The following is a 60,948-nucleotide window of genomic DNA, read 5'->3' on the forward strand; positions in this document are numbered from 1 at the left end:
CTTCAAAGAATTAATTAAGTCCTCATATTAGCGTAACTGGGCTTGCAAAAACCTGCTTCTGGAGTCAAAGAACTTATATAGGGAGAGAGTGTCCTCTTCGTCGCCAGTCAAATATCTTATTCCGTTACCCTTTAAACATCAAAGCAAACTTTACAACTCACCAAATTCCGCACCAGATCTCCTGAAAAGTTTTGGTCCGCAGACGTAAGGAGCGTATATGCCACACCCTTTTCGCCTGTACAAAGAAAACAAAAACATGGTCTCAAATCGCCCCGTTCATTATCAAACAAAACAAAACCGCAAGAAAAATTTTCTATAGAGGTTTTGCACGGCAGCCATGTTGCATGACAGGAACAATAGATTCCTCTTCCTATGGGACAAAAATGTTCTTGCTAATGTAAAACAGTTTCATTGTTCCTACCATGCAACATGGCTGCCGTGCAAACCTCTGTAACCCACTCCTCGGCATTATGTAATAAGTCGAATAATCTCTTGTATTGTGATTGGTTCTTACTTATGATCTATTGGAGGACAGACGTATAGATGAGGTCATTGACAATTTTGTTTCTTTACTGTATAAAAAAGGATGGATTTCATGTTGCCGTGCGTCTGTTCAGTAATAGATCACAGAAGACGTCAAAATGTAGTAAGAACATTACTGACACACACGCCTAATGGCTCTTTATTTTTCTTACCACATTTTGAGGTCATTCGCGATTACTTAGGGTGCGTTCCTTTGGGGTTATCTGGATCAGGATCAGTGATCCAAGATGGTGCATCAAAGGAAACGAACTCTGGTCACAGATTCATCGGTTCCTTTGATGCACTAAGATCCGAGTGATCTTGGATCACTGATCCTGATCAAGATCACCCCAAAGTAACGCACCCATTCCGAAGAGACACACGGCAACATGTAATCTATCGGTTAAATAGTTATCGAGTACAATCTAAAACGGTCTTGAAGAGCAGTAATATGAACGAAGGCGACTGCAATGAAAGCTTACCTGCTCTTCCAGTTCGACCAATCCTGTGCGTGTGTGTGTGAATGTCGCGTGCAACGTCATAATTTACGACAGTCTTAATTGACGGGATGTCCAAGCTATGAAGGAACGTGAAGGAACGTGCTATGAAGGAATGATATTAACACGTGTACTCTTTTTAATTTAACTTATTTTTGTTCAATTAATTTCTAATTTCTGTGTTGAGTACAAATAAAGTTGTTGTTGTTGTTGTTGTTGTTACGTGACAGCACAAACGCTCAACTTTCTGAAAAAAGATTTTGAATCGACGGTCAACAGTTATTATGTGTTTTGCTGAGTTTAGGGTTTGCCGAGCTCTTCTCCGATTGGTTTGAAAAAGAATCAATCATGCTAAGCCAATCAGAGCTTACTTTTTAACCCAATCACGTGTGCAACGCAAGCCAACTATGACTTATGGCGTAAGCAGCTTTTCCCGCGCTTTTTTTCCCACGCTTTGCGACGGTTGTGTTCTTGCGCTGAGCTTTGACTGGTTCATTGCTTTATTTTAGACATCGGTAAGTGATGATGGAGGGAACATTAAAACATTAGAAACAAATGTCACAAATTAACCATAACAAGCTCAACAATCCCTAACCGGCTGGAGGCGAAGCCGTTGGCTCGGCATTGGACGTCGGCACTAGTGTCCCGGGAAAGTTCCGCACCATTTCCCTGGTAACGTTTGCAACATTTCGGAACTTTTGGGCCAATGGATAGGGTCCAGGGACCCGTTTCTCGAAGGTCCCGAAACGTTTTCGCAACCGGAAAGCAGTAGCAAAATCTCAAACCTTATGATTACAGAGCTGTTTTATTCACATAGCACTATCATTAATATCAACAGAGGTTCTCTTCATAGAAGAAGTTTCAGGCGTGCACACCTCTCTGTTTTTCAGATACAGATTAACTAAAAATGGTTTTGTGGGCCTGAAAAGTTTCCAGGGCTTTCAATGAGAAACGGCCCCTGGGCCGGGATGTTTAAAGCCCGATTAAGCTAACCCAGGAGTGGTGAGAATGCGGATTTCATTTTTGTAACTTTTCGTGAGGTTTTCTGTTTACATTGTTTGTCATTTAGTCTTGAGTTTGAATAATCTCCAACTTCACAAAACATAGGCTGTGAAAAACATTTTTACTCAAGGAAAATTAATACTTCGGTTAACTTCCAATCCTGGGTTAGCGTTAACCGGTTTTCGAACAACCAGGCACTAGGGTGTATAGCGGTCAAATGGGACTTGAACACTGACCTCCGAATTTCAAATTAATCCGGCGCCTGAACCACTTAGCGCTGAAACCGTTTCTCTACTTACAAAAACACAAAGAATAGATTGTTTCTTACCAGCCACATCGGTGGCGACCAAAATAGGAATCTCCTGTTTCTTGAACGAGTTGATAACTTTATTTCTCTCGAACTGGTCCATGTCTCCATGCAGCAAAACCACTAAAGACAGCAACATGTATCATTAGTAAGAAACATAACAGACTAGAGGAATTTAAAACGCCTTTACCCAGTCAGTTCTCGACTGTGAACAAAGTCGTCGGTAACAATAGAGCGAGTATGTCAAGCAAGCTATCGATGACAAACCTCCAAAACGTTTCATGGTTACTGTCAACGCAACAGTGACAGACATCGGCATGTCGCGATCATCTTCGTTGGCAGCAGTTTCCCGTTAAATGAAAGAACCTTGCACGAAAAAGATTTTCTCGCAAAAGCGGCGGCATATGAAGTAAACGCTAACGAGCAATACAAAAAGCAATAATTGTCGACTTGTTTTAGATATAGTCGTCGACAACACACTGTAGGCTTGTTTGCAATCGACGCCCTAAAACAACTAAAGACAGATTTAACAAAGCAAAAGAAGTTTCCCGAAGAAATCCCGTTCTTCATTTCTAGAAAAGCATTCTCCTTGATCGGAGATCTGTTGACTCGTCGCCATGCAATCCTTGTGGAGGAACGATCGTGCAGCTGGCAAAACAGCTTTTTCAAAAGAAGCTACCACGGGAAAATCAAGGGAGATATTATTTTGAAGCTACGCCAACACTCTGTAGACCAAAAGATATGCTAAGCGCACTGAACAAACCTTCAAAATCTTTGGTTTTAAGTTTTCCGGCGAGTTCTTCACTGTTGGCCTTTTTCGTTACGAAGATAAGTACACTGCCAGCTAAAGTAGGAAAAAGGCCGGGGAAAGAAACTTAATTAGCGTTAACTAAAAAGTTCTTTCCCCTAAAACTTAATTTCGAAAACACCCCAAAGCTTAAAGTAGCTAAAAGGTCAATCATACCAGAAACATACTGAAGAAAGCCCGGCCGAATTAGATTTAGAATTAGAATCAGACCACCCTATTAAACTGTCTATCATTCAAGCGACGGACAAACGAGAGAAAAGCTGATACGTTTGTCAAGATAAACTTTAAGAACACCTCTCCAATAGTGTTTTCACATGACTTAGCAACAATATTGGTGCTCCAAAACAAAGAAACGGCAGTCAGTTAGTGTCCCAAACCAATTCTGATACATGTAGTTGACTCGGGCTGCGCCCTCGTCAACCATCACGCAATAGAAATCTCGAGCTCATAATCCAATTGTTTCATATATGACTGAGAAAAATACTTCATTCAAATATCACTCATAGTGTAATCCTTAATTGCACTCGCTTACATACAATTACCTGACTTACAGGTTGATAAAAGAAAATAGCAAGGAATTATTAGAGTGTTGTTTTGAAAGTAACTAAATGTTTCACTTTTTTTAGCGAAGGAAAAACCATTTTTTTGACAGTACCTGATGTGAAAGAGACCAGATGTCTTGTCAGCCGTGTCCATTTGTCAGTGACACTCGGCAAGATCTCCACAATCTGCGTCACGTCTTCATTTGCCTGAATTGTCAAACAGAAAACGTCAAACGGTTAAGTCCATCACAGATTGTCAGACTGCTCGATTGCGAATGCCAAAACAAAGAACGCGCTTACCGTTCTTAGCGCTTACCTCGCCAAGTTCTCCCACGGCCACTCGGATAGGATCCGTTAGGATATCCCGACAAAGCATTTCAACTTTCTTCTTGAACGTCGCACTGAAGAGCAATGCTACGAACAAGATTATGACAAGAACGTTCATGACAGCTATACAACTGAATTTAGGCAGGTAAAGAAATAATTGCTAGGAATTAACCGCTGCTAGGTTAAGGTGGGTATGGAAGGCCAAGGCGTATTGGTTACCGCGATCGTATCTAGATGGAGCAGGTTCGGGTTTGGGTCTTCTGAAGACACTTAACTTTCAGAGTGCCTATCTAAGCTTGTATTCGGAACCGGAACAATAAATGCCGGGGAGGGGCGGGAAGCGGGAGGGGGGGGGGGGTTTGAACAAAGAAGAATATTATTCAACCCGGGAGAAGTAGAAATACCCCTAGTACCTTCATGATACAGAAGCTAGAAATAAGTGCATTTAAGTGCTGAAAGAGCTACCCCGTATAAACAAAGTTGACTTTAATTTAATACCATGATGGGCCACTCGGTTCGAGTACAGGCTTTACCAAGGTCTCAAGGATTTTAAAACATGGGAGTGAAATTTAAAAATTATGTGGTAAAGCTTACTTTGTCTGTCAGGGCGAACATTGTTTGCAATCGATCTCACTTGTGGCTCTGCGGAACAAACATTCAATAACATCACAAAGTTAGCTCATGGTTCTGTTGATCTGTATCACGACCTGTTCTTTATACATCCAGTGACAAAAACCCTTTCACTTTCATAATCACGACTGCTGTACAATCAACTAAATCTACTTTATCGCTTGCATCAAGGTTCTTATATACATAATGATAGCTAACTTATACGTGATACAAAATACAGAGGATAATAATTAAGAGTTTCCTTTGGCATAGACAACTTAATTACAACATAACCGCAGTTTACAGATATGGGTGAACAGTTATTTAAATCCAGCGGAACTAGGAGGTAATCAGAGCAGAATCCTATGCTTATCTTCTTTTTGGAAGGAACTAGTGTTCCTACATGTTTTTAGACGGAAAGCACGAACTAGTTTTTTTATATATATATTCCACGCGACACGTGGTAGGAATATTTTCACGGATACTTTAACAACAAAGGGTTATACATGGATCATATTTCCGGCCGTAATTATGTAATCAAAGCACATTGTTTGTCACGCTTTGTCACGTTATTCTTACCTTTACAACATACGTAAACTTACCTCGGAACCAGACTGCTTTGTAGCCGTATTCTCGTGTGGACGACAGAAAAGAAAAGCTTATACATTTTACCAACCTATCTTTTCCGTCCAGCTGAAATGCTGTTACTTTGCAGAACTGTTCCGTAGAGGTCCGTACTCCGTATGGGCCCAGCAATTTTTTCACACTTTCTGACGCAGCCATCTTGTTTTTTCGGGGGAGGGGACGGGGCAAAAAGGCAAAAAATTTCAGTAGATGTTTGGGGAAAATTGCGAATCGAACGAACTCCTCACAACTCACTGATAAAGTTAATTCGAGGGACTGAAATAGCCTCGTTAGGAAAGCCACAATTAAGGTTTATATTTTTCTGAGCGCATACGTCTGTAAAAGCGAGTCGCAGTACACGAGCAAAGTTACAGACATTTGTTTGAAAAATTAAACGCAATTTTTCACCTCACAACAAATCTATGAGTGTCCGAAATTTGATCAAAAACCTTCTCCTGGGTGTTCTTTCCTTAATTAGTTGTCACTCACATAATCACTCTCAAACAATCGAAGTTTGACTTTCTCCATTTACTGTAATCTTTTTCCTTCTTTGCCCGAGAGAGGTGGCGTCAGGTGTATTTCGCTGATAATCGTTTCGTCTTCAGAAAGAACAGATGTATTATCCAAATCAGTAAGCTGTGTAACTAGCAGAAAAGTTTGCAGTTAGAAATGAAGTTTGGCAACTTCGTCCCTTGCTAGCTAGCCAGGAGTGTTGAGTTAAAAAAGATAAACCAAGCGAGCTAGTTTGTCTAATTTCTGCTTCGTTATTGTACTCAAATCACTTTTATAAAGAATTGTTTTACTTAGCTGAAAACTGCAGTGCTTTCAAAACTTTTTTTATGAACAGATGTCAGAGAGGATGCTTTTTTATCCCTATCAAAAATTGTTACTGTCTGTTAATTTGCCGTTTAAGAAAAAGTTCCCGTTACTGCTGAAGATGAATTGCAAAGGAAAAAACAGAATGCGAACTTTGTCCGGCCTCACATGATTAAGTGAAAATTTGGCATGCTACTCAGACACTTGATTTCAGTATCACATAACCAGCTGAAGCAGTACTTATACCGTTACCCACTATTCAGACTATCAACTACAACTCGCTGTAGAGTTGGACATTGCTCCAGTATCACCAAGATCATGACTGTTCAAAAGAAAAGTATGCCTTCTTTTGCTTCTATTGTTTCTGTTTTCTCCATTGTGTTTTACTGCGCCGGCTTTTTAAGAGTTGAGCTGGAACTATACGAACAAAAGAAAAGAATAAACGCTCTTGAAAGCGTTGCGGAGGCCAAGTCTCCGTTAAACGACGTAGACATGAAGATAATCAAAAATGCTCCTGGTAAGTGCGTCTTATGTAACTTAAGTTTAAGCAGTGTTAAGATCAAAGAATACAATCATCAGAATCATGACTTGCCCAATGTAAATACCGTACGGGGTTAGAAAGACTAGAAATAGCTAAGAGTTAAAATGAATAAAGAATGAACATGTTCTTGCTTGTTCCGTTTGTGCTGTGAACACGCAAAGGAAACAGAAGGTTGCCAGGTCAAGTTTTCTTTAATCCCATGCAGACAAATTTACAAAAAGATCATGTTTAGATATACTACTCTTCAACTGTGAATAACACAGTGATAAACTATAGTTCCTTGTCTTTCTCCGGCTGTGCAAGCTTACAGTCGATTTTTGATAGTTTCGGCATCAGGAAATGAACAAAGGATATGTTGTTCACGGATGCTGCTGTTACTATTTTAGTCTAATTAATGAGAAAAAACCAAGCATTTCCGTTGCGGTGATAATCTCGTACGCTATTCGCTTCTCGCACAATGGCTGCAGAACAAACACTTTAAACCTCATTGCCTTAAAAACTAAACTAAAGCATTGAAAATAATCACGTGCCAAGCTTTGAAAGCGCTGTAAAGGCTAGGTTGGTTAAAGGTCTTCTCGTTCAAATACACTTTTCTTTTCTTCCTAGAAATTCAATCTTCTAAACTCAGCAGACACAGCCGTCACGTTGACTCAACAGAGAATTCGACAGAAACTCAACGCACAGCGGAAACGTTTCTCAAAATCAACAAACTTCTATTAGAGTGGAGACTGCATCTCTGTCAGTCAAAGTGTGTCACGTGCTCGCCAGGTCCCCCAGGGCTTCCCGGTCCTCCAGGACCAAGAGGACACAGAGGAAGGACTGGAAACAAGGGAGATAAAGGTGTTATGGGATCGCCAGGAAAGAGCGGCAAGCAAGGCATTGTGGGACCTGTAGGACTACGGGGAGAGACTGGAAATAAAGGCGAGAAAGGAGACATAGGACCCACTGGCATACCGGGAAAAAAAGGCGAACCCGGTGAATCGATATCATCTCCTGCTGTTGTGTTAAGTGGCTACAGTACGCAGGTTTTGCAGATAACGTTTGTCGTTCTCGAAGCACGCAAAGTTCGCTTTTTAGCAGAAACCAAACCTCTCTCTGTTTCCTTACGGTTAAAATAAGACGAATGTAGCGTTGACTTTTCTTTGAAAATAGCTATAACATTCAGTTGCTTTAAAAGTTTGATTAATAGTTACGTCGATTTCGACATTTCCGACCTGATGAAGCCATTTTATGGTGCGGTGAACTGAAAAAGTCATCGTAAACAGATAAAGGTGAACAAAGAAGCGTTTCAAGGTGAATGCATCTTAGTTTACTCCAACAAACACTACACTCAGAGAAATAAGGTTGTATCTCGAGGGTATGCCTGGTGATACTGGATCCTCAGTTATCAGTTATAATTTAAACCATTTCTTGGTTAACAGTTCGAGCTATTTTTCAGCTTTCAGTTAATCTTGACAAATTTAAATTAAAACGGCTTTGAAGGGCCGTCTGTTAAGGGATTTGAAGTTTGGAACACACTTGGCGACTTGACTACAAGGAGGACGGGGTTAGCACTGGTCCCCGCCCCATCCCCGGAACTCACGCACTGAGTAAACTTGAAGATCAAAAAAAAAAAAAAAAGAAAAAAAAAAAAAAAACAGAAATACGGCCAAACACGGTTGGCAGAGAAAACAGAGCTCTCCCTCAGAGTAGTGGCGTCTCCAGGGTAGCCTATCTTATGATGCAAAATAGGATGGACAGAAAAGAAGTTCTCTTCTGGTAGTGAAATAACTCGAATCATACGATGGTACCATCATGGAGAGATCTAGAGCTATGGCCAAGGGCTGCCATAGACCTTTCTGCAAGTGAATATATCATAGATCATACTTTTTAACTGGGGAGAAAGGTGAAAGACATGAACAATCATTACGATTATGTGCAGAACTTGAGCAGCTGTGAAATCAACGCCTGAAAATTAAATCAGGCTTGAACGGGAGTCGAACTCACGACCTCTACGATACCGGTGCAGTTCTCTTGCAACTGAACTATCAAGCCAACTAGGATCCCTTAACCACAGTTTAAATGCCTAAACTTCTAATGAACTTTCCCTTTTCTACTTGCTTCTGAGCAAAGATTAGCCGAACAGGGTCAAGCAGCATTCGATTATTTCTCAGAACTTTCGACTGACTGCTAACTAGCTGTTTGCAGACGAATGCAGTTGAACCTGTATATAACGCCCTTAAACATCCTTTGACGCCCAAGGAGCCATATATGGCTACTCAATGGTCGTCCTCTTTGTACCACTTGTGACGTCATCAATTTAAATGTCATAAGATATTCCTGATAAGCAGATGGTATAGCTAGGACAGATCTATCCGCACGACAGTCGTTTTTGGATATCGACGGCATTTTGACGTAGCAAATTGAAAAACAACATTATCAGCTTTGGTGCAAAAATGGTCGTAAAATGGTCCATTATAGCTATAATAATATACATGAAAAAATTACTCGATTCTGATTGGCTGGGAGCAGTGCAGTTTAAGTGTAATACCAGTACAAAAAGTGTAACACCGGTGCAAAAAGTGTAACACCAGTGCAAATTACACATCGTAATTCTGAATTATGATTGGCTGAAAGACAATAGAAAATTTTCGAAGACAATGATATAACGTAAACTGAGGACCAAAATTTTGTGCGCAAACTTTGAAAAAAGTTTTCTCGAATGAGAAAACACGGCTTCAAGAAAGGTCTTCCGGCACTTCCTCTTCGCAAATTTTTTTATGTGAGTCTTTCTAAAAGCTGAAATTGCACTCGCCGAAGTGGCTCGTACAATCTCAGCTTTTTGAAAAGTTCACTCGTGCAAGTTAATTCCAAATTGAACGAGAAAAACCGTATGATTACCTATACAAATTGATCAAGGTCCAATTTTCAGGCATTGCCCATAATTAACACTCAACTTTTCAGGGCAGCCAAAAAGAATATGGAACGCAAAAGGTAGCGAGAGTTAAAGGGCCGAGAAAAAGGAAAGGAAAAGGGCAATAAAAAATTCGGAACAGGCAATCAAAAAAACAACAACAACAACAACAATATTTTAATTTGGCACATGCTTATGCGCATGCACCAAATTAAAATATTCTACAATTTTGTACCTTATCTTGGGGAAATGTATCTGTTTGGTACAAAAAAAAAGAAAAAAAATGCTTTTCCAGCAAAACTAAGTCCCATTTAGCGTCAGGGCAGCCAAAAAACTGATTTCCTGAGGGTGGCCGTTATGTACAGAATCGACTATGCCTATTATCACTTTCCGAAGACCTTAACCTATTTTTTCCCGGGCTTTGTTCGTTCATTAGTTCGTTCGGGAGCCTAATTAGGCTTTCTGATCATCCCGCTCCCTTTGTATATCCAAAAACCTCTTGAAAAAATTAATAGTCAATTTTTTTATGGCATGCTAAGTGTTCAAAACTTTGTTTAAGTTACTGATAATCACGTGTCAAACATGACGTCATATCACGCCTAAACTGGCGACGTCATATTTGAAAATGTCCAACATTTTGAATACGCTATCTCAACTTCCAAAATTTCTCACAAATGCCGGAACACTTCGAAAATTCTTGGTCTTCGGCCCTTTCAATTTGAGAAGGGATATAAAACAAGCTGCGATAACAAAATAAACATGAAAATACGTAGTACATGTGTAATGTTTGTTAGAGCAGTTTGTTTTGTATAACTCCAAAATTAAATTATCTGAACACAAGAAATTGATTATGAAAATACAAGAAGAGTAAAGATAATAGAATAAAATCTTTACAATCCAAAATCTCGCTGAAACAGAAAGTCAAACCTTAAAAAAAAAATTAAATCTCAGTGAAAAAAAAAACTTGGTTGCATTTCCATATAAACGTCAAGTTACGAGACCAAACAATTGGTACACAAGATACGATAAGAACTTCTATTGAAGTGTCAAGATATGTAGCCCGAGCACAGTGATTGGTGACACATTCAAATTTACCCTGACAAATTTTAAGAACATCCACAAAGTTCCAGATCAGCGAGGGCGGTATATAGTCCCCCCACCGCCCCCTCCCCTCTTACCTCAAGGTTTGATGCAAATAGGGAGTTTAAGACTGGTACAAAGAACTTCTAAGAAGCTCCAAGTCATCTTCTTTCCAACATTGACTTTTTAGTGGTCTGATGATCACATAATTTTTCGTACTTCCCGCTGCTCTTAGACAAGCAGTAGAGTTTATAAAGCTCATAGGATCTAAAGCTATACTTGATTGCTTTTCCTTTATGCCAAGAACGATACACAGACGTATTTTTACTACAATAAAATAATTGTGTTCTTTGAGATTTATTGTCAGATGGCTTATTGTCTTTCCACAATCCTCTGTTCTCCATGGCAAAAGAAACTTAAAACAGCTTTCACTACACCACACTAAGCAGCCATATTGTTAGAAGGGGTTTAGAACCATGACTCGTCATATAGCGTGCCATTTCGCGCCGTTTTATTTCGGCGTAAGCATCCAACAACACTTTCTATATATCCCATACGTCCGGACATACGTGAAAGTGGCTAACTTTAATTAGTTACGAGTATAATGCTTTGCTATACCCCACTCTATCGAGGTGGAAAAGCTCAATCTACTCAGCTGACAATTATCTTAACGTTTCTCAACTATCAAGTAAAAGTTGCCAATTCTCAGCCTCCTACACGGAAGTCCAGATGGCTCGTCACGCAATCTTTCAGTCTTGCGTGACGAGCCATAAGGATGCCTGCGTAGAAGGCTATCATTTCAGCTGTTACCCCTGAAAAGAAAAAAAAAATGAAATCAAAAATTCTAAATCAAACCAGGCCTAATGATATTTACTTGGTTGCAGTTTATCCTCAAGTTTCTCTTCAACCGGGACCTAATTTCGTCACGGTAAGAAGTGACGTCACTCTACCAACCTGTCACGTTACCGGATACCCTGCACCAGTGGTGACCTGGAGGAAGTCGTCTGGTCAGTTACCCCAGGGGAGGACGCACTATAACAATAGTGTCTTAAGAATTTCCGATGTCCGTAAAAGTGACTCTGACGCATACTTCTGTTCAGCGGTCAACCTTTTAGGAAATGCTCAAAGGAAAACTCAACTAGTTGTGGTTTCCCTTCCTGTGTTTACCGTTAAGCCACCTGTAAAGGCGTTTGCTGCTACCGGCGAAACTTGGACGTTGAACTGCAATGCTACTGGCGATCCACGACCAGTCATCAGTTGGAAAAGACAAGAAACAGCACTGCTCGTGAATAGGAGTCAGAGAAAAGGGGAGGCACTTATCTTAAGAGATTTGAGAAGAGAGGATGCTGGGATCTATATTTGTGTGGCAACAAGTGCAGGAGTGTTTGCTGTCGAGGCAATAAGTGATGTTCGAGTGGGACCTATAGCAAGTGGTACCGGTAAGTTATGAATGGCAAAACTGTATATTTGTCGCAGAAAGAGAGTTAGCTTGCGCTAAAAGAAAGAAAAGAGAAGCATCTAGAACTGGGAAACGAAAAGACGGCCTGTTTTGGGTGGCAACATGTGTCACGTCATGAAAGAGAATAAGGAACTGACAGTCTGAGGTAACTCTATGACTAATAAGAAACGCAGTGCTCAAAAACGCTGACAAACAAATAACCTTTTTACCCTGTGACAAAGAAATATTTAGAAATGAAGTTTGCAATTTATTTACTTTACAGTCATAAGTTCTCACGACTGAATCTCTCGTCGACGAAAACTCGTGGCAACGCTTTCGTTTCAAGTAAACCGGAGGTAAACATTTAGCTATATTTGGAAGGCTTTAAAAGGCTTAAAAGCTTGTCCATAAAACTGCCAACGTCAGGCTAGTCGCAAGCGCACACTCACCACATCAACACTTCATTATCATGCATCATTACGTTTATTAGATGCTGTACGGTGTTGCGTGCACAATTAATACTGTACGAAAGGTTTTCTTTGGGTTAGTCCAATATTCCCGTTAGTTTCTCTCTAATCCGTCCACAAGTCAAATGATGTCTATCGCAGGAGCGTATTGATCCGTATGCATAGTGCACAAGAAGCCGGCATCTTTCGAGATTTTCTTTGAAGAATCGGCTAAAAGAAAAAACAAATCAATAAGTAAAGCCGAATTGACAAAAACTTAGAAACTAAAACTTAAGTGTTAGCGCTAGTGATTAAAGCAAAGCGGTTCGATCGGAGTTGACTTTCTAATATGGCGCATTATCCGCCACGAAGCAAACAGTCGCTTTATTCAGTACTATGTTAAACATTAAACCACGAATTGAGCATGTTATAATACGAAAGACCGCAAACCATTCATGTTGAAGGCTCAAGAAGACGCATTTCAGCAACAATGGTCTGTGTGCCAATCAACCTTGTTTCCCGGACTTTTTCCTGAGGGGAAAGCCCTGAAAATGAGGTTGTGCGCCGTTCTACAGCATCTGGCGATTAGGAGAACCGCGAGAGAGGAGCTATCCCTTTTAAAGTGCGTCTTCTCTTTTAATAAGGTCTCGTACTCTTATCATGTGCATAAGTGTCTTAGTTTTATAGTTAGGAAAGGATTTTTTTCCTGTACTAGTAGTATTCTATACTTTGCTCCAATTGATTCCTGCAAAGAAAACCTGACTGCAACTGTTTTTAATCCTCGCTACTACTGGAAAGTTTGACATGCGTGTAAAATTAAAGAAACGCTATTAATCAGTGACTTAAAATCCTCACTTAATAAAAACCTTAGCAGTGAGAAGCTGTTTTTTTATAAGTATCAATTTTGTTATTATTTTTCTTAGATTGTCACCAGTGCCTCGGTTTATTGTTAAATTTATAATTTTTTATAAAAGTTATCACCGTCACTTCGGAAGACGTATGTTGTAACATACGAAACGTCAAGTTAATACAGTTGTCTACTTGTAATGTTAAGGTTAATTAATCAACATGACACGAGCGTAGGACAAAGAAAAATTCTGAATCCCCGACAGGAATCGAACCCATGACCTCCCGAACACCGGCCGGGTGCTCTATCCACTTAGCTACGACAACTCATGGAGAGCAAGGTCATTTAACTGAGTTCATATATGACAGGTGTCCTATCGAAGTCATCGTGAGTAGTGATAAGTTAACATTTCATTGCTGAGCTTAAAATTCACCATCTTTATTAACTTATCACTACTCACGATGACTTCGATAGTGTTGATCCTATGATTGTTTTATTAAAACGTCCCAAAATGTCAGGTAGGGTATATGAGTTAGCTTCTACGTCCGAGGGTTAAGTGCATACATCGTTTGACATGTTTCGGACAGCGTGTCTGGCATGCAGTCCGGAGAAAAGATCTTTGTAAAAAAATTACTGTCAGAATCATAATTTGTAGTTAAATCAGCTTTGGTTATTCCTTATTTTATATTTATGCTGTTTTAAAACATCAGTGTTTTTTACCAAAAGAATGATTCGATAACCTATGAAACTATAACTTATGAAAAATTATAACTTATGAAACTTCGACTAAAACTGATTCCTTCCTATGACTATCTGCCAAGATAACTGACTAGAAATTCTCTATAGAGTTAGGTTACACTAAAAAAAAAATAATTGGTCCATACTTATCGTGCGTATATCGACTTATCGGGATGCACGCGGAAAGTTCGGAGAGCACTCAAAAAGCGTGAGCACTGCTCGAGGTACAGTCGAGAGCAACTCTTCCCAAGTGAATCCATAACCTGATATACGCGCGCTAAGCATGAACCAATTCTTTTATAACATAGTGACAGCAACTTGGGCGCTAAAACATGTTTTATTTGTGATTCACTACAAAGTTCTCACAAAGCACGGTGAAGAAAAAAAAAGATCCCATTATATTGGTTTCTAAAATTGTCAAGGAAAATTCGTTTATTCGAATTAATGAAAATGTAGGCAAACAAAGTTATAAATACTCAACGAAAATGTGACCAAAATGAATCAAAATGCTCAAAGACTCGAAGTAGGGTTTGGTTTGTTCAAAATTATGTTTGCATTGCCAAAACTTTAACAAAAAGATACGGCTCGCAGCAAAACTCGACGGAAAGTTTTCATTTAAAATAAAACTACTCAAGTCTTGTTATTTACACAAATTTTTACCAGGATGTCTCAATAGGAGTAAGGTAGGACCAGCGCGCGCACTATGTTATAATTAAAATTAACGCATAACGTTCTCCTTTTTTATCAGATTGCTCTGATCTGCTAAAATCAGGCCATAATCAAAGTGGATTGTACTCCGTCAACCCAGACGGTAGAGGACAATTTACTGTCTACTGTGACATGGGCAGTGACGGTGGAGGCTGGACCGTCTTTCAGAGAAGACAAGATGGCTCGGTAGACTTCTATCGGGGATGGAACGACTACAAAGCAGGATTTGGTCAGCTGAGTGCTGAGTTCTGGTTAGGAAACGACAAGATCCACCGACTGACGGTCTCTAGACCGAGCTCTCTACGAGTGGAGCTGGAGGACTGGAACGGAGTTAAAGTGTACGCTAAATATGGCAAGTTCAACATTAGTGATGAGCAGGCGCAGTATCGACTTGGAGTGGGTTCATATTCAGGTACAGCGGGAGATTCGCTAGCAAGGCATAATAACATGGCGTTTACCACAAAAGACAGAGATTATGACAGAGCTGGTAACAACATTAACTGTGCTGTACGCTATACAGGCGCCTGGTGGTACAGCAATTGCCACAACTCCAATCTAAACGGACAATACCTGGGAGATAAACGTGATTACCGAGGAGCCAGGTGGCACCACTTCAGAGGTACTCTTTCACTCAAATTCACTGAAATGAAACTGAGGCCGTCATCGTAGAAAGAATACCAGTAACAGGTTTAATCATGTTGGAGACGTAAATGCCAACATCTGATCTTCGCTCATCACAGTTTACAATAATTGATCGACCACAAGCAATAATTAGTAGCTGTTGCATTAACTTAAGTGACGTTCATTAGGAATTCTTATAACGATTAAAATATTTTCCTTTACAATCATTGATTTTAAACCAGAAACTATAATTTTCCCAGCAGTTGTCATAGCAAATGATTTTCTAGTAATAGCCATGATAGCTTGTCACAGTTTTCAATAATTAGTCGATTCAATTAGTGAAATCAGGAGCCATAATCGATTATGGCTCATGGAGAAATCTATGGAATGCTTACTATTTTACATTTAGAGAGAGGTTTCCTTTACAATTACTGATATGATAAGCCAGTAACCACGAGTTTGCGAGATTGCCGAGAAGTTGCGATCATTTCTTTTAAAAAGAGATGATTTTCTGGTATATATAACCCGTTGTTAATTACTTTACTGAGCTGATAGCTGGTCTGCAATCAGGCGTTCCTTTACCCTTCTCGACGGTGCGGGGCAAGGGGGAAGGCGGGGGAGCGGGACATTGGGAGGAAGCAAGACCGCTTCATCCCAGGTTATCTGGTGGCCAGCGTAGAGCAGGAACAAAAGAACGGGAACAAAATTTAGCAGACGAACTGTAGTTTCTTGTTATCAAAATAAATATGCAAGCCTCCTAAAAAAAGTTATTCTAGCCTAGAATTGTGACCTAAAAGGAAAATGAAGATCAAAAGAAGGAAAAATATGATACATATGACTGTATAATAAATCATACATTTTAACTGGGGAGAAAGGTGAAAAGACATGAATGATCGTTACAGCTATGTGCACAACTTGAGCAGCTGCGAAATTAAAGCCTGAAAATTAAATCAGGCTTGAACGGGATTCAAACCCACGACCTCTGCGATACCGGTGCAGTTCTCTTGCAACTAAACTATGAAGCCAACTAGGATCCATTAACAACCGTTTAAATGCTTAAACTTCTAATAAACTTTCCCTTTTCTTTTCCTTCTAAGCAAAGGTTAGTCGAACAGGGTCAAGCAGCATGCGATTATTTCTCAAAACTTTCGAGTGACTTTGAACTAGTTGTCTGGAGACGAATGCAGTCGAATCTGTATGTAACGCCCTGTATCAAGCCTTTGACGCCCAAGGATCCATATCCGGCTACTTAATGGTCGTGCTCTTTGTATCACTTTGGACGTCATCAATTCAAATCTCACCAGATGTTCTTGATAAGCAGATGGTAGAGCTAGGATAGATCTATCCGCGCAACAGTCGTTTTTGGATATCGACGGCATTCTGACGTAACAAATTGAAAAACAACGTTATCAGTTTTAGTGCAAAAAATGGTGGTAAAATGGCCTATAATTGATCAGGGTCCCATTTCCAGGCTTTTCCCATAATTAACACCCAACTTTTTAGGGCAGCCAGAAAGAATATGGAACGCAAAAGTTAGCGAGAGTAAAAGCGCCGAGAAAAAGGAAAGGAAACTGGCACTAAAGGAATTGGGAACCGGCAATCGGAAAAAAAAAGGACAACAACTTCAAGTCCACATTTTGGCTTATGCACATGCACCAAAGTGAAATATTCTACAATTTTGTACCTAATCTTGGGAAAATCTATCTAAGCGATTATTGCTATCACTGACCGCAGTTCATAATCTTGGGCGTCCTGTGGTTTCAAGGGAGACTATTTCGTGGAATGTCTGCATTTTCTGCGCTATTTTGAATGACGTCATATGTCATACGTCATATGCGCAAAGACTATCGCGCACCTCGTGGTTTTGGTAGTAGTCCAATCTCGTTCCCAGAGTCTTCGTTCCCCTTGACCAGCGGTCGGAAAACGAGAGCTCTGGGAGCAACCATTTTGAAATAACCGAATTCTGCCAATCCGGTTTCACTGCGCAGTCTGCATCTATGGCGCATGCCTGAAATGGTTGCTCCCAGAGCTCTCGTTTTTCAACCGCTGGTCAAGAGGAACGAAGACTCTGGGCACGAGATTGGTAGTAGTCTGAGTAAGTGAGCAATTGTAAGGCGGATTTCTAGAGACTACCTCCTGATTTATAGTTTACTTTATATGTTCACGAACACGACTTTGAATCACCTTGGCTTTGGGATGTTAACCATGGGGACAGCTATATTTCACTGGGTGTAGTTTGATTGCATATGTTTGGTTCCAGTCGCGACGGATAGCTCAGTTTTTATCCGGTCGTATATTGTTCGCTCGAATATTGTTTGGAATCGGTGAAAAAGTACTCTAAAGGCAAGATCCATAACAGTAAGCCTGAACCAAGGAACGGCAATGTAAAAATACTGTCTACTTCTATTCATCAGGGGAAATATTCGAATCAGTCGCACGGAGTTTGTTTGCGATCAGTAAACATGCTCGGGATTGCAAATGTTTCCTTATATTTGTGCTTCCAGGTTAGAATAATGTATGTAAAAAATATAAACTTTTACAAATTACCTTTTACGCTTAAACATTACCAGTTAATGTGAAAATATTTAGCCCGAAAGAATGTAAATATTTTTGTGAGTCTACGGGAACTGACGCGGTCGCGTTGGAGGTTATTTTAAAACTTATGCGGATAATACTTTTGCTGGTCCCTCTACCCTGCGTTGCAGGCGTTTCTGTGGGGTTAGGGAGAAAAGAATTACAGCGCGAAAAATGGAGCGAGTAAAAACGGGGGCGGGGGCTGGTGGGGGGAAGGGGCTCTCTAGCCCCACTTTCTGCGCTGGCAAAACACCGAAAATGCCGTTCCTCGGTCTTTCTTTGCTCCCAAACCCCACGGAAACGCTATAGTCCCTCTTTCGCTTAGTCCTTCTAGCGAGCTCGCGCGGAATGTTTATTAGCGCGGTTTTCTTTCGCGTGACGCACGACGGACAAAGCAAAAGAGAGACTACTCGTAGTCTTTAGCTTGAGCTCTCGACGAACTCACCAAGAACAGATGGTCTGTAGACAGACTAATGTTGTATACAAAACCCTATTTAGCCATAATCATTTAGCAGTTACAATTTTTCCATCTTTTCTCGAGTTCCCCTTTCAGTGCGTTCTGAAGTGTAATGCAAGGTGTCAAGCGCGGATATTTTACCTCCTGCTGTTTTCTTAGAAGTATTAAAACCTTTCTAGTTGAAGGTATTATGACACAAGCGATTAGCACCGATATAAAGACACTAGCGGCTAGCTTCTAAGGGCCTGTTTACAAGGGGGGAGGGCTACCCTAGCAAGCGGGTTAACTCTAGCTGGAGGGCAAAAAGCCCGGGTATACAAGCAAACTTTCACAGGTAGGGTAACCCTACAACCCGGGACAACTTAATGCGCGGTTACGCTTCAAGGGTCTGGAAACAATTAGAAAGTTAACACGGGTAGGCGGTTAACCCTACCTGGAGTGTTTACAAGGGAGAAAGTTAAGGTAACACTAGCACGCAGATAGGGTAACCCGCCTACCCGGGTAACCCTGGCTTTCTTGTGAACATGACGAAGGAAAAAAAAAAAAAAAACAGGAAATGTGTGAGTGCTAGAGCAACCCGCTTGCTAGGGTAACCCTCTCTCCTTGTAAACAGGCCCTTACTCTATAAAGCATCAGAACGATATGATCAGCTGGGTCTGGAGGTTAGGTAGTTTAACTATTCCTGTTTCGGACTAGTGTTCAAGAAATCTCAATTAAGTCTTGAAGATTATTTTGATAAACAAGAAGTGATGCCAGGAAAACTATGGACTTGAATTTGTCTAATGTCACACAGACTAATGACAAACAGCCCTGACCAACAACAACAGCAACAACAATTTAATTCAGTATTCCCATATTAGTACATGGTATTACCTAAAACACGATACAGCTATAATAATGTAACTAAATTACAATGATTTAATTGATTAAGTAATATTATTCTGCCTGTAATCGATGCATGAATGGATGTAGGGCAGCTGTAAGTCTACAGATATAGGGTCAACATTTTTGAAGATAAAAATAATTTTTGTTATATCATCTAACACATCAAAATGATTGTATTTTCTATTAATTCTTCGAAAAATTTCAAGCGTATATTATTGTAAAGGTGACAGGAAAGTATGCCAAATTCTGTCGGCACGTATCAATCCATAATCGATTATTTCCGAGGCGAAATTTATTTACCGCTTTTTTTTTTATGTGAGGGATTCTTTACTGTATTCAAAAACTCAACTCAGCTTTATGACAATCAGTTTTGAACATGGAGTAAAAAGTCAACCTCTTTTTAAGTTTTATCAAGTTTAATTGATGCCGAGTCATTTCTTTGTTAAGAGTTGACCGCACTTGAGAAATAAATGACAGGGAGTTATTTTCAGTTAAGTTTATATCAATAATATAACCGACCTGACTTAGGGGCTGCGCGCGAAAATATGGCGCGCAGCTGGAACAATGACAGTTACAAATCTGAAGCATATACATCACGTGGCTCACGGAAAACGTCACTTTTTTAACGCTAAGTCTTATGGTAACAAGAGGAATGTGCGACAGGATACGAACCAAGGGTCACAGCGGCCCAAGCTCAAAATGAGAGGAGTTACATGCTTTTTTTCTGTTTTTTCTTTTTACTTTTTGCGAACCTTCAGCGAAACGTGACATGTGGCATATACTATTACGTAAAGACTGAATTTACTACGCGAAACGTGACTCTCGCCTTACAGCATATGGAGGTGTTGTGTTACAACGCGTTGAATTTATAAAGGTTTGTATGGGAACGCAACGGCTTTGCTGAAAAAGTCAATTAGTCTTATATTTTGTGGATAAAGTCTACTTACCCTGTTGCCTTGTTGTATTTTTCGGCGAGTTATCGTTCTGTGAGTAGTGGAAACCCACAGAACCATAACTCGCCGAAATCGCGTTAGGCCATCCCCCCCCCCCCCCCCACCCTTTTTTTTTTTTTCGTTTATTGTAGAATGCGTTTTCTGATTTTGGGTCGGTCGGTCGGAAAAGGAAGAAAAAATGCAAAAATAAAATTGGAAAAGGAGTCTGGAGCTAGGAGGCCCGGTACCTCAGCATAATATCCGTGGAGCCTGGAAACAACAAGGTGTGGTTACAAAGTCAACATCGCGGTAATGGAGTAAGGAAAAAGTCGACGTCGTTGTTAAAATCAAACGAGAACAGGGAAAAACTAAAAATCTGTATGGCAAAAAATTGCTTATGTTTCAGATTAAAGTGACAATTGTTTGAAATAATGTGTCATTGCCTTCATTGCCTTCTGCGTAACTTTTTTTTTTCTTTTCTTTTTTTCTTTTCTTTTTTTTTTGAAAACGCGAAAATCTGGGTCGGTCGGACGACGCTAAACAGAGAAAAAAAGAGGATGGCCTTAGATCGGCCTGAGGAGCTGCCAAACAACAAAGAATACAACAAATATGCAAATGATAACAGTGACTTCTTTCCAATTGCTTAAATTGGAAAATTAACTGCGATGATCATTCTTCACTGTCATCTACAACCACAGTTCATATATGAATTATTTCATATAAACTTCACATCATATGTAAATGATAGTCGTTAAATTGTAATGAGAAATATCACCACTACCGCGACATTTCCGGGACTGGCCGCCAACATTTTTACTGAGAAATTCAATTTTTTCCTACTAGAGTCTTCAGCTCGCTGACGGTTGTTTAAGAAAGGGTGGAATCAAATGGGTTAACTTGATAACTTGCCCGTGCGCCCATGCGTAGCCTGCGAACAGGCTCCCGCGGCCGGCGAGGTCGGAAAAAATTTCAGTGAGCGCGAAACAGGAGAAGTCGGAGAGCAAAGCAATACTGAAATGATCCTAAAGAAATTATAAGCACATGATAGAGGTGTCAAACTCTGCGAAGCGACAAGAAGATATCAGCGGAAAGTCCGGAAACCATGCCTTTGATCTCTAAAAAAAAATGGCTATAGCACCGCCAAACGGCTCCACTTCACTAGCTTCTACTTAAAATTCCTCCTCGTAACAGAGCATGAAGTACTCTTCAGAATCACTTGTGAAATAACGAGAGGTCGAGAGACCGAAATTTAAAAGAGAACGGCAAATGCACTATTGTAACGAACCGTTGGCTTCGTATGATTTTACAAAGATCTGTCAAATATTCGTCTCAAAGATGTCAACAATCAGCGATTTAACCAATCAAATCATGATACCAGGAGCTGGTATCACAGAACGGCGACATCAATAGAATGTCTGCAGGCTCCCTCGCTTCGTCCGCAGGCTAGCCCATGCGCCGAGTCATGAACCCAGTTACCCGCCACCTCCCTTTGCCCCCAAGGGGTTTTTTCTCTTTGTTTCTTCTTTTTAAAGCTTTCTCCATCGAAGGATTCCTTGTTTGCTGGCCTCTGTAAAGATTCCCTGCTTTCAAGATCCTTTCGAAGGTCTCGAAAAAGACAACCTCGGATTTTAGAAGAAAGTTATTTTAACTAGCCAGGGCTGGTCGCTGACAAGAACGGCCCGTTAGTGACTACCATGAAAAGAAAACAGTTGTTTTCCTAGAAGAGATTCCACAATACCATCACATCACATCTTATTAGGAGTATTGGATAGTTTTAACGTAGTGCTGTATCATTGTGACAGTTAACGTCTGTCACGGACAGCTGCACCACAGTAAACAAACAAATAAACATTGAAAAGCTAACGAGTGATCGGGGCTGTATACAGGCGCGTTCAGTTTTAAATTGTCTTTTTTTACTGGGCATTTAAACGGTATTTCTTGACAGAAGTCTCTGAGGGACAGGGAGCTGGTAGCTTAAAGAGAGCTGACTTAAAACAAGAACCTCAAATATAGCTTTGTCAAAGCAGGTGCAGCTTTCTTGTGAGCTTTAATGATTACATATGACGACACCGCTAATGTTTGCACTCATTTCGTAGGATTGCTTTCATCGCCATATTTAACTGTCGCGGACGATTCGAGTAGTTGTCAATTCAGTTTCAACATGTACAAGTGTGTTTTTTTTTTCGCAAAAATATAAAATACTTAAACTATACAAACTCTCTTGTTTTCTGTTAATATTAAAGGGGAGTTATTAAAGCAAGTCTTTCCCTATATACGAATAAGAATATCTGCATTAAAATTAAGCCTGGATGTTTTCATTATTTCCATGAGTAATCCAATATACCCAAACTGGTTGATGTCTTTCCAAAACAGGGTCATAAATGATGAATATATGATTTAACCTAAAATCGTTCTCTGTCTTTTCTGCCATACAGATATACAGAAGCATATAAATACAAAAAACAAAAAGAGCGAAGTTGTTTCATCTCCATGTCATTCCCTTATAAAAAGTGTTTTTACGTTTAGCAACGATCGACAAAATGTGGTTAACAAAATTCAAATAAATATATTTACTTCAAAGTGTCAATGATTTTAAATAATTTAAGATTCACAATTTGACTAATATTAAGTTAATCCCATTTAAGTCCTATAAAAAAAAAAAAAAAAAAGAGAGAGAAAGGATAAAGAATAGTAGTTTTTTTTTGTTTTTCAAACGATTTTATGGAAAAATCAGTTGTATCCGCGTTAATTTTATAATAGGAAGAAATTTATTCGAATGATATATCAAGCTATTACAGTGTCAAAACGGATGTGAGCTATGATTGTTTAATAATAGATGATATTTGTCTTTTCGCTTCGCTCAAGAACCCGGAAATGTATATTCTCCCCAAGAATTCATGTCTTTTTGTTTTAATAAGAAAAGATTGTCAGGAGCATGCAACTAATTCTCTGGAAAAATAAAGTTTTTTTTAGTCACTCCATCATTAAACTAGGAAAATCACTCAAATTAACCAAGCTAAAAGAATTGAGCCTTTTGGCTTGAATGTCCCTAATAGCCTGTCAACTTATCCTACGTATATATCACACTGTATTTCGCAATCGCTGCCCTTAAAAAAACAGGTGCGTATATGACACATTGTGTTATTTTCCTATATGACTGAAGGAGTGTAGCAGTGGCCAGACGAAATATTGTATTAAATCAAGTCAAATTCTACGTTGTGCTGGCTTTGCTAGCTTTTTTTCCTTTTAATGTTTCCTCTAAAAATTGTATGGCACATTATAAAAAATATCCGTCACTTTGTAGCCGGCCAGATCTGTCTAATTGCGCATGTAGTATTATGTGGTAAATAGAACCTTACGTCAGTCACTGTGATGAATTACTGACAGCCTGTTAGCTATAAGACTGACAGCGCTCTATAGTCACGTATCCAGAGGCAAAGAAGCCCGGGAACTGAAGCATCACTCCTAACACCAAGAGGATACAACAGATCCGCCCTAATGGCCACTCTCTGCCTAACTCAGCTGGTGATGATCACTCTTAACATTTTCCTGGTTGTGTTATTTGTGGCAGCGAACAAAGACCTTTGTGGTAGTGTTTTTGAAACTCAACTCGGTAAGTAAACTCATAGCAACTAGAGTGGATAAAAGAAGTTTTGTTGAGATCTCTTCGTAGGATATTTTACATCATTGAAACTTTCCTTTTTGTGTTGTTTTCAGACCATGCTTTAGTTGGTCACGTCATGAGGACGGCTGCAGTTGTGGACGAGTTTGAATGTCAGTTGAAATGCATTGGAAATAACAGTTGCAAGTCTTTTAACGTTCATCCCCATGGCAAATGCGAGCTTAATAGCAAAACACGACAAATGAAGCCAGGAGACTTTCAATGGAGGAGTGGATCTACTTACTATGGCTCTGTACAGGTCAGTTTTTTTCTCTCTGAAGGTGGCTGGCGATATAGTTTACAGCATTTTCCTTCAATTATACGGATCAATCTATCATTCTTTATCAAGTGATGTTGTAATATTGGTATCACAGAATTACTCAATCGTCGATAAACAAGTTGCATGTTGCGTTCGTGGCATAATACCGTAATATAGGAACACTCAAACCAGTTAACGACACCTTGCATTTTAGCTTTCAGTTCTTAAATCTCAAAAATTGAGTTTTGCTACCCCTTTGTTTGTTTGTCTGTTTTTTGTTTGTTTGTTTGTTTTTTGTTTGTTTGTTTTTTTTTTTTGCAGAACATGTTAATATATAACGTTTTGAGAAATTTAAAAATAATTCTGTGGAGCGAGTTCAGAGCCACGAAACCCTCTACGGAACTAGAGATATTGTTTTGACTGTTGCAGCTAAATAATTAGCATTTAGATAACTCTTTTAATTGTCTCAACCTAACCCAGGTCTCCTGCGTGGATGTGTCTCGTGATCAGAATGGACCAACAAAGAGAGGTCAGTGTCGTCCGGTGTACAAGGGAAAACAGATATTGTAGGTTACTTGGTTAACAATCGAGAGGGGAAGGTGGGGGGTTGAAAGTGTTGCAGTGACTTCAAACATTGATATATTTTTTTCAATTTTAGTAAATATAATTGGAAAAAAATATTAACCGGCCTCAAAGGAGATTTACTCCGAGGTTGAAAGCGCTATATGGCGACAGGGAACGCCACTGAATAGACACAGTGTTTTGAGATAATTAATGAACAATTCTTTTTAAAGCTCGTATGAAGTCGTTCAATAAAGACACAAAAACTCGAGAGAACGTCTTGTTTTAGTCATGAAATGTTTTAAAAATATTTTAGCGCTTAACTATATATTTTGTTTTCAACAGATTGCTTAGATCTGCTTAACTCAGGCCATACTCAGAGTGGATTGTACCTTGTAAATCCAGACGGTAAAGGACAAATTAAGGTCTATTGTGACATGCTCACTGACGGTGGAGGCTGGACCGTCTTTCAGAGAAGACAAGATGGCTCGGTAGACTTCTATCGGGGATGGAACGACTACAAAGCAGGCTTTGGTCAGCTGTCTGCTGAGTTCTGGTTAGGAAACGACAAGATCCACCGACTGACGATCTCTAGACCGAGCTCTCTACGAGTGGAGCTGGAGGACTGGAACGGAGTTAAAGTGTACGCCAAATATGGCAAGTTCAACATCAGTGATGAGCAGGCGCAGTATCGACTTGAAGTGGGTTCATATTCAGGTACAGCGGGGGATTCATTAGCATATCATAATAACATGGCGTTTAGTACAAAGGACAGAGATAATAACAAGGACAGTCGCAACTGTGCTGTAGAATTTACAGGCGCCTGGTGGTACAACAGTTGCCACAACTCCAATCTAAACGGACAATACCTGGGAGATACACGTGATTACCGAGGAGTCAGGTGGGGCCACTTCAGAGATTCTCTTTCACTCAAATTTACTGAAATGAAACTGAGGCCGTCATCGTAGAAATAATACCAGTAACAGGTTTAATCCTGTTAGTGACGTAAATGCCAACATCTGATCTTCGCTTACCACAGCTAACAGTAATTGATCGATAACAAACAATGATTCGTAGTTGTTTCATTAACTTAAGAGGAATTCTTGAATTGGAATTCTTATAAAGATAAAAATAGTTTCCTTTACAATCATTGATTTAAGCCAGAAACTATAATTTTTACAGCAGTTGTTATAGCAAATGTTTTTGTAGTATAGCCATGGTCGCTTATCACAGCATTCTCACGCCCTAATTTGTAATTATATATGTATATTTCATCCGCTTTTTTTATAACTTGAAAATGATCTCAGGGAGATCGAAACGTCGTTTTATATCGCTAGTTTTTATTCTGAGATGTGTTTCAGAAAAACTACTTATAAGAATTTTAATAATTAGTCGATTTAATTATTAAGGAAACGGTCGGAGTTCTTGTAATTTTTTTTCCAAAAAATGAGCCAGAAACCATGAGTTTGCAAGATTGCCTTAAGGTTTTGGAACCTTTTCTTGAAAAGGAGACGATTTTCTGGTATATATTACCCGTTGCTAATAAAGTTGCTATGGTGAGAGCTGGTGCTCAATCAGGCCTTTCTTTTCGCTTTCCGGCGGTGTGTGGCAAGGGCGCATTGGGAGGCGGGGGGGAGGTAGACAAACTCAGGTACAGCGGGAGATTTGTTAGCATATCATAACAACATGGCGCTTACTACAAAAGACAGAGATAATGACAGATGGAGCACTAACAACTGTGCTGTAGAGTCCCGGGTGGCGGGGTACTTTGGGAAATTTCTGGGTGGGGATGTGCCGCTGGGACCCTGGAACCCTTAGTCTATACCAGAGCTAATTCAGCTGAATTTTGCTACCCTATACTAGAGTAAACTCCCCAAATCCCCCTATCTATCGACTCTGTCGAGGCTGATTTGCGTAAATTTAAACTTGCCGATTTGCTGTGTTTATATTTTTGAGTGGCAGTTCCTGGTTTCCTTACTCTAGATAAAATCTTCAACCAACCAGTCAGTTTTGTGAGAAATGATACCCTATTCTAGACCCAAATGCTCTGACTTATATACCCTATCCTAGAGTAAACTGCTTGAAAACCGTACCCTTCACAGCGGCACATACCTATATAGCGCACATATGGCAGTGCCCCCCCCCCCCTTCACCCCGGGTGTAGAGTTCACAGGCGCCTGGTGGTACAAGCATTGCCACCTCTCCAATCTAAACGGACAATAGCTGGGAGATAAACGTGATAACCGAGGAGCCAGGTGGTACGGCTTCAGAAGTTCTCTTTCACTCAAATTCACTGAAATGAAACTGAGGCTGTCATCGTAGAAAAAAGACCAGTGACCCGTTTAATCGTGTTAGAGCGGTAAATACCAACATCCGATCTTTGCTGGTCAAAGCTTAAAATAACTGATCAATCACAATCAATAATAAGTAGTTATTTCATTAACTTAAGTGACGTTTATTAGGAATTCTTATAAAACTAGTTTTTGGAATTTAAGAGTCCCTGTCCATAAAAATGGAAAATAACTCGGCAAGGGTCGAAAATTCTATTTCGCTCATATTTTCATGGTAGATAGGCTAGGGAATGACAAAAGCTACTGGATAGATTTTTTGGCAAAATATCCTTTTATTTCAAAGAAATATGCAAATTACCAAATTCCGTTAAAATCGTCATTTGACGCATCATTTTATTAAACAAGTTTGAGAGCCTCGCATGCAAAACCACATCATTCTTCCGTCTTTAAAACACTCAAATATTTTTGTGCAATGTTTAAATGTGTACTGGGTTGATTTTAGGGAATTTTGCGTTGTCTTTTTGGGTGCAAACTGATTAAATTTCGAAGACATGTATTTCATTCACTTAAAAGTACTTCGTGAGTATAATTAATTTTCACCATGTGCGAAACCTTCAAATGGATTAAGCTTCTGGTGGTTGAATCGCAGAAGAATGGTGTAGAGATTCCTGTAAAAATTTCTTTGGGCAATTGATTGTGAGAGACGCGAGAGCTTTTCAAAGTACGTTAAAAATGCAAATATTTGACCATCCGTTTGTCGTGCAGGATGGATCGAGAGAATAAACTGATTAGTAAATACTCTTTTTCTTTGGCCATCGTAGCTTGATAAGAAATAACACGCAAACTGCGGTGATAAACATGGCAATAAAGCAGATGTTAAAAAACAAAGTTCATTTACTCGACGTTTCGTATGTTTCAACATACATCTTCAGAGGTGACCGTTAGGAATAGAAGTAACAACTAAATTACAATTTAAAATAAGTTACTAATTAACAATTGCAATGACAGAAGCTGAGAAAAAAATTTTGCATGTAAATAATGCAAACTAATAAAGATAAAGCTCTTCGCTGCTTACATTATCATTTAGCGTGGGTTTTAATTCCCTTATTAGCAGAGTATCTTTTATCTTGCAATGTGTATCTGTCCGACCTTTTGCTAAGATATCAAAGTGGTCCCATTTGAAGTTGTGACCAGTTGACGTGACGTGGTCTGCAATAGCAGAAGCATGACAGCTACTCGTGATCGATTTAAAATGTTCAGTTTTTCTGTCATGCAATCTACGTTTTGTTTTTCCAATGTAGAAATCCTGGCAGTCCCAACAACTAGCTTTATACACAACTTTTGACAGTTGGGAACGGTTGATCCTATCATATCTTTGTAGGCAGATAAAGACTTGATGCGATAAGCGCTTTGGAAAATAACTCTAAGATTAATGCAGCCATAAAACTTATTAATGCAGGTCTTCAGTTGTTTGGTTACAATTTTGCTTTGTACCCCTAAATAAGGTAGAACTAAGATTATTTCCAATAACTTCCTGAGTTCATTCAAACAAGAGCGCAAAAGAGAAGGTGACGAACAGATGCGGAAACAACGAAAAGTGAGAGTTCGGATGAGGTTTACTTTGTATTTCCTAGGTGTGAAGGAGTCCCATTTTGTGTACAGGCCAGTAAAGGTCTTCTTTTGGTAAATAGATGTTGAGAAAGTATGACTGTGGCGTTTGATGAGAATGCCCAGGAAAGGGATTGTACTGTTATCTTCAAATTCAACGGTGAATTTAATATCTGCGTGACAGTTATTGAGGTAGTGTAGAAACTGAGTTGCTGTGTTTTTACTGTCGAACAAGGTGAAAGTATCGTCAACGTATAATTATAATCACAGCATTATAATCGCAAAACCTGATAAAGGGTACGGAGTTGTAATCATCAACAAACTTGATTAGTTGAATAAAATGAAATTGTTGATCTCAGATGAAACAAAATTTAAGAAGCTTACGCAGCACCCTACGAAGTCTAGAGAAGACAGCTTAATATGTATCTTCGCAAACTGAAGAAGGATAAAATCATTGATGATGCCATCCTCCATAAGATACTACCATGTGGACCTACCCCTGGTGTCCTCTATGGCCTTCCTAAGGTTCATAAACTTTTTGCCCTTTTCGCCCGATTGTTTCTTCAATTAACACTTACAACTACAATTTGGCATCATATCTTGTGCGCATACTTCAACCCATCTCCACGAATGAATTCATGATCAAGGACTCTTAGTTTTGCGGACTGGGCCAAGACGTATAACCATAACAATGAAATGGTGTGCTCGTTTGACGTGAGTTCATTGTTTACAAACGTTCCACTTGACGAGACAATGCAAATTTGTCTTGACAAATTGTATGCCCTCCCCGATCCACCAACACTGCCCCGCTCAGTCTTGGAAGTTCTGTTGGAGATTGCCACAAAGAAGAGTCATTTCATTTTATTTGATGGCCAATACTGTGACGAAAATGCTGGTGTGGCTATGGGCTCTCCTTTAAGTCCTGTTTTGGCCAATATCTTTATGTGCCATTTTGAAGGAAAATGGGTTCGTAATAACAACGCTCGCCCTTCCATTTGGTTTCGATACCTTACGATACTTTCACCTTGTTCGACAGTAGAAACACAGCACCTCAGTTTCTACACTACCTCAATAACTGTCACGCAAATATCAAATTCACCGTTGAATTTGAAGATAACAGTACAATCCCTTTCCTGGGCATTCTCATCAAACGCCACAGTCATACTTTCTCAACATCTATTTACCAAAAGAAGACCTTTACTGGCCTGTACACAAAATGGGACTCCTTCACACCTAGGAAATACAAAGTAAACCTCATCCGAACTCTCACTTTTCGTTGTTTCCGCATCTGTTCGTCACCTTCTCTTTTGCGCTCTTGTTTGAATGAACTCAGGAAGTTATTGGAAATAATCTTAGTTCTACCTTATTTAGGGGTACAAAGCAAAATTGTAACCAAACAACTGAAGACCTGCATTAATAAGTTTTATGGCTGCATTAATCTTAGAGTTATTTTCCAAAGTGCTTATCGCATCAAGTCTTTATCTGCCTACAAAGATATGATAGGATCAACCGTTCCCAACTGTCAAAAGCTGTGTATAAAGCTAGTTGTTGGGACTGCCAGGATTTCTACATTGGAAAAACAAAACGTAGATTGCATGACAGAAAAACTGAACATTTTAAATCGATCACGAGTAGCTGTCATGCTTCTGCTATTGCAGACCACGTCACGTCAACTGGTCACAACTTCAAATGGGACCACTTTGATATCTTAGCAAAAGGTCGGACAGATACACATTGCAAGATAAAAGATACTCAGCTAATAAGGGAATTAAAACCCACCCTAAATGATAATGTAAGCAGCGAAAAGCTTTATCTTTATTAGTTTGCATTATTTACATGCAAAATTTTTTCTCAGCTTCTGTCATTGTAATTGTTAATTAGTTACTTATTTTAAATTGTAATTTAGTTGTTACTTCTATTCCTAACGGTCACTTCTGAAGATGTATGTTGAAACATACGAAACATCAAATAAATGAACTTTGTTTTTTAAATTAACATGCGTTTTATTGCCATGTTTAACACCGCAGTTTGCGTGTTATTTCTTATCAAACTGATTAGTGTTTATTTAGGAGAGTCTATGGGTTAAACTGATAGCTCGACTCAGTGAGAATTGGTCAATTTTTTAACTGTCAGCTGAGAAGTGACTCTTTTTCCTGAGCTGAAAAATGGGCTGTCATTTTAACTGACAGCTAAGAGATCGCTACATGTATTTTACTTTAACCGGCCGCGGATCATCGCAAATCTAACTGGTTCAATGTTAGAGCGTGAACATTAAGCTGCAGGAATTAAAGCAATTTGGCGGCAGGTGAGCTATTTTGAGATTCTATTGGGCTAAGTAAAATTATGATAATCAAATACGTTTAAAAAGTGGGATAAAATTAAGATTTTATAGAGCAAAAATATTAACAAGTATTTTCAGAAGGAAGTGCACGGTGAACAAAGTAGATCACAGATGATCAAATTTGATTTTGTTACAGAATGTCAGGAAATGAAAACTGCTGCTCTGGTCTGAACTGTGGAATTTTTTTTTAATATTTTATCCTTCGTTTCTTCTTTATCCTTACTTTCACATAAGTTCAAATCTTTTTGGAATTTTTTCGTCAATGTTCAAGATAATGGAACAAGTTTATACATGTAGCAAGCTCCAGGTAGTACGTAATAAAACAGGATATACAATGTATCAACTGGCATGGAGAGCTATCCCTTGAATTGAACAATCCCAATCCAATCAAAACGAATTCTCTCAGACGTTTACTGACTAAATGGCATTTTGCACAGACTAAAAGTAGTCCCTCTTTCGCTTAGTCCGTCAAGCGAGACCGTAAATTAACCTGGAGGAGAAAATGGCCGCTCGAAATCCTGGGGTCTTTGTCGTTAGTCCCTCCTTTCGCGCGCTTCTCGCCCCAAGATTTAACGCGGACATACTTTCCTTCTTTCGTGCCACGCCCGGGCAAGATGGACTAAACGAGAGAGAGACTACTCGTAGTCTACATTTCGCAACTGTTTACTGCGTAGAAGATATTGATAAAAAGGGCATTCATGATATGTGATCACAGATTAGAACTGAACACCTTGCAAAAGAGTGTCCGTTAAGATCCCTTCTCCTATGAGAAGTTACCCAAGCATATATTTGTATATTAATGACATTTTGAAAATGCATGAACGAGTTTGTATGGAATTTAGAACTGATATTTTCTGCTAATCACGCAATCACGAAATAAAGTTCGTCCAACAATACCTGCTGTTGCTTTCCATCGTTACGCTGCTTTCTCAGACATTTGAGCGCTTTTTAGTCGCTACGTGTATTATATATGAGCAAGGTTGACAGGGAGGAGGCTCCAGCGTTAGATTCACTTCGGAAATTGCTCGAATCTTGGCACCAAAACGATTACTGTACCACTGCCATTTTTTCGTCGTTCGTCGTTTCTGTAAAATAAAAGTACACATACCTTGTTTCTTTGTGGAATTACCAAGTCCACAAAATCAAATATCAATTTCAAATAGCCGGCATTTCTATGTGAAACATGTTACGGATCACACAAGCGCGGCACTGGGTACCAAGGTAAAAGACATTCAACAGGGAAGTGAAGCCTATTTTTGCACGTCCCATTCGGCCACACCTACCATTCCACGACGAAAAAATGTCCCGCTCCTTTGTCTCTGATTGCACAAGTATATGAAAAACTGATGCTCCAAGAAATATGTTGATAAGACGATGCCACAAGAATCATACAACAGTCGAAGAATTGAATGAATTTAAAAAATATTAATAGGCCAATTTTGAAATATTATAATTCTAACGTGGCTCTCAGGCTTACGGGAACAAAACGTAACTAAGAAATCAAATAAAAATTGAGGCACTAATACAAACAAATTATTTTGTTTAATTTCTCTAAACCGCGGAGCCATGTTAGAGCTTTAATAGTATCGAAATTTACCCTTAAATCAATAATTTTTTGTTTCGCTTTTTTTCTTCTGCAACTAAGCTGTTCTGTGTACGGGGGTGTTTAGGCTTCCTCGATCTCTTAGAATAAATCAACGCAACGTTTGAACGCACTGTGCAGAGACACTCTCACAAACGGAAGCCAAACAATGTAACTCTGTGATTAACTGACAGAATCCCAAGCAGTTTAAAACCAGGGTCAGAAAAGTGAAAGGTAATTAATTATAGTTGTGCAGCTATATCTCTGGGTATACTTGCTTAATCAACCTGAAATTTTCCCTGATTATAAAACTCGGCGTCCTTCTTTGCCTTAACTATTATTTCGAATATATCTGATCACGTGAAGTGTTACGTGATCATTTTGTTACCTTTTTTAGATCGGCGAATTGGTGGCGATTTTTACTTGTATGGATTAATAAATGAGCGTTTTTTTATGGAAATTTAAATTATCTACATTGTTACCTACGTTTGGAATTGTAGCCAATTTTCCTCCTTGATTTCTTCCTTGCCGGGAAATATAAATGATCAAAAGTCCAATTTTCTGAAAAAGAAATGACCTTTAACCCTATAAAATTTGTCTGCGAAACCTGGAACGGTCATTCCAAACGTGCGAAGATGAAAACAATTGACCTGCATCTAAAACGCTTTTTAACTCTTTTTTGTTAGCTGATCTTTCTAAAAACCGAAATCAATTCATCAAATATTGGTTATTTGCGCTTAACTTCACGCGACATGTAACATGATTCGTCAGAAGCATCAAATATACCTCAAAATGAAGGACGTTGAAAAAGTACAATTTGGTAAATTTGGTTCCATTGTCACTTATGTCCTAAAAAATATAACTGATCATTTACATTTACCAGTAAAACTCCTTGACCTAGGCCTAAATTAAAATGGCTTGAGATATATCCGGAAAAAAGCAATTTCCCTGCAAAATTTAGTTACATTTCCGTTTCTACTTGCGGGGCTTTACTTTTCCACGTGAGTGGTCAGTATTTCATGTACGCCTTGCGGACCTATCAGTCTCTGTTTAAATTGCTTACAAACCACCCATCCCAACTTTGTCTCGCATCACATCAATAGCAGACCATTTGGCAAGTTACCCAAACTCGTGATCCCAGTATCAGGTAACCAGCTGAAGCAATTTGTATTCCACTAACGTTGCGGAATTAGGGATTGATATCGCTGAAATCATGGCTATTCAAAAGCAAAGCATGCCTTCATTTGCTTCTATTATTTCTATTCTCTCCATTGTGTTTTACTGCGCCGGCTTTTTAAGAGTTGAACTGGAACTACACGTGCAAAAGGAAAGAATAAACGCTCTTGAAAGCATTGCGGAGGACAAGTCGCCGACAAACGACGCAGACATGAAGATAAGCAAGAATGCTCCTGGTAAGTTTGATACAAGCTAGAGTTGACAAGTTAGGTTAAAATAAAGAAATACAGTTATCAGAAACAAAGCTTGTTTAAATTACGTATACTGTGTTTTAAGTCTGTGCTTCAAAACACAAATCACAAATAAACGTGTTCCTACGTGTCCGTTTGTTCTGAACTGAAGGTTAGCAGGTCAAGTTTTCTTTAATCCAGCGCAGACAATTTCACATGAAAATAATGATTATGTTTCAAACGAATTTTTCTTCAGTTAAGATGAACACAATGATAAGGAACAAGTCCCTTCACTTTTTCAGTTTGATCAAACTTGGCACCACCGATGGTGTAACTTTTTTTTGACAGTTTTTGCATCAGGAAATGAGCAAAGAATAAGTTAACTATTGAAGCTCCAAATACGTTTTTTTATTCTCGATTGAAGGAAACGTCAAGTATTTCCGTTTCAGTCATTTCGTGAAGCTAGTAATGAAAACTTAATGCTCGCCTGCGGCGATAATGGCAGCACGGATATTAAAAACTCGTTACCTTTAACACAAATTTAAGATCATTATAAATGCTCTGCATATTGTACTCTTTACGTCCTTTCCATTCAACTATGTTTTTTTTTTCTTCCCAAAAGGTTCTTCCTCTAACCTTAACAGACGCAGCCGTCAACTTGACTCAACTGAGAACTCGACAGAGGCTAAACACACAGCAGAAGCGATGCTGAAAATCAACAAACTTTTATCAGAAGGGAGAGTCCACCTCTGTCAGTCGAAGGGTGTCACGTGCTCGTCTGGTCCCCCAGGACCTCCCGGTCTACCTGGACCCAGAGGACAGAACGGAGTCCGGGGACGAAGAGGAGAGAAAGGAAAGACTGGAAACAAAGGAGATCAAGGTATTATGGGATGGCCAGGAGAGAGCGGCAAGCAAGGCATTACGGGACCTATAGGACCACAGGGAGAGACTGGAAACAAAGGCGAGAAAGGAGACATGGGACCCACAGGCATGCCGGGAACTAAAGGCGAACCCGGTGAATCGATATCATCTCCTGCTGTTGTTGTTTCTCCTGTGACGTTGACAGTGAACGAGGGTGGAACAGCCTCGTTTCGGTGTTCAGCCAGTGGCAATCCTGAGCCTACAGTAACGTGGAGTAAGCTGGACAGCCAGTCACAAATCACTCAGTCAGCGGTTTCACGTGGAAAGCTGGAGTTAAAGAAGGTGACCGGAAGTGACTTAGGCGTGTATCAGTGTTCAGCAACAAACATCCTGGGGAATTCACAGGGAGTGGTGCGATTAACAGTAAATGGTGAGTTTCTGATTATTTTGAATGCTGACATTAGCTATCCAGTGAAACGCGTGGCCTCACTACGCAGGTTTTGCAGACAACGTTTGTCGTTCTTGAAGCACGCAAAGTTCGCTTTTTAATTAGCAGAAGCCAAAACACCCTCTGTTTCTTTACAGTTAAATTGAGACGAATGCAGCGTTGACTTTTCTATGGAACTAGCTACAATTTTCAGTTGCTTTAAAAGTTTGATAAACATTTACGTCGATTTCGACATTTCAGACCTGTTTAGCCATTTTATGGTACGATGAACTTAAAAAGTCATCGTAAACAGATAAAGGTGAACAAAGAAGCGTTTCAAGGTGAATGCATCTTAGTTCACTCCAACAGGTTGTATCTCGAGGGTCTGCTTGGTGATGTTGGATTCTCAGTTATCAGTTATAATTTAAACCACTTCTCGGCTAACAGTTAAAATTCAAGTTATTTTTCAGCTTTCAGTTAATCTTAGCAAATTTCAATTAATAGGGCTTTGAAGGTCTGTCTGTCAAGGGATTTGAAGTTTGGACCAGCCCCTTCACCCCAAGGCAAGTGGGAGGGGAAGACACAGCTTGAATCCTTTGAGCTGATAGCTTAGCGACTTGACTACATGGGGAGGGGGGATGGCATTGGTCTCCGCCCCCTCCCCGGGACTCAGGCACTGGCTAAACTGGTAGACAAAAAAAAAAAAAAAAAAGAAAAAGAGAAAGAAAGAAATACGGCCAAACATTGGTGGCAGAGAAAACAGAGCCTATCTTTCTTAGAGTAGTAGCGTCTACAGGGTAGCCTGTGTTATCATGTAAGATAGGATGGACAGAAAAGGGGTTCCCTTCTGGGAGAACAAATAACTCGAATCATACGATGGTACCATCATGGAGAGATCTGGACCTATCGCAAATTGTTTCCACAGACCTTTCTGCGAATGAATATATGATAGATCATACATTTTAACTGTGGAGAAAGGTGTAAAGACATGAATGATCATTGCAGTTATGTGCACAACTTGAGCAGCTGTAAAAGCAAAGCCTGAAAATTAAATGAGGCTTGAACGGGATTCGAACACACGACCTCTGCGATACCGGTGAAGTTCTCTTGCAACTGAACTATCAAGCCAACTACAGTTTAAGTCAACCACAGTTTAAATGCTTAAACTTCTAATGAAATTTCCCTTTACACCTGCTTCGAAGCAAGGGCTAGCCGAACAGGGTCAAGCAGAATCCGATTATTTCTCAGAACTTTCGAGTGACTTCGAACTAGCTGTTTGGAGACGAATACAGTCGAACCTGTATGTAACTCCTTCTATCAGCACTTGGACGCCCAAGGAGCCATGTACGGCTACTTAATGGTCGTGCTCTTTCTATCACTTGTGACGTCATCAATCCAAATGTCACCAGATATTCTCGATAAGCAAATGGTAGAGCTAGGGTAGATCTATTCGTACAACAGTTGATTTTGGATATCGACGGCATTCTGACGTAGCAAATTGAAAAATAACGTCATCAGTTTTGGTGCAAAAATGGTGGTAAAGTGGCCAATTATACCGATAATTGATCAAGGTCCCATTTCCAGGCATTGCCCATAATTAACACCCAACGTCTTTTTAGGTCGGTCAGAAAGAATATGGAACGCAAAAGGTAGCGAAAGTAAAAGGGCCGAGAAAATGGAAAGGAAACGGACAATAAAAAAATTCGGAACGTTCAATTGCTAAACAACAACAACAACAACTACAAACAACAGCAAGTCCAAATTTTGGCTTATGCGCATGCATCAAATTAAAACATTCTACAATTTTGCACCTTATCTTGGAGAAATCTATCTGTTTGGTAAAAAAAAAAAATAGCTTTTTAACTAAGGCCCATTTAGAGCCATGGCCTCAAAAGACTGATTGAACGGTTAAAAACGGCATATTTTGGTGTACATTTGGTAGTCAAAGGATTAAAGAAAAGAACATTTTTTTTCCAAAACTATCTTTTTTTTTTTTCCATATAATTCTTTTCAATTGACCTATCTTAGTCCCTAACGGGCAAAATTTGGGCCGATAAACGATCTTAAGCATTTTTGCTTAAGCGGCCACCCTCTATTGAGCGGCCAGTTTTCAAAGTCCCGATTTTTTGCTCAAGCAAACGCTGTATTTGCTACCTGTATTAGGCGGCCACCTCTATTAAGCGGTCACGGTCACCCTGTAGCAGGCCTATGTTTTTCTTTGTTATTTGTACCTGTATTAGGCGGCCACCCTGAACGTAGCAACTATGAAATTGAGCCTAACAACTATGAAATGACGGAATGAGATTTTTTGTTGCGAACTGTAAGTCTTAGAAATACAGTACTTTATACCATAGAAGAGAATAGAGAATGTTACGTACATTGTACCGTTAAGTTACAAGTTGGCACTGAACTTTTTTTTAAGTATTGATCGCTTGAAAGAGCGTTGATTGTCCTATTGTTTCTGGTTCCGTAAAAAACCAAGTAGACAATCTAACTGGGCTACGCCAATCGTATAATTTATTCCAGGATTCAAGATTATTCGATCTAAAGAGGTAATACAAAATTCCATTGAGAAACCAAACAGACGATCGGAATATAAACGCAAACCTAAGTTACATTGTTTTAAGCCTGAGTTACAGTACTAAACTTACTTCTTTGACGATGTCCAATCAGATTGTTTTACGGTTTGTCCAGGTCAGGAAACCGATAAACAGATTTGAAAACAGCAGAAAACGGGTCAGCAAAACAGGTCAGCAACGAACGTGTTCACAGTGGAAATATCTGCGACAAAAACTAACTTATCCAAGCTCAAAGGTCAATTGACCGTATCGGTTACGCGGCTAAATGTCAATCAAAAGGTATTTACGAAATCAAACGTCAATCAAATGTTAATTGTTCATATATTAACGGAATAGTTTCATTGCATGAAGTGTTTTTGTAGACACGCCATTAAAATTGACATTAGACCACGCCAAGTGAGTATTGTTAGTGATCCTGTGTTAAGGGGCTAGTTCCTTAAATCCCGAGGGTGGCCGTTATACAGGTTCGACTATACCTCTTATCACCTTCCGAAGACCTTAACCTATTTTTCCCGGGCTTTGCTCGTTCATTCATTCGTTCGGGAGCCTAATTAGGCCCTCTGTTCATCCCACTCCCTTTGTACATATAAAACCACTTAAAAAATTAATAGTCTATTTTTTATGGCATGTAAAGTGTCCAAAACTTTGTCTAAGTTACTGATAATTACGCGTCAAACATGACGTCATGTCACGCCTAAATGACGTCACATTTTAAGATGTCCACCATTTTGGATACGCCATCTTAAACTTTCAAAATTTTTCACAAATGCCGGAACACTTATAAAATTCTTGTTCATCGGCCATTTCAATTTGAGAAGGAATATAAAAGAAGCTGCGCTATAAAAATAAACATGAAAATGCGTAGTCCATGTGTCATGTTTGTTACTGCAGTTTGTTTTATAGAACTCCAAAATTAATTTAAATGAACACACGAAATTGATTATCAAAATACAAGAAGAGTAAAGATAGTAGAATAAAATCTTTACAATCCAAAATCTCGCCGAAACAAAACTTTAAAAAAATTCTAAATCTAAGTGAACTACTCTCTGCTGAAAACATAATTGCATTGCCATATTAACGTCAAATTCAGAGACCAAACAATTGACACATGAGATACGATAAGAACCTTTATATAAGTGTCAAGGTATGTAGCCCGAGCGGAGTAATTGGGGACGCATACAAATTTACGCCGACAAATTTTAGGAACGTTCACAAAGTTGCAGATCAGCGAGCGCGGCTTATACTCCCCCTCACCCCTACAAATAGGGAGAGTTAATTAAGACTAGTACAAAGAACTTCTAAGGAGCTCCAAGTCATCTTCGTTTGTTAGAGCATCGACTTTTTAATTGTCTGATGATCGCATAGTTTTTTGTTCTTCCCGCTGCTCTTAGACAAGCGGTAGAGTTTAAAAAGCTTATAGGATCTAAAGCTATACTTGACTGTTTATTCTTTATGCCAAGAAAATCGCGCAGATGTGTTTTTTTTTTTTTTTTTTTTTTTGTTTCATTGCAAAAAAATAATTAAGTGTTCTTTGAGATTCATTGTCAGACGGCTTATTGTCTTTCCACCATTCGCTGTTCTTCGTGACAAAAGAAACTTAAAATAGCTTTCACTACACCACACTAAGGAGCCATATTGTTAGAGGGGTTTAGAACCATGACTCGTCATATAGCGTGCCATTTCGCGCCGTATTATTTCGCCGTATCATCCAACAACACTTTCTATACATCTCATACGTCCAGACATACGTAAAAGTGGCTAATTTTAATTAGTTACGAGTAAAACGCTTTGCTTTAGCCATCTCTAATCGAGAAGGAAAAGCTCAATCTCCTTAGCTGGCAATTATCTTAATTTTTTTTTTTTTTTTTTTTAAATTGATTTACAAACACGATATACAGAGGAGAAAACTAAACAAATAAAAAGAGGAAATAATAATATTACAGCACAATACTTACTTACTTACAGTACAATATGATCGTTAAGGCCACTTACATCGTTCTTTACATAGCTTTAACAATACAGTTTGGAAAATGTCCAATTGTTTTTTGTTTTTTTTTAGCTTTTAAGTTTCAAACAAAAGGCAGCACTACTAACGCTGCCTTTGCTATATATGTACAGTACGAGCATTATGTTACTAACCAAAAAAAAAAAAAAAAACACTACTTAGTTACCAAAACAAAGAAAACACGTCATCAGTGCATGTTAAATAATATGTTGAAAGGATTTTTGGAAAGCGCTAAGAGACTTGTTATTAAATGCAATTTCTTTTTGTATTTTTAATTTTTCTTTCAGAAGTATGAGAAAATTGTCGAAAGAGAGCTTTTCGTCGTGCAGGCAGCTGTAGTATATAGAAAATTTCGCAATTAGAAGCACACAGTTCAAAGAGTATCTATGTTCCGTCTTGTCAAAAACACCGTATAAAATCATACTATTTGATAATGCTAGTTGCTGTTTCGTTTTATTTGTCCACCAGTTTTGAAAGGTCTTCCAAAAGGTTATAACGGAAGAGCTTCGTAAGAACATATGATCTAGGGAGTGTGTATCAGCCAAGCATTGAGGACACATATCTTTGTCAGACATTTTGGCTCTAAAAGAGACATTTTAGTTGCGAGAATGTTGTGTATTATCTTATATTGAAACATTGTTATTTTAACGTCACACTTGATTTGGAAAGGTAATTCGTACTCTTTTTGGACGGTTTCCCGGGTGAAACCATGTTTTAAGATTTTAGTTTCAGCAGTAGGTGCTACGAAGAATTTCTTCAACAGCAAGTTGTACACATATTTGGTGGAAATGATGTTTTCTTTTTCCTCACTTTCTGGGCATCGCGAAGGAGGAGTTTCAGATACTAACCTCCAAGAAGTTGAGATAGCATTAGTAAGACCGAAGTAGAGGGTGAAGGGCGTTTTGAGCTTCAACTTATAACAAAAGTTTTTAAAGGACAGGAATTTATCGTCCTCTTGAAGGAGATCCTATTATATTTTGGTCAAACCAATTACCTTAACGTTTCTCAGCTATCAGTTAAGGTGGTCGAACACAGTTTTCGCGCGCGCTTTTGCTGATGCAATTCAGCGCCCGCACAACGATTGCAAAAAGCAAACATGCCGTCAATAGAGCGATCATTTTATTTACTCAACACCACGCACTATCTGTGCTATTTTTCTCTATAACTGAACGCAGTATATTAATGGCTTTAGTCTTTTATTACAAAGATATGTTAGAAAAGATAACGACGCAAAGAACCCAGCAATTCTCAGCTTTTTCTTTGTTACCGAAAGAACCCAGTTAAATGCAGCGCATGCGTAGTAAGTCAAAAAATTGCGACTGAATGAAAAATTACACTCTCGGAAATACGCCTATTTCTCGAGAACCACTCATTAGAATTTCACGAAATTTGGCACGAAAATACGTTAGGAAATAAGTAACTGGAGTATTGAAAATAATTGAACTTTAACAGAGTAAATTCTAGATATTCCAGTGAACCTTCAACAAGGGTAATTAAAGATCTCTCTGTTAAATTATTAGCAAAATGGTGTTAACTTGTGAGAATCGTTACAAGCTTGTTGCGTGCTAATTATAAAGAAAACCTAATGAGTAGATTTTCTACAAATAAACAAAACTAATTTTAAAGACCTGTTTATATTTATTCATGTTGCCATGGCAACGGCACATACGTCAGCTTAACCATAAAAAAAACAACAACAACAACAACGTTTGTGTTTTTAACTTTCTTGCTGCCATTTTTGGCGACCGAGGTATCAAAGGTTTTAGAGAAACAGGTGAATGAAACACAGGTATCAAAAAATGTGTTCAGCCACCTTACAAATTACCAATACTCATCTAACAGTCAGCCCCATGCAGACCCTCATTTCAGTAGTCTCTTTCTCCGTATGGCTTGTTGTGCAATCTTTTAATCCTGCGTCACGAGCCATAAAGACCCTGCATAGAAGGTTATCATTTCAGCTTTTTGCCCTGAAAAAGGAAAACAAATTGAGATCAAGAAATCTAAATAAGACCACAATTATTGTAGCTTAATGATATTTACTTGCTTGCAGTTCACCCTCAAGTTTCTCTTCAACCGGGACCTAAGTTCGTCACCGTAGAAAGTGACGTCACTCTACCAACCTGTCACGTGACCGGATACCCGGCACCAGTGGTGACCTGGAGGAAGTTGTTTGGTCAGTTACCCCAGGGGAGGGCGCACTATAACAGCAGTGTCTTAAAAATTTCCGATGTCCGTAAAAGTGACTCTGACACATACTTCTGTTCAGCAGTCAACCTTTTAGGAAATGTTGAAAGAAAAACTCAGCTAGTTGTGGTTTCCCTTCCTGTGTTTACCGTTAAGCCTCCTGGAAAGCTATTTCCTGTTACCGGCGAAACTTTGACGTTAAACTGTAGCGCTACTGGTGATCCACGACCACTCATCAGCTGGAAAAGACAAGGAGCAGCATTGCCCGTGGGGAGGAGCGACAGGACAGAAAAGGCGCTTATCATAAGAGATCTGAGAGAAGACGATGCTGGGATCTATATTTGTGTGGCTACAAGCTCAGGAGTCTTTCATATTGAGGCAATAAGTTATGTTGAAGTTAAAGCAAGAGGTAAGTGGTTTTATATGAGCAAAGCAACGTTAAAATACCAGCCCTCTTCTACAGAAACAATACTAATCAGCTTTAGTCCACAGTCTTAATATAGATTGCTAATAAACTGCATTCGAAGTTGTAAAAAGGCGTCTTGTTATGCGTTTATCTCAAATAATTCATTTACAGTGATCTATATTTGTAGGGCTCAAGTTTAGGGGTGTTTCATATCGAGAATATAAGTAACGTTCAAGTGATTGAAGGAAAAGGTACAGGTAACGTGCGGACGGAATTGATAAACTTGTGAGAAAGGAATTTAATTTCCTGTAGTTCGACACCTTTTATCGTTTTTAATTTTCCTGTGAACAAGGAAGCGTGGTTGAGCGGACAACACGTTGGACTAGAAATCGATATGTCACAGTTTTAATCCTCCAGTCTAACCACCATTATTTTATAGAGTTTTAAGGAGCAGTCTCAAAATATTTAACTCCCAAGCTTCAGAGGGTAAAAAGCTGTTTATACTTATACAAATAGTTTATGTCTTATTTGAACTGTTCATTTAATGACTGAAAGTTTTTACTAGCAAGAAAGATGTTTTCTTCCCATGTTGCATGAAAAATGAAAAAAACGAAAGGAATCCGGATTTGAAAAACTTGTAGACATGGTCTCTTTTGGGAGGCTATATTTGTCAGGTCATGAAGAAAAATAAGGGCTGTCAGTCGGAAGTCACTGGACAAACAAATAACACTTTTACACTATGACAAAAAACTGTTCAGAAATGCAGCTTGCAATGTACTCTATAACCATTAGTACTCACGACTGAATCTCTCTTCAACGAAAAATCTTGGGAATTGAACGCTTTCGTTTGAAGAGAACCAGAGCAAACATTTGAAAGAGCCCTTACAAGTTTGCTTGTTTATTTGTTTCTTGTTTTCGCTTTTTTGTTTTGTTTTGTTTTTTTTCCATAGGTTTTTCTTTCGATACGGCATGTCCGACGAACTGCCAACGTCAGGCTAGTCACGCGCGCACATCCACCACCTAAGTACAGAGTTGTAAGACCACAGTAAATATTGTGAGAGGTTTTCCTTCAATAACGGAGTCCAATATTCCTGTTAGTTTCTGTCCTCGGCAAAAACACTAACCGGTCCACAAGTCAAATCATATCCATCGCATGAACGTATTGATCCGCATGTGTGGTGCACAAAGAAGGCGGCATCTTTCGTGTTTTTCTCTGATAAATCAACAAAAAAAACTATCAACAGGAGAAGCCGAATTGACAACAAACTAAGAAATTAAACCTAATTAAAGTGTTAGCGCTAGCGATTAAAGCAAAGCGGTCCAATGCGAGACAGAAGTCGACTTTCTAATATGGCACATCGTCCGCTATGAAGCAAAGAGTCGTCTTTATTCAGTGGATTTTAGTACTTTGTTAACCATTAAACCACGAATTGAGCATGTAATAATAAGAGAGACCACAAGTCATTCATTTTGAAGGCTCAAGAAGACGCATCTTAGCTACAATGGTCTGTGTACCAATCAACCTTGTTCCCACGGCTCTTTCCTAAGAGAACAGCCTTGAAAACGAGGTTGTGCTCCATTGAACAGCATCTGGCGATTAGGAGAACCGCGAGAGAGCGCCTATCCCTTTTAAAGCTCGTCTTCTTTTTTAATAAGGTCTCTGACTGTGAACATGTGAATCAGTGTCTTACTTTAAGAAATGATTTTTTTTTTTTTTCCTGGACTAGTAGTATTCTATACTTTGCTTCAATTGATACCTGCAAAGAAAACCTGACTGCAACTTCTTTTATAGAGTGGCTTGCTAAACTGAGAAGAAAATTTGAAGCATGCGTTTCTCTTTTTTTATCAGATTGTTCTGATCTGTAAAAAAGTCAGGACCTACTCAAAATTTATACCAAATGAAATATTGTTGTTCTTTAGCCATTTCAATTTCGGAAGGAAAAGAAAACAGACAGCGGTTATAAACAATACAAAGAGACAATGCATGGTCTAAATAAACTTATAAATTAAAAATTACAAAATCCTCGCTACTACTAGAAAGTCCGACATGCGTGTGAAATGAAAGAAACTCTATTTGTCAGTGGCTTAAAACCCTCACTTAATGAAGACCTTGGCTGTGAGAAGCTGTTTTTTTTTTTTTTTTTTTTTTTTTAATAAGGAGCAATTTTGTTAATGTTTTTTTAGATTGTCACCAATGCCTGGTTTATTTTTAAATTTGTACTTTTTTGTGAAAGTTATCACCGTCATGTTTGAAGATGTATGTCGTAACATACCAAACGTCAGGTTAATACAATTAAGATTTTTTAGACCAAGCGTTGTCTATTTGTAATGTTTGTAACCGCTGTTTGCTTTCTTTTCCTTGTGATACCAGATGAAATTAATATTTAAATTGTCATGGAAAGTTTCTCATACGTTAAATTGCCTAGCCTCTTCCAGGCGTTCAGTTAGTTGCGGCGCAGCGCGAAAAACAGCGCGCGAAAAAAAATAATCAAATAAATAAAAGAAGCGCGCTGTTTTTCACGCTGCGCCCCAGCTAACAAAACGCCTGGAAAAGGCTAAAAATGACTTCAAATCTGAATTTATAAAGACGCCATTTTCTTTTTCAGATTGTACTGATATGCTAAAATCGACTTTGGCTTTCTGTGGTGGTTTTTATTTTCTCGAAAGCTCGACTTCTTAAATCAAGCGAGTAGTACGAAAATGATGGGCGTGTCCTACGGCAACTCGGAGTTGTGCGCTGTTCTGATATGCCGAAAAACAACGCATTGGATTGACATTCATTTCGCTGAAATTGTTTTGATAGTGCATAAGTAAGCTGGTAAGAATGGTTGAACTCGACTTGAAAGTGTACTTCGGCTATTTTGAGATGCGTTGCCATAACTACATAAGGTGCTACCTAAGTTGAAATTAGACCCGTTCACATCTAAAGTACTTAAGGTCTACTTACTCTACTAGTATATGGTATTTTCCCTCCTGTGCTAGAGTCCCAGGTAGAATATTACCGGATATTACGCGCATATACCGTTTAACATGTCTGGGACAGCATGTCTGGTATTCAGTCCGGAGAAGAGATCTTTGTAAAAAATTACTGTCAGAATCATTATATTCACTTAAAGAAGCTGAAGCTTTGGTTATTCCTTATTGTAATCTTTTTCTTCTGTTTTAACCGAACCGAGCGATTCGATATTACTTATAGGTTAGCTGTTATCAAACGTCGACCAAAATTCTTTCGTAGCACTATTTGCCAAGAAAACTGACTTGAAATTTTTATATCGAGTTAGGTTACAATGAAAAATTGAAATTAAAGCCTGAGTTTTTCCCTTTTTTGTCAGATTGTTCGGATCTGCTAAAATCAGGTCATACTCAAAGTGGATTGTACTCTGTCAACCCAGACGGTACAGGACACTTTACTGTCTACTGTGACATGCGCACTGACAGTGGAGGCTGGACCGTCTTTCAGAGAAGACAAGATGGCTCGGTAGACTTCTATCGGGGATGGAACGACTACAAAGCAGGCTTTGGTCAGCTGACTGCTGAGTTCTGGTTAGGAAACGACAAGATCCACCGACTGACGGCCTCTAGACCGAGCTCTCTACGAGTGGAACTGGAGGACTGGAGCGGAGTTAAAATGTACGCTAAATATGACAAGTTTAACATTGGTGATGAGCAGGCGCAGTATCGACTTGAAGTGGGTTCATATTCAGGTACAGCTGGAGATTCGTTAACAAGCCATCATAACATGGCGTTTAGTACAAAAGACAGAGATAATGACATATGGAGCGGCAACTGTGCTGTACGATGGACAGGCGCCTGGTGGTACTACAATTGCCACGAATCCAATATAAACGGACGATACCTGGGGGACAAACATAATCCCCAAGGAGTGAGGTGGATCGACTTCAGACGTGATCTGTCACTCAAATTCACTGAAATGAAACTAAAGCCGTCATCGTAGAAAGAATACCAGTAACAGGTTTAATCCGGTCGTTGGTGACTTAAATACCAACATCTGATCTTCGCTCATCACAGCTTACAATAACTGATCGATCACAATCAATAATAAGTAGTTATTTCATTAGCTTTGAAGAGACGTTCATTAGCAATTCTCATAAAACAGGTGTTTGGAATTTAATATAAAAAGCTTCCTTTGCAATCATTGATTTTAGGACAGAAACTATAATTTTCACAGCGGTCAATGGGCGACAAAAGTGTTGAGACACTTGGCAGTTAAATACGATTTTCGAGCGTCTTGGAAACATTTACCCCCTCCCCCCCCCCCCCTCCCCAAGAAAAAACGTTTATTTTTCTACTTCTTAGCTAGACTGCACAGACCACAGCGCCTACACGACATTGAAGTGGGGGGCCGGGGATATCAGAGAATTAACGCTAGATGCAAATAAAATAGAACAGGTACTTAAATATCGAAAAGCGTCATTTCCTAAATGTGTCTCAACTACTTTGTCGCCCATTGAGTTGCTATAGGAGAAGATTTTCTAGTATTAGCCATTGTCGCTTCTCACAACTTTCAATAATTAGTCGCTAGGTTTATTTAAATTGACTGACGTAAATGGAATCCTTGCAATTTTACATTTTAAAAGAGAGGTTTCCTTTACAGTAATTGACATGAAGAGCCAGAAACCGCGATTTTGCGAGATTGACTCAAAGTTGAGATCCTTTCTTTGAAAAAGAAGATAGCTTTTCTGCTGTATATTACCCGTTCTTCAGAACTTTATTTAGAAGATAACTGTTCCGCAATCAAGCGTTACTTCTCTCTTTGCGATGGTGAAGGGGGGAGACCATGGACCATGAGGGTGGGGGGTGGGGGAGACGGCAAAACAACTGCCTATCTCGGGTTACCTGATGTCCGGCGTTCAGCGCGAGCTTATACTCATCTCTCATCGCTACCCTTTGATTAACACTCCTTGATGTACATTCATGTTAAAATCATTCCAATTTAATATCATTTTTCGCTTCTATGATCTGTGGACTCGTTAGATTTAAATTTAGCCTACTGTAGTTTCTCTTTATTCCACTCGATATTTTTGTTGGTTGTGCAGGATGGATCGAGAGAATACTGATTAGTATTTATTTAGGAGAGTCTGTGCAGGGAAAAACTGATAGCTAGAGTCAGTGAGATTTGGTCAACTTTTTAACTGTCAGCTGAGAACTGACTCTTTTTGAGATCTGCAAGATTTCCTGAGCTGAAAAGTGGGCTGTCATTTTAACCGACAGCTGAGAAATCGCTACATGTATTTTACTTTAACCGGCCGCGATCATCGCTAATCTGACTGTTCAGTGTTAGAGCGTGAAAATTAAGCTTTAGGAATTAAAGCGATTTGGAGGCAGGTGAGCTATATTGAAATTATATTGGGCTAAGTAAAATTATGACAATCAAATACATTTAAAACGTGGGATAAAATTAAGATTTTAAAGAGCAAAAATATTAACAAGTATTTTCAGAAGGAAGTGCACGATTAAAAGGAACAAAGTAGCTATGTAGATTACAGATCACTGATATAATTTAATTTTCTGGCAGAATGTCAAGAAATCAAAATTTTTGCTCTGGTCGGAAATTGTGGATACTTTAATATTTTAGCCTTCGTTTCTTCTTTCCCTTGCTTTCACATCAGTTAACATCTTCTTAGAATTTTTTCCTCAATGTTCAAGATAATGAAACAAGTTTATACATGCAGCAAACTCCAGGAAGTACGTAATAAAACACGATGTACAATGTATCAGCTGGAGAGCTATCTCTTGAATTAAACAATCCCAATCCGATCAAAACGAATTGTGTTAGGTGTTTACTGACCAAATGGCATTTTGCATAGACTACAAGTAGTCCCTCTCTCGCTTAGTCTGTCAAGCAAGACAGAATCTGAAATCTGAATCAAGACCGTAAATTAACCTCAAGAAGTGAATGGCCGGGCAAAATCCTGGGAACTTTGTTGGTAGTCCCTAGCTCCTTTCGTGCGCTTCTCGCCCCAATATTTCACGCGGGCATACTTTCCTTCTTTCGTGCCACGCCCGGGCAGGATGGACTGAGCGAGAGAGAGACTACTTGTAGTCTACATTTTGCAACTGTTTACTGCATAGAAGATATTGATAAAAAGGCCATTCACGATATGTGATCACAGATTAGAACTGAACACTCTGCAAAAGAGTGTGCGTTAACAGCCCTTCTCCTATGAGAAGTGACCCAAGCATATATTTTTATATTTTAATATACAAATATATGCTTGCGGTTATGTTGTAATTAAAATTACAACATAACCGCAGTTTACAGATATGGGTGAACAGTTACGTAAATCCAGTGGAACTAGGAGCTAATCAGAGCAGAATCGTATGATTATCTTCTTGTTGGAAGGAACTAATGTTCCTACATGTTTTTAGACGGAAAGCACGAGCTAGTTTTTTATATATATATATTCCACGCGACACGCGGTAGGAATATTTTCGCGGATACTTTAACAAAAAAGGCTTATAGATAGATCATATTTAAGGCCGTAATCATGTAATCAAAGCAGATTATTTGTCACGCTTTGTCACTTTATTCTTACCTTTACAACATATTAACGTAAACTTAGTGGGCAAATTTCTTAAACGGACAGAGCTAACCTCGGAACCAGATTGCTTTGTAGCCGTTTTCTCGTGTGCACGACAGAAAAGAAAAGCTTATACATTTTACCAGCCTATATTTTCCGTCCAGCTGAAATGCTGTTACTTTGCAAAACTGTTCCGTAGAGGTCCGTACTCCGTATGCTATTTGTGGATGATTTGAGACCCAGCAATCTTTTCACACTTTCTGACGCAGCCATTTTGTTTTTTGGGGGGAGGGGACGGGGCAAAAAGGCAAAAAAAATCAGTAGATGTTTGGGGAAAATTGCGAATCGAACGAACTCCTCGCAACTCACTGATAAAGTTAATTCGAGGGATTGAAATAGCCTCGCTAGGAAAGCCACAATTAAGGTTTATATTTTTCTGAGCGCATACGTCTGTAAAAGCGAGTCGCAGTACACGAGCAAAGTTACAGACATTTGTTTGAAAAATTAAATGCAATTTTCGCCTCACAGCAAATCTATGACTGTCCCAAATTTGATCAAAAACCTTCTCCTGGGTGTTCTTTCCTTAATTAGTTGTCATTCACATAATCACTCTCAAGCAATCGAAGTTTGACTTTCTCCATTTACTGTAATATTTTTCCTTCTTTGCCCAAGAGAGGTGGCGTCAGGTCTATTTCGCTGATAATCTTTTCGTCTTCAGAAAGAACAGATGTATTATCCAAATCAGTAAGCTGCGTAACTAGCACAAAAGTTTGCAGTTAGAAATGAAATTTGGCGACTTCGTCTCTTGCTAGCTACCCAGGAGTGTTAATTTAAAAAAAGGTAAACCAAGCGAGCTAGTTTGTCTAATTTCTGCTACGTTATTGTACTCGATTCACTTTTATAAGGAATTGTTTTACTTAACTGAAAACTGCAGTGCTTTCAAAACTTTTTTATGAATAGATGTCAGAGAGTGCTCTTTTATCCCTATTAAAAATTGTTACTGTCTGTTAATTTGTCGCTTAAGAAAAAGTTCCCGTTACTGCTGAAGATGAATTGCCTCACATGATTAAGTGAAAATTTGGTATGCTACTCAGACACTTGATTTCAGTATCACATAACCAGCTGAAGCAGTACTTATACCGTTACCCACTATTCAGACTGTATCCACTACAACTCGCTGTAGAGTTGGGCATTGCTCCAGTATCACCAAGATCATGACTGTTCAGAAGAAAAGTATGCCTTCTTTTGCTTCTATTGTTTCTGTTCTCTCCATTGTGTTTTACTGCGCCGGCTTTTTAAGAGTTGAGCTGGAACTATACGAGCAAAAGAAAAGAATAAACGCTCTTGAAAGCGTTGCGGAGGCCAAGTCTTCGTTAAACGACGTAGACATGAAGATAATCAAAAATGCTCCTGGTAAGTGCGTCTTATGTAACTTAAGTTTAAGCAGTGTTAAGATCAAAGAATACAATCATCAGAATCATGGCTTGCCCAATGTAAATACCGTACGGGGTTAGAAAGACTAGAAATAGCTAAGAGTTAAAATGAATAAAGAATGAACATGTTCTTGCTTGTTCCGTTTGTGCTGTGAACACGCAAAGGAAACAGAGGGTTGCCAGGTCAAGTTGTCTTTAATCCCATGCAGACAAATTTATAAAAAAAATCATGTTCAGAGATACTACTCTTCAACTGTGAATAACACAGGAATTAACTATAGTTCCTTGTCTTTCTCCGGCTGTGCAAGCTTACAGTCGATTTTTGATAGTTTCGGCATCAGGAAATGAACAAAGGATATGTTGTTCACGGATGCTGCAGTTACTATTTTAGTCTAATTAATGAGAAAAAACCAAGCATTTCCGTTGCGGTGATAATCTCGTACGCTATTCGTTTCTCGCACAATGGTTGCAGAACAAACACTTTAAACCTCATTGCCTTAAAAACTAAACTAAAGCATTGAAAATAATCACGTGCCAAGCTTTGAAAGCGCTGTAAAGGCTAGCTTGGTTAAAAGTCTTCTCGTTCAAATACACTTTTCTTTTCTTCCTAGAAATTCAACCTTCTAAACTCAGCAGACACAGCCGTCACGTTGACTTAACAGAGAATTCGACAGAAACTCAACGCACAGCGGAAACGTTTCTCAAAATCAACAAACTTCTATTAGAGTGGAGACTGCATCTCTGTCAGTCAAAGGGTGTCACGTGCTCGCCAGGTCCCCCAGGGCTTCCCGGTCCTCCAGGACCAAGAGGACACAGAGGAAGGACTGGAAACAAGGGAGATAAAGGTGTTATGGGATCGCCAGGAAAGAGCGGCAAGCAAGGCATTGTGGGACCTGTAGGACTACGGGGAGAGACTGGAAATAAAGGCGATAAAGGAGACATAGGACCCACTGGCATACCGGGAAAAAAAGGCGAACCCGGTGAATCGATATCATCTCCTGCTGTTGTTGTTTCTCCGATGACGTTGACAGTGAACGAAAGTGGAACAGCCTCGTTTCAGTGTTCAGCCAGCAGTAATCCTGAGCCTACAGTAACGTGGAGTAAACTGAACAGTCAGTCAACAATCACTCAGTCAGCGGTTTCACGTGGAAAGCTAGAGTTAAAGAAGGTGACCGGAAGTGACTCAGGCATGTGTATCAGTGTTCAGCAACAAACATTCTGGGGAATTCACAGCCGGGAGTGATGCGATTAACAGTAAATGGTGAGTTTCTGGTTAAGTGGCTACAGTACGCAGGTTTTGCAGATAACGTTTGTCGTTCTCGAGGCACGCAAATTTCGCTTTTTAGCAGAAACCAAACCTCCCTGTGTTTCCTTACGGTTAAAATAAGACGAATGTAGCGTTGACTTTTCTTTGAAAATAGCTACAATATTCAGTTGCTTTAAAGGTTGATTAATAGTTACGTCAGTGGGAGGTGCGGTGGCCTCATGGTTAGTGCGCTCGTCTCCGGATCGAGCGGTCCGGGTTCGAGCCCTGGCCGGGGACATTGTGTTCTGTTCTTGGGCAAGACACTTTACTCTCACAGTGCCTCTCTCCACCCAGGTGTATAAATGGGTACCGGCGAACTTAATGCTGGGGGTAACCCTGCGATGGACTAACATCCCATCCAGGGGGGAGTAGAAATACTCCTAGTCGCTTCATGCTACGGCAACCGGGATAAGCTCCGGCCTGATGGGCCACTTGGCTCGCATGCAGGCTTTACCTAATAGTTATGTCGATTTCGACATTTCCGACCTGATGAAGCCATTTTATGGTGCGGTGAACTGAAAAAGTCATCGTAAACAGATAAAGGTGAACAAAGAAGCGTTTCAAGGTGAATGCATCTTAGTTTACTCCAACAAACACTACACTCAGAGAAATAACGTTGTATCTCGAGGGTCTGCCTGGTGATGCTGGATCCCCAGTTATCAGTTTTAATTTAAACCATTTCTTGGTTAACAGTTCGAGCTATTTTTCAGCTTTCAGTTAATCTTGACAAATTTGAATTAAAACGGCTTTGAAGGTCCGTCTGTTAACGGATTTGAAGTTTGGAACACACTTAGCGACTTGACTACAAGGGGGGCAGGGTTAGCACTGGTCCCCGCCCCATCCCCGGGACTCAGGCACTGGGTAAACTTGAAGATAAAAAAAAAAACAACAAAAGAAAAAAAAAACAAACAAACAAAACAAAACAAAACAAAAAAAAAACAGAAATACGGCCAAACTTAGTAGGCAGAGGGAACAGAGCTCTCCCTCAGAGTAGTGGCGTCTCAAGGGTAGCCTATGTTATGATGCAAAATAGGATGGACAGAAAAGAAGGTCTCTTCTGGTAGTGAAATAGCTCGAAACATACGATGGTACCATCATGGAGAGATCTGGGGCTATCGCAAAGGGCTGCCATAGACCTTTCTGCAAGTGAATATATGATAGATCATACTTTTTAACTAGGGAGAAAGGTGAAAGACATGGACAATCACTACGATTATGTGCACAACTTGAGCAGCTGTGAAATTAACGCCTGAAAATTAAATCAGGCTTGAACGGGAGTCGAACCCACGACCTCCACGACACCGGTGCAGTTCTCTTGCAACTGAACTATCAAGCCAACTAGGATCCCTTAACCACAGTTTAAATGCTTCTAATGAACTTTCCCTTTTCTACTTGCTTCTGAGCAAAGATTAGCCGAACAGGGTCAAGCAGCATTCGATTATTTCTCAGAACTTTCGAGTGACTGCTAACTAGCTGTTTGCAGACGAATGCAGTTGAACCTGTATATAACGCCCTTAAACAACCCTTTGACGCCCAAGGAGCCATATACGGCTACTCAATGGTCGTCCTCTTTGTACCACTTGTGACGTCATCAATTTAAATGTCATAAGATATTCCTGATAAGCAGATGGTATAGCTAGGACAGATCTATCTGCACGACAGTCGTTTTTGGATATCGACGGCATTTTGACGTAGCAAATTGAAAAACAACGTTATCAGCTTTGGTGCAAAAATGGTCGTAAAATGGTCCATTATACCTATAATAATATACATGAAAAAATTACTCGATTCTGATTGGCTGAGAGCAGTGAAGTTCAAGTGTAACACCAGTGCAAAAAGTGTAACACCGGTGCAAAAAGTGTAACACCAGTGCAAATTACACATCGTAACTCTGAATTATGATTAGCTAAAAGACAATAGAAAATTTTCGAAGACAATGATATTACGTAAACTGAGGACCAAAATTTTGTGCGGAAACTTTGAAAAAAGTTTTCTCGAATGAGAAACCATGGCTTCAAGAAAGGTCTTCCGGCACTTCCTCTACGCAAATTTTTTCATGTGAGTCTTTCTAAAAGCTGAAATTGCACTCGCCGAAGTGGCTCGTGCAATCTCAGCTTTTTGAAAAGTTCACTCGTGCAAGTTAATTCCAAATTGAACGAGAAAAACCGTATGATTACCTATACAAATTGATCAAGGTCCAATTTTCAGGCATTGCCCATAATTAACACTCAACTTTTTAGGGCAGCCAAAAAGAATATGGAACGCAAAAGGTAGCGAGAGTAAAAGGGCCGAGAAAAAGGAAAGGAAAAGGGCAATAAAAAATTCGGAACAGGCAATCAAAAAAACAACAACAACAACAACAACAACAACAACAATATTTTAATTTGGTACATGCTTATGCGCATGCACCAAATTAAAATATTCTACAATTTTGTACCTTATCTTGGGGAAATGTATCTGTTTGGTAAAAAAAAAAAAAAAAAAAAAATGCTTTTTCAGCAAAACTAAGTCCCATTTAGCGTCAGGGCAGCCAAAAAACTGATTTCCTGAGGGTGGCCGTTATGTACAGAATCGACTATGCCTATTATCACTTTCCGAAGACCTTAACCTATTTTGTATGATATTTTGTATATCCAAAAACCTCTTGAAAAAATTAATAGTCAATTTTTTTATGGCATGCTAAGTGTTCAAAACTTTGTTTAAGTTACTGATAATCACGTGTCAAACATGACGTCATATCACGCCTAAACTGGCGACGTCATATTTGAAAATGTCCACCATTTTGAATACGCTATCTTAACTTCCAAAATTTCTCACAAATGCCGGAAAAAATCGAAAATTCTTGGTCTTCGGCCCTTTCAATTTGAGAAGGGATATAAAACAAGCTGCGATAACAAAATAAACATGAAAATACGTAGTACATGTGTAATGTTTGTTAGAGCAGTTTGTTTTGTATAACTCCAAAATTAAATTATCTGAACACAAGAAATTGATTATGAAAATACAAGAAGAGTAAAGATAATAGAATAAAATCTTTACAATCCAAAATCTCGCTGAAACAGAAAGTCAAACCTTAAAAAAAAAAATTAAATCTCAGTGAAAAAAAAACTTGGTTGCATTTCCATGTAAACGTCAAGTTGGTTCACAAGATACGATAAGAACTTCTATTGAAGTGTCAAGATATGTAGCCCGAGCACAGTGATTGGTGACACATTCAAATTTACCCTGACAAATTTTAAGAACATCCACAAAGTTCCAGATCAGCGAGGGCGGTATATAGTCCCCCCACCGCCCCCTCCCCTCTTACCCCAAGGTTTGATGTAAATAGGGAGTTTAAGACTGGTACAAAGAACTTCTAAGAAGCTCCAAGTCATCTTCTTTCCAACATTGACTTTTTAGTGGTCTGATGATCACATAATTTTTCGTACTTCCCGCTGCTCTTAGACAAGCAGTAGAGTTTATAAAGCTCATAGGATCTAAAGGTATACTTGATTGCTTTTCCTTTATGCCAAGAAAGTTACACAGACGTATTTTTACTACAATAAAATAATTGTGTTCTTTGAGATTTATTGTCAGATGGCTTATTGTCTTCCACAATCCTCTGTTCTCCATGGCAAAAGAAACTTAAAACAGCTTTCACTACACCACACTAAGCAGCCATATTGTAAGAAGGGGTTTAGAACCATGACTCGTCATATAGCGTGCCATTTCGCGCCGTTTTATTTCGGCGTAAGCATCCAACAACACTTTCTATATATCCCATACGTCCAGACATACGTGAAAGTGGCTAACTTTAATTAGTTACGAGTATAATGCTTTGCTATACCCCACTCTATCGAGGTGGAAAAGCTCAATCTACTCAGCTGACAATTATCTTAACGTTTCTCAACTATCAAGTAAAAGTTGCCAATTCTCAGCCTCCTACACGGAAGTCCATATGGCTCGTCACGCAATCTTTCAATCTTGCGTGACGAGCCATAAGGATGCCTGCGTAGAAGGCTATCATTTCAGCTGTTACCCCTGAAAAGGAAAAAAAAATGAAATCAAAAATTCTAAATCAGACCAGGCCTAATGATATTTACTTGGTTGCAGTTTATCCTCAAGTTTCTCTTCAACCGGGACCTAATTTCGTCACGGTAAGAAGTGACGTCACTCTACCAACCTGTCACGTTACCGGATACCCTGCACCAGTGGTGACCTGGAGGAAGTCGTCTGGTCAGTTACCCCAGGGGAGGACGCACTATACCAGTAGTGTCTTAAAAATTTCCGATGTCCGTCAAAGTGACTCTGACGCATACTTCTGTTCAGCGGTCAACCTTTTAGGAAATGCTGAAAGGAAAACTCAACTAGTTGTGGTTTCCCTTCCTGTGTTTACCGTTAAGCCACCTGTAAAGGTGTTTGCTGCTACTGGCGAAACTTGGACGTTAAACTGCAATGCTACTGGCGATCCACGACCAGTCATCAGTTGGAAAAGACCAGAAACAGCACTGCTCGTGAATAGGAGTCAGGGAAAAGGGGAGGCACTTATCTTAAGAGATTTGAGAAGAGAGGATGCTGGGATCTATATTTGTGTGGCAACAAGTGCAGGAGTGTTTGCTGTCGAGGCAATAAGTGATGTTCGAGTGGGACCTATAGCAAGTGGTACCGGTAAGTTATGAATGGCAAAACTGTATATTTGTCGCAGAAAGAGAGTTAGCTTGCGCTAAAAGAAAGAAAAGAGAAGCATCTAGAACTGGGAAACGAAAAGACGGCCTGTTTTGGATGGCAATATGTGTCACGTCATGAAAGAGAATAAGGAACTGACAGTCTGAGGTAACTCTATGACTAATAAGAAACGCAGTGCTCAAAAACGCTGACAAACAAATAACCTTTTTACCCTGTGACAAAGAAATATTTAGAAATGAAGTTTGCAATTTATTTACTTTACAGTCATAAGTTCTCACGACTGAATCTCTCGTCGACGAAAACTCGTGGCAACGCTTTCGTTTCAAGTAAACCGGAGGTAAACATTTAGCTATATTTGGAAGGCTTTAAAAGGCTTAAAAGCTTGTCCATAAAACTGCCAACGTCAGGCTAGTCGCAAGCGCACACTCACCACATCAACACTCCATTATCATGCATCATTACGTTTATTAGATGCTGTACGGTGTTGCGTGCACAATTAATACTGTACGAAAGGTTTTCTTTGGGTTAGTCCAATATTCCCGTTAGTTTCTCTCTAATCCGTCCACAAGTCAAATGATGTCTATCGCAGGAGCGTATTGATCCGTATGCATAGTGCACAAGAAGCCGGCATCTTTCGAGATTTTCTTTGAAGAATCGGCTAAAAGAAAAAACAAATCAATAAGTAAAGCCGAATTGACAAAAACTTAGAAACTAAAACTTAAGTGTTAGCGCTAGTGATTAAAGCAAAGCGGTTCGATCCGAGTTGACTTTCTAATATGGCGCATTGTCCGCCACGAAGCAAACAGTCGCTTTATTCAGTACTATGTTAAACATTAAACCACGAATTGAGCATAATATGATACGAAAGACCGCAAACCATTCATGTTGAAGGCTCAAGAAGACGCATTTCAGCAACAATGGTCTGTGTGCCAATCAACCTTGTTTCCCGGACTTTTTCCTGAGGGGAAAGCCCTGAAAATGAGGTTGTGCGCCATTCTACAGCATCTGGCGATTAGGAGAACCGCGAGAGAGAAGCTATCCCTTTTAAAGTGCGTCTTCTCTTTTAATAAGGTCTCATACTCTTATCATGTGTATAAGTGTCTTAGTTTTATAGTTAGGAAAGGATTTTTTTCCTGTACTAGTAGTATTCTATACTTTGCTCCAATTGATTCCTGCAAAGAAAACCTGACTGCAACTGTTTTTAATCCTCGCTACTACTGGAAAGTTTGACATGCGTGTAAAATTAAAGAAACGCTATTAATCAGTGACTTAAAACCCTCACTTAAGGTGGCCGAACACAGTTTTCGCGCGCGCTTTTGCTGATGCAATTCAGCGCGAGCACAAGGATTGCAAAAACAAACATGCCGTCAACAGAGCGATCATTTTATTTACTCAACACCCGCACTATCTGCGCTATTTTTCTCTATTATTGAACGCAGTATATTGATGGCTTTAGTCTTTTATTACAAAGATATGTTAGAAAAGGTAACGACGCAAAAAAACCCAGCAATTCTCAGCTTTTTCTTTGTTACCGAAAGAACCCAGTTAAATGAAGCGCATGCGCAGTTGCTCGAAAAATTGAGACCGATTGCTTTTGCAGAAACATGCCGATTTCTAACGATCCAGTCGTTAGAATTTCAAGAAATTTGGCAAAACAATAGTTCAGAAACCACGTGAATGATTTATCGCAAAAAATTTGAATTTTGACATAGGGAATTTTTAATAATACAGAACATGCAGTGAAAACGGTTAACGGCGAATTACGAAAATCGCCTATGTCAAAATTTTATTAGAACAGTGTTGACAGAATGGATTTGATGTCAGTTCGTAGTGGGTAAATGATGAAAAAAATCTAACGACTGAATTTTTTTAAATAAACAAAAACCATTTTTTAAGCCTTGTTTTAACTAGCCCCGTTGCCATGGCAACAGCACACACCTTAGCAAAAATGCGATAATAAACCCTTCTGTGGTTAACCTTGACGCTTGCAAAAAACGGGCGCCAAAGCATAAATAGCTTAAAAGTAATGGTGAATTAGGCATAGGCTCTTGAAAACTGTGTTCGGCCACCTTAATGAAAATCTTAGCAGTGAGAAGTTGTTTTTTTTTTATAAGTATCAATTTTGTTATTATTTTTCTTAGATTGTCACCAGTGCCTCGGTTTATTTTTAAATTTATAATTTTTTGTAAAATTTATCACCGTCACTTCGGAAGACGTATGTTGTAACATACGAAACGTCAAGTTAATACAGTTGTCTACTTGTAATGTTAAGGTTAATTAATCAACATGACACGAGCGTAGGACAAATAAAAATTCTGAATCCCCGACAGGAATCGAACCCATGACCTCCCGAACAGCGGCCGGGTGCTCTATCCACTTAGCTACGAGAACTCATGGAGAGCAAGGTCATTTAACTGAGTTCATATATGACAGGTGTCCTATCGAAGTCATCGTGAGTAGTGATAAGTTAACATTTCATTGCCGAGCTTAAAATTCACCATCTTTATTAACTTATCACTACTCACGATGACTTCGATAGTGTTGATCCTATGATTGTTTTATTAAAACGTCCCAAAATGTCAGGTAGGGTATATGAGTTAGCTTCTACGTCCGAGGGTTAAGTGCATACATCGTTTGACATGTTTCGGACAGCGTGTCTGGCATGCAGTCCGGAGAAAAGATCTTTGTAAAAAAATTACTGTCAGAATCATAATTTGCAGTTAAATAAGCTTTGGTTATTCCTTATTTTATATTTATGCTGTTTTAAAACATCAGTGTTTTTTTACCAAAAGAATGATTCGATAACCTATGAAACAATAACTTATGAAAAATTATAACTTATGAAACTTCGACTAAAACTGATTCCTTCCTATGACTATCTGCCAAGATAACTGACTAGAAATTCTCTATAGAGTTAGGTTACACTAAAAAAAATAATTGGCCCATACTTATCGTGCGTATATCGACTTACCGGAAAACACGCGGAAAGTTCGGAGAGCACTCAAAAAGCGTGAGCACTGCTCGAGGCACGGCCGAGAGCAACTCATCCCAAGTGCATGTTTTATTTGTGATTCACTACAAAGTTCTCACAAAGCACGGTGAAGAAAAAAAAGATCCCATTATATTGGTTTCTAAAATTGTCAAGGAAAATTCTTTTATTCGAATTAATGAAAATGTAGGCAAACAAAGTTACAAATACTCAATGAAAATGTGGCCAAAAGGGATCAAAATGCTCAAAGACTCGAAGTAGGGTTTGGTTTGTTCAAAATTATGTTTGCATTGCCAAAACTTTAACAAAAAGATACAGCTCGCAGCAAAACTCGACGGAAATTTTTCATTTAAAATAAAACTGCTCAAGTCTTGTTATTTACACAAATTTTTACCAGGATGTCTAAATAGGAATAAGGTATGACCAGCGCGCGCGCTATGTTATAATTTAAATTAACGCATAACGTTCTCCTTTTTTATCAGATTGCTTTGATCTGCTAAAATCAGGCCATACTCAAAGTGGATTGTACTCCGTCAACCCAGACGGTAGAGGACAATTTACTGTCTACTGTGACATGGGCAATGACGGTGGAGGCTGGACCGTCTTTCAGAGAAGACAAGATGGCTCGGTAGACTTCTATCGGGGATGGAACGACTACAAAGCAGGCTTTGGTCAGCTGACTGCTGAGTTCTGGTTAGAAAACGACAAGATCCACCGACTGACGGCCTCTAGACCGAGCTCTCTACGATTGGAGCTGGAGGACTGGAACGGAGTTAAAGTGTACGCTAAATATGGCAAGTTCAACATTAGTGATGAGCAGGCGCAGTATCGACTTGAAGTGGGTTCATATTCAGGTACAGCGGGAGATTCGTTAGCAAGGCATAATATCATGGCGTTTACCACAAAAGACAGAGATTATGACAGAGCTGGTAACAACATTAACTGTGCTGTACGCTATACAGGCGCCTGGTGGCACAGCAATTGCCACAACTCCAATCTAAACGGACAATACCTGGGAGATAAACGTGATTACCGAGGAGCCAGGTGGCACCACTTCAGAGGTACTCTTTCACTCAAATTCACTGAAATGAAACTGAGGCCGTCATCGTAGAAAGAATACCAGTAACAGGTTTAATCATGTTGGAGACGTAAATGCCAACAACTGATCTTTGCTCATCACAGTTTACAATAATTGATCGACCACAAGCAATGATTAGTAGTTGTTGCATTAACTTAAGTGACGTTCATTAGGAATTCTTATAACGATTAAAATATTTTCCTTTACAATCACTGATTTAAACCAGAAACTATAATTTTCCCAGCAGTTGTCATAGCAAATGATTTTCTAGTAATAGCCATGATAGCTTGTCACAGTTTCAATAATTAGTCGATTTAATTAGTGAAATCAGGAGCCATAATCGATTATGGCTCCTAGAGAAATCTATGGAATGCTTGCTATTTTACATTTAAAGAGAGAGGTTTCCTTTACAATTACTAATGTGATAAGCCAGTAACCACGAGTTTGCGAGATTGCCGAGAAGTTGCGATCATTTCTTTTAAAAGGAGATGATTTTCTGGTATATATAACCCGTTGTTAATTACTTTACTGAGCTGATAGCTGGTCTGCA

The 60,948-nt window shown here is 39.2% G+C and overlaps 5 protein-coding genes and 1 pseudogene across 7 annotated transcripts in view; 5 read left to right on the top strand and 1 right to left on the bottom strand.

The window, feature by feature from the left end:
• The window catches only part of LOC145486879 (ATP-dependent RNA helicase DDX42-like), an 8,683-nt gene extending 3,286 nt beyond the window's left edge, over window positions 1–5,397 (bottom strand). Inside the window, exons 1-8 of the mRNA XM_081465590.1 lie at window positions 5,217–5,397; window positions 4,600–4,647; window positions 3,995–4,092; window positions 3,792–3,885; window positions 3,092–3,172; window positions 2,350–2,451; window positions 1,005–1,124; window positions 162–235 (exon numbers count right to left, since the gene is read on the bottom strand). Coding sequence (XP_081321716.1) covers window positions 162–235; window positions 1,005–1,124; window positions 2,350–2,451; window positions 3,092–3,172; window positions 3,792–3,885; window positions 3,995–4,092; window positions 4,600–4,647; window positions 5,217–5,397 — 798 coding nt within the window. The remainder of the gene's footprint in view (window positions 1–161; window positions 236–1,004; window positions 1,125–2,349; window positions 2,452–3,091; window positions 3,173–3,791; window positions 3,886–3,994; window positions 4,093–4,599; window positions 4,648–5,216) is intronic.
• Window positions 1–17,449, top strand: part of LOC145487280 (uncharacterized) — a 29,636-nt gene extending 12,187 nt beyond the window's left edge. For both annotated transcript variants that reach the window (XM_081466027.1, XM_081466028.1), the window contains exons 3-4: window positions 11,453–12,007; window positions 14,786–17,449. In XM_081466027.1, the coding sequence (XP_081322153.1) occupies window positions 11,453–12,007; window positions 14,786–15,414 (1,184 nt within the window). In that variant the 3' untranslated portion in view covers window positions 15,415–17,449. The remainder of the gene's footprint in view (window positions 1–11,452; window positions 12,008–14,785) is intronic.
• Window positions 5,477–7,713, top strand: LOC145486882 (uncharacterized). The gene is made up of 2 exons (XM_081465592.1): window positions 5,477–6,571; window positions 7,202–7,713. The coding sequence occupies exons 1-2, from the start codon at window positions 6,244–6,246 to the stop codon at window positions 7,711–7,713; spliced, it is 840 nt and encodes a 279-aa protein (XP_081321718.1). The 5' UTR covers window positions 5,477–6,243.
• Window positions 17,450–22,875: 5,426 nt separating the features above from the next.
• LOC145487295 (fibrinogen-like protein A) lies at window positions 22,876–26,836 on the top strand. Its single transcript, XM_081466052.1, has 4 exons — window positions 22,876–23,827; window positions 23,932–24,134; window positions 24,615–24,663; window positions 25,041–26,836. The coding sequence occupies exons 1-4, from the start codon at window positions 23,713–23,715 to the stop codon at window positions 25,661–25,663; spliced, it is 990 nt and encodes a 329-aa protein (XP_081322178.1). The 5' UTR covers window positions 22,876–23,712; the 3' UTR covers window positions 25,664–26,836.
• A 6,845-nt stretch (window positions 26,837–33,681) lies between these two features.
• LOC145487289 (uncharacterized) lies at window positions 33,682–46,340 on the top strand. Its single transcript, XM_081466045.1, has 4 exons — window positions 33,682–33,929; window positions 34,546–35,214; window positions 41,846–42,388; window positions 45,718–46,340. Exons 1-4 carry the CDS (start codon window positions 33,731–33,733, stop codon window positions 46,338–46,340), a joined length of 2,034 nt encoding a protein of 677 aa, XP_081322171.1. The 5' UTR covers window positions 33,682–33,730.
• A 3,801-nt stretch (window positions 46,341–50,141) lies between these two features.
• On the top strand, window positions 50,142–60,474 carry LOC145487304 (uncharacterized; annotated as a pseudogene). The gene is made up of 4 exons (XR_014049391.1): window positions 50,142–50,340; window positions 50,972–51,621; window positions 55,759–56,313; window positions 59,803–60,474. The product of XR_014049391.1 is annotated as an uncharacterized LOC145487304 (transcript).
• The last annotated feature ends 474 nt before the right edge of the window (window positions 60,475–60,948 follow it).

This window comes from Orbicella franksi, chromosome 5 (assembly GCF_964199315.1).
Source record: "Orbicella franksi chromosome 5, jaOrbFran1.1, whole genome shotgun sequence".
Lineage (NCBI taxonomy): Eukaryota > Metazoa > Cnidaria > Anthozoa > Scleractinia > Merulinidae > Orbicella > Orbicella franksi.

What these genes read in the sequence shown, in the direction of transcription:
- LOC145486882 (XM_081465592.1), top strand. Translation starts at nt 6,244, where the DNA reads ATGCTACTCAGACACTTGATTTCAGTATCACATAACCAGCTGAAGCAG. An exon ending in GATAATCAAAAATGCTCCTG is followed by an intron (nt 6,572 to 7,201) that starts GTAAGTGCGTCT and finishes TTTTCTTCCTAG; the next exon opens with AAATTCAATCTTCTAAACTC.
- LOC145487295 (XM_081466052.1), top strand. Translation starts at nt 23,713, where the DNA reads ATGGCCACTCTCTGCCTAACTCAGCTGGTGATGATCACTCTTAACATT. An exon ending in CTTACTATGGCTCTGTACAG is followed by an intron (nt 24,135 to 24,614) that starts GTCAGTTTTTTT and finishes AACCTAACCCAG; the next exon opens with GTCTCCTGCGTGGATGTGTC. An exon ending in GAATGGACCAACAAAGAGAG is followed by an intron (nt 24,664 to 25,040) that starts GTCAGTGTCGTC and finishes TGTTTTCAACAG; the next exon opens with ATTGCTTAGATCTGCTTAAC.
- LOC145487289 (XM_081466045.1), top strand. Translation starts at nt 33,731, where the DNA reads ATGGCTATTCAAAAGCAAAGCATGCCTTCATTTGCTTCTATTATTTCT. An exon ending in GATAAGCAAGAATGCTCCTG is followed by an intron (nt 33,930 to 34,545) that starts GTAAGTTTGATA and finishes TCTTCCCAAAAG; the next exon opens with GTTCTTCCTCTAACCTTAAC. An exon ending in TGTTGAAGTTAAAGCAAGAG is followed by an intron (nt 42,389 to 45,717) that starts GTAAGTGGTTTT and finishes CTTTTTTGTCAG; the next exon opens with ATTGTTCGGATCTGCTAAAA.